The sequence below is a fragment of the Tigriopus californicus genome, chromosome 3, assembly GCF_007210705.1.
Source record: "Tigriopus californicus strain San Diego chromosome 3, Tcal_SD_v2.1, whole genome shotgun sequence".
NCBI classification, from domain to species: domain Eukaryota; kingdom Metazoa; phylum Arthropoda; class Copepoda; order Harpacticoida; family Harpacticidae; genus Tigriopus; species Tigriopus californicus.
In genome coordinates, this window is record NC_081442.1 from 7,216,005 (window position 1) to 7,275,520 (window position 59,516).

Here is a 59,516-nt window from a genome sequence, read left to right on the forward strand (position 1 = left end):
ATGTTCCACGGCCTGCGACCGCGTCTATTTCGTCATTTACCGAATTGCTTTTTCCACCAGACCCACTTCAAAAGTGGGCTGAAAGACTTCAAACCAAGCTTGGCATGTTCTGGCTGACTCAGCCAAATTGTTGCTCTACTAATGTAGAGTCAAGCGTAAGCTTGTGCGCCTATTCATTCAACTAAATATGTGCTATAGTGCACCTAAAATATATGGCACTGGAACAAAAACTGTCTTTATCATTTAACAGGGGCAGTAATCGGCTAAATCATCAATTCTTGAAATGCTTTTATGAAAAACAATTAACATATAAAAATCATATTGCCAGTGCTAAGAGCAGTAGTATCAATTGTACTTGAAAGACCCGATCATTTTGTGACTCGAGCATGAAAATTTCATGACGCCAAATCCTGCAACTGAAGCCTAAATGTTTGACTCGAGCATGAAAATTTCATGACGCCAAATCCTGCAACTGAAGCCTAAATGTTTTTTGTTCATTGATCACTGCTACATTTTCGGGAGCGTCATTCTTTTGTTTGCCAGCCCAAACGTGTCCGAGATATAATGATCCGCCTTTTTTAAGCACTGCTAATATAGGTTGTTGGTGAATATGGTGAGTCATTTTCAAAAGTGAAAGAAATATAAACATGTTCTTTAAATTGTTGTGGATCAACTCGTACCAACCCGTACCATCAACTTTTGGACCAAGGTGGCAAAATCGTGCTCACGTTTCTGCAAATATTTGCACGAAATCTGCCCGACATAATCCAGCATGATGGACTGGACAATGCTTCTTTTGTTTAGAATTGCAATTTGTATCTCTGGCCTCTTCGTCCATCTTTAGAATAGTTTTGGCGTCTTTAGGACGTGTTTATTTAGACCTCCTTGAATTCAAGCCTGTGACATTCTATCGAAGATTCCTCTTGTGGTTTCAACCGGACATGAAGGAAGCTCTCTGAGTTGAAACGCCTCATCTTGATTATATGGTGGGGAGGAAGATGGGGAGGGGAGGGGTCTTGCTATAGCAAGACTTAGAGGAAGCACCAGGGTCGGAATGGTGGTGGTGGCAATAGCACGGAGTGCAGAGTAAATGAGACAAAATTGGTTCCTCTGTCTCTTACTTCGTTCCAGGTGGAAAAAGACACTTCAAGAAGTGATAGTGCGAGTGAGTAAGCAAGCAGGCAAGTGAATAGGCAAGGAAGCAAGCGCGAAAGGTAGCCAGTCAGTCAGTGAGACTGTCAGTGAGACAGTCAACCTGCATTACTACATATACTTTGGCGTCGTCTTTGCGCAACCATGCATGGCCAGCAAGTGCATAATGTACGAGCGACACACTCATGCCTACGACGTTCCAGGCGGACTGGAGAGTGCCAGGCCACGATGGATGCACCATTTCCCTCCTTTCTTCGTCAGCCATTGTCTCGAGTCTTGGCTTGTCTTACGGCATGTGTTGACCGGCTTTCTCCCCCCTACCTTCACCCTCAACCTCGTATCACCCCATTTCATCCCCTTTCCTCTTGGCTGACGTCCTCCCGCGGGTATCTACCTGTTCACGGACTTGGAATGAACATGCAGAAAACACCATCCATCCGTTTTCCATCCGTCCGTTTTCCGTCCATCCATCCATCTCTCCATTGATCCCCCATCCCGCCATNAGGGTTAAAGCCCAGATTGAAGTCTCGTGCGCTCCCTTAATTGCACGACTTGTAGATACTCGAATCTTTAGTATTTCAGACTTTCTTGGCACAAAGCATCACGCACACGTTAATACTAAGCGCCACCCCTGCCCACCCTCCGTCCACCTCTAAGGTGTGATACACTACGGAATACATAAGTCAAGAGGTAAATCACAGCCATCCGGTTTTGCCAGGGATGGAATTCCGTTGGATAGGTTCCGTCTCCAGAATCTAGACAAGTTTGTCGACAGTCGTCAAAGCAGCTCGGGGGCGTTTTCACCCCAAAACGATAGACCTTTCTTGGTTGGCAAAACACGTGCCTTCTTTACATCAGATTGCTTGGATCAAAGACTAGATTGAGTTTGGGGATAAGGGGGAACGTTTTGATTCTTGGAAAACAATTACAATATGTCTCAGACAATCAATGAGTCAGAAAACGTACCCTCTTAATGATCTTTAATGTTCCACGGCCTGCGACCGCGTCTATTTCGTCATTTACCGAATTGCTTTTTCCACCAGACCCACTTCAAAAGTGGGCTGAAAGACTTCAAACCAAGCTTGGCATGTTCTGGCTGACTCAGCCAAATTGTTGCTCTACTAATGTAGAGTCAAGCGTAAGCTTGTGCGCCTATTCATTCAACTAAATATGTGCTATAGTACACCTAAAATATATGGCACTGGAACAAAAACTGTATTTATCATTTAACAGGGGCAGTAATCGGCTAAATCATCAATTCTTGAAATGCTTTTATGAAAAACAATTAACATATAAAAATCATATTGCCAGTGCTAAGAGCAGTGGTATCAATTGTACTTGAAAGACCCGATTATTTTGTGACTCGAGCATGAAAATTTCATGACGCCAAATCCTGCAACTGAAGCCTAAATGTTTTTTGTTCATTGATCACTGCTCCATTTTCGGGAGCGTCATTCTTTTGTTTGCCAGCCCAAAGGTGTCCGAGGGAAAAAGTCTGGGATCATCCATCCTCTTTCCCACTTCGGCAACTCTCCCTGACCATCTTGCTATTGGCGGACAGGTTCTCCTGTCTGTGGGACATCATGGGCTAAGCGGGTTTTGTCGTGGCCAGGGCCGGAACCCTACGTACAACCTGCAACCGCACGGGATGTCGTTTACCGATCCACGACGAGACTGGGAAGGGTTAAGCCCAGATTGAAGTCTCGTGCGCTCCCTTAATTGCACGACTTGTAGATACTCGAATCTTTTAGTATTTCAGATTTTCTTGCACAAAGCATCACGCACACGTTAATACTAAGCGCCACCCCTGCCCACCCTCCGTCCACCTCTAAGGTGTGATACTCTACGAATACATAGTCAAGAGGTAAATCACAGCCATCCGGTTTTGCCAGGGATGGAATTCCGTTGGATAGGTTCCGTCTCCAGAATCTAGACAAGTTGTCGACAGTCGTCAAAGCAGCTCGGGGGCGTTTTCACCCCAAAACGATAGACCTTTCTTGGTTGGCAAAAACACGTGCCTTCTTTACATCAGATTTGCTTGATCAAAGACTAGATTGAGTTTGGGGATAAGGGGGAACGTTTTGATTCTTGGAAAACAATTACAATATGTCTCAGACAATCAATGAGTCAGAAAAACGTCCCTCTTTATGATCTTTTATGTTCCACGGCCTGCGACCGCGTCTATTTCGTCATTTACCGAATTGCTTTTTCCACCAGACCCACTTCAAAAGTGGGCTGAAAGACTTCAAACCAAGCTTGGCATGTTCTGGCTGACCTCAGGCCAAATTGTTGCTCTACTAATGTAGAGTCAAGCGTAGCTTGTGCGCCTATTCATTCAACTAAATATGTGCTATAGTCCACCTAAAATATATGGCACTGGAACAAAAAATGTTTTTATCATTTAAAGGGCAGTAATTCGGCTAAATCATCAATTCTTGAAATGCTTTTATGAAAAAACAATTAACATATAAAATCATATTGCCAGTGCTAAGAGCAGTGGTATCAATTGTACTTGAAAGACCCGATTATTTTGTGACTCGAGCATGAAAATTTCATGACGCAAATCCTGCAAACTGAAGCCTAAATGTTTTTTGTTCATTGATCATGCTCCATTTTCGGAGCGTCATTCTTTTGTTTGCCAGCCCAAAGGTGTCCAGGTATAATGATCCACCTTTTTTAAGCACTGCTAATATGGATTGTCGGTGAATATGGTGAGTCATTTTCAAAATTGAAAGAAATATAAACATGTTCTTTAAATTGTGTGGACAAACTCGTACCAACCCATACCATCAACTTTCGGACCAAGGTGGCAAAATCGTGCTCACGTTTCTGCAATATTTGCACGAAATCTGCCGGACATAAACCAGCATGATGGACTGGACAATGCTTCTGTTGTTTAGAATTGCAATTTGTATTCTCTGGCCTCTTCGTCCATCTTTAGAATAGTCTTTGGCCTTTTAGGACGTGTTTATTTAGACCTCTTGAATTCAGCCTGTGACATTCTATCGTAGATTCCTCTTGTGGTTTCAACCGGACATGAAGAAGCTCTCTGAGTTGAGACGCCTTCATCTTGATTATATGGTGGGGAGAAGATGGGGGGGGGGGGGGGGAGGGGTCTTGCTTTAGCAGACCTAGAGGAACACCAGGGTTGGAATGGTGGTGGTGGCAATAGCGCGGAGTGCAGAGTAAATGAGACAAAATTGCCTCTGTCTCTTACGTCGTTCCAGGTGGAAAAAGACACTTCAAGAAGTGATAGTGCGAGTGAGTAAGCAAGCAGGGCAAGTGAATAGGCAAGAAGCAAGCGCGGAAAGGTAGCCAGTCAGTCAGTGAGGACTGTCAGTGAGACAGTCAAAACCTGCATTACTACATATACTTTGGCGTCGTCCTTGCGCAACCATGCATGGCAGCAAGTGCATAATGTACGAGCGACACACTCATACCTACGACGTTCCAGGTGGACTGGAGAGTGCCAGGCCACGATGGATGCACCATTTCCCTCCTTTCTTCGTCAGCCATTGTCTCGAGTCTTGACTTTCTTACGGCATGTGTTGACCGGCTTTCTACCCCCTACCTTCACCCTCAACCTCGTATCACCCCATTTCATCCCCTTTCCTCTTGGCTGACGTCCTCCCGCGGGTATCTACCTGTTCACGGACTTGGAATGAACATGCAGAAAACACCATCCTCCGTTTTTCCATCGTCCGTTTTCCGTCCATCCATCCATCTCTCCATTGATCCCCATCCGCCATCAATCTGAATAGGGAGAAGAGTCTCGGCTAGGAAGGAGTGGGCACAAGACCTACCGGTCGTTCACGGGGGATGAGTCTTACTTCTGACTTACTGGGATTTCCACCCCTGAGCTTCGCATTACTCATCATGATGTTGGTGATCACAAGTCAAAAGATAGGCTTTCTCCTCTTGTTCCTGGAAGCCAATGAACACGCCAAAATTGTCGTCCACAACGACTAGCAAAGAGATAGAGACTTAAGGGAACACAAAACGTGGTGCGGACTAAGTACGGATACGGTATAGCTACCTACGTACATGTACTAGTAGTATATACCTACACTCGAAACTGAATGATTGTGATGGATACGACATCGATGGCTTGGCTTGGTTTATAGCATTGCGCACCACCTTGGTACGATTGCTGATGGATGTTTGACTTGGTTAGGTAGTTCATGGTGGTTTAGGCTGGTGGCTTAGTTGATGGCTTAGCTGGTTGTTGTTCACTGGGGTGATAACAACGACGACTTCGACGGCAACGAAGAAGGAAAACGAGGGAACAGGGGAATATGGTTTGGAGGGTGGTCGTGGTTGGGGTGGTTAAATTGCCGAGGTAATCTTTTGTTTCCGTTACTTATTCATCCCAATTTCACTAAAGCTTTCCATTGAAATCGAGTCGTATTGAACATTTTCTAGCCTCACCAGAGTATCTACTAGAGTACGTAAATTGAGTCGACAAAAGATGAAACAAATTGGGCCATCTCTATCAATTAGTGGACATTTCATTTCATCATAGGACTCAAATAATTAAACCTGAAGTGCATATACTGTATGATGTCAAGTCGGGCGTCTCCACAAGGCTCTAGTTAGGTCCTCTCCATTTCATAATCTACAATATGTTAACTCTGCATCAGTCAATTGTTCAGAGACATTTTGAATAGGTTTCGCCTATTTGGGCTCCAAATAGTTTAGCAGGTTTGCAAAATGTCAAGCAGGTCCCAAGATGTTTTACAAGGAACATCAGAGAAATGATAGAGCTCTCGTAATGGGAGAGGCGTGAAAGGTCTGGACTGTTCAGTATTCAGAGAAGGTACGAAAGATATTTGATATACAGTAGTACATTTTCAAAAGAATTCACGAGTTTCGTTCTAACCCAATTCCAAGTCAAGGGCCGATTGCGTTGACCATAAGAGCTTAACGTGGGTTTTGAGGGCACTTTGAAGCCTTTTTGTGAGATCCAATAATGAAGTCCGCTTTTTTTCTTCTTTTTTTAGACTTCTTTATTTTTCAATTTGCTTCCCTCTAACATTCGTAGGGAAAATGTAAACGTTGATCTAGCAGCATCGTTTAAGTCAGACTTGCCAGTATTTCTGATCGAAATTCCTGATGACCCTTATATTCAAGGGCTAGCCAGATCTGCTTACTCTAATTGTTTGGTCGATCAAATAAGAAATAAAAATAAAAAGTTACGACTTTTTTGATATCTTGAACTCCTGGAGATTCCATTCCCAGTGGCGAGAAGGAATTTCGCAAAAAATCATCATCATCATCATCTTCATCACCATGTCTTGATGTGTTTGAGAAAAAATTGACGTGCTTTGCCTTGATCTTTGTAAGAATGAGTCTTCAATACCAAATCCATTTCATTTGTTTCTCTGACATACAAATTTGGCCAATTAGACTTCCACTTTCTGTCATATCTCGATTGGAAATCAATACATACATGATGGTTTCCTTCAAACTATCGACGCATGATGGTTGAATTTAAATTTTTTGGTCATTTTCGTTAGCCTCGCCCCGCTTTGCTGTTTTATTGTTGATATTGTTCCTTTCTTCGGCCATGTCAAACTACCATTTTTTGCTTGAATGTCAGTAAATCATCGACTTAAAACTATTTCCACACACGCCACACTTGCTTTGGAGGCCATGCCCACCTCATGTAGCTCAATCGTTTCCACTGATTTGACCGCTATGGAGTTGTGAAGGACGTGGAAATAAGGACTAATTTGATTCTGAACAGTGACTGATAAGAGATCAAAGTCTGAACGGTTCGTGCCCAAGAAACGTGTGGTTATGATGCCAATTTATGGGTAGACCACCCTCACCCCGCATTTAATCTAGAGGACTACCAGGATTTTTGTCACCCGGGCCAACTGCCACGCTATTGGATTTGAAATGTAGCCCGGGTAAGATGACGGTGAGAAAACTTAAATGGTGTTCGGGAATACCTGTCATGCATGCTGAATGGAAACCACGATAATCGGATGCCGGTTACTCCACGCCAATACAATGGATCATGGTAGGACAATCAGAGGTAGAGGGCTGCTCGATGGATGTTGCCGTTCGATGCGGCGCCAGCATTGTTTCGATTGCGGTTAACTGCGGACTTGGATGGTGCAGTGGTCGGGTGTCTTCATTGTTCTTGAAAAAAGAGGTTTCAAAGTGAGTTGAAGTCATGCAACATTAACAACCAACTAGCTAGCTAGATAGATAGATAGATAGCTATCACTGGGCCGAACAATTCGATTCACCTTTCCAATTTTCTTCTCACCGACTTCATGTCCGGAAGGAGAGGGTTCAAAGGCCGGGTTGAAGAGCCCACTCTAATCGCGTCGGGGTCAGAAGTAAAAAGTCCACATGCACACCAAAACACACATACACGTACACACACACCCTAAATGCACGGATCATTGACCTCACTGGAGTTAGATTTGGTTCTCAGGCCAGCAGGCCAACCACCGAAATATGACGCGGAATAATTTAAAACACAAGAGAATGAGGAGGAGTTGATCTACGTAAGCCGGTTCGGGGACAAATCACGTGTATAAGGGGAAAATCGAAAATTGGTCCTCCAAACAAAGAAAGGATTACCGTTGATGATAATTGATCATTGGCCAGGGGTTGGTTGGTTGATTAGTTGGCTGAGCCTATTCGTCAACTTGAATGCACGGTTGTTGCTTGTACAGGTGGGGTTGAATTTTGTCGAGAACAATGCATCATTCCGCTTTGGAAACCACAATCAAACGTGTATTTGGTACTCTTGCTGACTTGAGTGTTCCGACCATCACTGCCGCCCTTGGCCGTTACAGAAGGGTGGCTTGCACTTCAAATGTGACTCGGACATAAATTACCGGCGCTGATGATGGTGATCTGGATGAATCAAGGCAGCAGAAAATACCTTGTTGATCCGTGACGGTCAATATGTCGTCGATGCACTCACTGACCAAAACGTTTGGCTTTGCATGCAAGTTCTTCTCGGTGAGTCAGTTTTGTACGAGTGAAGGAGTGAATGAGTGAAAGAGTTTCGGAATGAATCAATGAACCAATAATGAGTCAGTTTGGGAGTCGGCTGGGAGTGGGTGTGGAATGCGCTTGAATTTGACCAATCCGTTAGATCTTCCCTGGGAATTGAATTCGATCTAGGCGCTTCATGTTTGTGGAAAATATGAATACGCGTCCATTGTCACAAAGGATACAGTGCCTTTTATGTGTGTGTAGATAGTAGATAGTCCATTTCTTTGACTTCGCCCACTGACATCATTAAGCGCAAATAAGGTTCAAAAGAGTTCGAGACGCCATCATCCGGCAATTGAACTTGCTCTTTGTGCTGACATACTGTATGTAGAGCTCAGTCTGGCAGTCAATAAAGACATACATTCTAATGGTGACTTCCAACTTCCTTTTACTCTTCCCTCTGGGTTTTGCGCACTTTTTTTCTTTACGGCTCATTCGCTTCGTAGATATAGGTAGAGCTCAGAAAAAGAAACAGAGATAATGACAGTAATAACAATAATAACAATGACGATCATAATCAGGGTGATGGGTTTGAAATGAACCCGTTTCCCCTTGTCCAATGACAGATGAGTCAATTCAGTGCGCACAACGTTTGAGCTGCGCTTTCCCGCACATTCGTAGAACGTACCAGTACAGGTATCTACTGAATATACGTACGTACATGTACGTCGTACATATGTACAGTAGAAAGGGATATACAAGAGTCCCGATGAACTGTGCCATTGCAAGACTTGCCCTAACCAACCAACCAACCAACCAAAGAAAGAAAGTAAGGGGGAACCATTTATTTCTTTAATGATTTCATGCAACCAATACTACTCAGTCATAACAGGCCTTGAATTGACTTTAGAAAACCGAGAGTGTTGAACGTGGGTACCAGGCATGGAGCTCATTCATACATCCTGTACAACGGTGAACTCATTATACGGCTTTTGATTTGATAGCATGGCAAGGTAATAAAATACACCTTTTTGGAACAATTTGAGGTTTTGTTTGAGCAAATCAACTCCGGGCCACAAAGGCATCTCTCTGAATGAGTGGCACTTTTTGATCAAATAGTGATGATATGCCAAGGAAAATGAACGGTATTCGAGAACGATAACAACTGAATCAGTTTGGGAAGCATTTTACGATCGACTGGAAAATGGAGGAATGTGCCTGAGCTTGCCCCTTTCGAAAACCCTAGAATCTAATTAACAACCGTCTCTCATTTGTGTGACTTAGGCATCTGACGCAGAAGAAGCTCACACAAATAGCCTCATATCATTAATTATTGTTAACATGCATAATCAAATAGTCAAGATACACGGTGAATCGATTCTAAATTGATCTTTATTTGTGTTTGCATGTTTTTCCTTAGCTACTGATATAATGTGTACATGTAGGTACAGTCCTTAAGGAATGAAGTCTTTCGTTCTCGCTCGAATCGGTCAATTCATTTGGAGACTTGAAAAAATTGAAGGTCGATCCGATTTTCCAACGACTCATCGTCTTAATTGAGTGGGTTGTTGGACCGACCAACTCGATCGAGGATGGAAAGTCGACAAAAACCGCTTACATGACGTGAATGAATCATGGTTCTTTTTCCAACGAAGTTGAAAGTTAATCAGACTGTGAGAGCAACGCTCTCTTTCGTCTCTAGTTAGCCAGTCACAGACTGCCTTGAGAAAATTGTCATTTTTCCCTCTCTCTCTCTCTGTTGATGGAATGGATGGAGGCCAGAATAGCTTGTCCATTTTGAGCGAATTTCAAAAGGACTCATTAAAGACCATTCCACGCACGTGGAATTCAACACATGGCCAAGGTGAGCGAGGCCAGGACATTGCATCATACTGATCCGAATTAAACTCTGCCGATCAATGTTAGGTAGGGACTAACACGGTTCCCGAATTACCAAACGATATACAGTGCAAGCATTTACAGCACAGTAGTATCTACTACTAGTACACGTACGTACGTATGTATGCTATCACAAACACAATTCGATGAGGAAATGAGTCAAGGAACCCGAAGCTCATTTATCAGATGGTCTGCGAGCGATTTCTCAAAGCATGTTCGCATTGATCGAACTTTCGAATAACATGTGACTCGATGGATCGAGAGAGGAAAAGAAAACAGAGGCCGAATGGGTTTGAGCAATGTACCTCCTAGGCTCCTACTAGTACAGTTCGTGCAGGTTCACTTGGTAAGTGAACAATGCACAAGAGTATGTAGCATTTGCATTGAAAGCTCCCATGTCATAGGAAACTTCGAGACCGACAGACAGACTGAGCGGATGGGCCGCGGCCATGCCCCTCAGAAAAGTGTTCTCATTGTCAGTCGGAAGTTTTGTTCCGTGGGTTTGCGGTCTTTTTGATTCATCTCAACTCTTGGTACGATCGAAGCAGACCAACTCTACGTTTATCACCACCTCGACGGACCACTACTTTCAGAAGTGCTCAGGTAGCAATATTAGGAATGGGCTTGTCTAATGAGTTGTGCACATTACGATACTCATATATTCACTATGTGCGTACATACATTTTCAGCAAGGATGGACGGAAGCCGCAGCTCTTTTGGCCATTGAGCAGGTTTGTCGATGTTACCCTTGCATTTTAGTTGGTTGGCCAGCAGTTGATAATGCAATCGACCGTTCATATTAGATGGCAGACATGCACGCACACACACTCACACACACTCACTTACTAATGGGTGGGGAGGTAGCGATTGCATGGTCCCAAAACATGGATTGAAGAGTCAGCAATGAGTGAGAGAGTGAGTGAGTGAGTGAGTGAGTCGTCGATTCCTGGCGAGAAATTTCGAAATCCTGCAATAATGAATCGGTGCCAATGGTAGGCTGAAAGCAGAACGCGCAACCTTGAGCCACTTTAGTGTATAATCGAGATAATGCCCAGAATCAGTTAGCTCAGCTCTGAGACTCAGTCTGACAGGCCTCGCACTACTTACTCGTACACTTCAGGTGTCTGAAGAAAAAGAGAAATAACCCAATTACTCTTTCTTCCTTGCTCCGATTACCATTACTCGGAGAATACTGATGCCGATATTGACAAGACGACGATAAAGATGATGGTAAATATGATGATGATGATCACAATAATAATGATGACGTCGAAAGTTTTATTACTTCCCAACCCTAATAAGTAGTTGGCTCACCGAAAACTTGGTAAAGTAGCAAGTAGTAAGTAGGTACGAAAAATAAAAGAAACGCACGAAGGAACGAAGGAACAGGTGGACGGAAAGGAGAGGCCAAAGGAAGCAAGGACACCTGAGAGCTTGACGTCACTCATTCACTCTTTCACTCTTTCACTCTCTCACTCGGGATGAGATCATTATGGACCTATTTCTCGTGGTTTCCTCTCAACTCGAGTTCTATGAATTTTCTCTCGTTGAAATGGCAGACACTCGTTGTTTCATCCTTCCGGAGCAATTTAGTACAATCAAATACAAAAATAGATAGCCTGGTTTCTCCAAACCAAACTCAAAAAGATTTTATCGTGATCAGGGTTTTCAACGGCTTGGGTCAATGTGAATTGGTGTTTAAACACCAATAGAGATGTTGGGCTAAGAGCAATGTGAAATAAAGTATTTGACCCGACGGGAAAAGACGGACAATGTTCGGACATTGGTCGCGGGAAGATCCACTTTCAGCACCGTTCAATTACTAGAAATAAGAAAGGAGGATGGCTCTTGAGGTGAAATCCTCACCAAAGTCATCTAGCCAAGCGCTATTACCAATCGATACTCCCTTTAGAGTTTTTAATAACTCTATCACGGCATCGTCAATGCGTCCAAGCATGATCATCAGTTGCTTTTTGGGGGGGAGTCCATCAGCCTTAGACTTGGTCACGAACTCTGTGAACGCCTATCGAAAAAATGTAGACCTCATGGCCAAAGTCATCATGAGGAGTGACGCATTCAAGTCAGTACAGTAGAAGAGGGCCACCAAAAAGCAGGGCCATTCACGTGGTGACAAAAGTACGTACAAAAGGTAGGTAGGTTGTTGATTGATTGGTCGTGTACTTTGATAAAGAACAACCCGTATCACTCGCCAACTTCCATTTCGTCTTTGGGGAAGGGGTAGAGCTATAGATCTAAATCCCACCAGAGTACAACTTCTATTTGTACGTAGAATATTCAGCGTTTCTAAGAAGGTGAAAGTCGTGTGCGTGGCGAGCATTTGGTGTTCACCATCAGCGTAATCATCGTAATCATCATAGTCATCACGACCCTCCACCGATCCCAGTCCTCGTCAGAGAGCTACCATCTATCCATCCATCCATCCATCCATCCATCCATCCATCCATCCATCCATCCAACCATCCATCCATCCAACCATTCACCCATTCATATAGCATGTCAGAAGTATTCGTCAAGAAAGGAAGGAGCGGTGGAAGAAGAGCGAGAAGAAGAACAGTGAGAACCTATTTCCGCTCACAAATCTTCCCTGATTTCCGTTTTCCGCCGTTTTTTTCCAATCAAAGAGGAGAAAATATCCGGGCAAAAAGAGCGAATTATTTATTGATCTCCATATAGTATATGCATCTTTGCAGTAGCAGTGGTAGAAGTACGGATTGTCTCTCTAGCGTATACTCGAATCTCTTGGATTCATTTTAAACGATATTTGAAACAATGATATCAAACTGAGACAGGAGGAAGGCATCGAACAAAAAGTATAGAGAAATGAACTCGAACAGGATGAGGGAAGAAGAAACCCAAAGCTGGGACGTGACAGGGATTTCCTTCATTTCCCTCGAAAATCTTCCAAATGCAATTCAAACGGCGATAAAGTCGAACCAGAGATGGTGGGGAAATCCAATGAGAGAACCTGTCTCATCAATTTGCTTTAGTGGTTCGCATTCAGGTAACGGTGGTTGTGCAGCATTTTGTGTAACGTTTTTGTTCAATTCAGTAATGAACTTTAAACGCCGCTGAAATTGGGGTCGAGACAGAAAAATAAATCTTTAATCAAGCTTTTTTTTCCTCACGCTGCCGAAAGCGGAAGTCATTTCAAATTCTGGAGAGGATCTGGGAACTGAAGAGAAACAAGAGCTGGAAGAACACGCAGAGAACGACAAACGAAAGGCGAAGGCAAACTAAATAGTCGCCACTACCACCACCACTACCACCACCACCACATGCACTCGTACATCATCGAGTGGTTACATGGTTATGCGTCGCCAGTCAGCACAGTTCCATGGAGTAACCAAGGAAGCACGGAAAAACACGCAGAGATGAACTCGAGAGGCTGGAAATTGCAACGTTCCTTGGCTTGGTCGGACTAAGCATAACAACGAATAAAGCTAGCCAGAGTTTTGGCTTCTGCTTCTGCTCCTAATTTTCCTTTTTCTTTTACAATGACCAGTTTTCAGCAATAAAAAGTTCTCTCTCCAGCACGCAAAGGAAACCAAACACCATCATTTGAAATCTTATTTCATGGCGCTGTGTTCACGAGTGGCTGGAATCTAAATTTCCTGCCACTTGTGAAGAAAATAGACATTCTTTGACGTCAAATATGGCTTCAAGTGGTTCCGAGGGAAAATCGTGATTTGAAAGCCGGTTCAAATAAAAGAATAGCTATTTGTCCAATAGCGGCGGCGTTCTTTGCATGCAGTTTGTTCAAGTTTGGATCTCAAACAGTCGATCGGTCAACACCTAAAACGCGCTCGCCATTTCATCGTGCCCTCTCGTGTGAAGAGAAGCTCGGGCAAGCCCTCGCTCTTCTCTTCAAACTAGACGGCATGAAATGGGGGAACGCATTCAAGGTGACTTGACCTTATTGACTTTCTTCAAGCCTCACTTTTTTAGACTCCACGCAAAAAAAGAGCCCAATATTGTATAAATAGCTATTCTTATGCCTAGTGAAAAGTCATATTTAAAAAAGGCAAACTTCCCAAACCAATTTTGTCCAAGGCTACTTTCTCTAATCTTCTCGCAAAGAAAGCCATTGCCATGGAATAAATAGCTATTCTTCTTCCCCAGTTCTTTCTTTGCAAACTACACGGAGAACACTTGGCAAAGGGAGAAAAGAGGCAGGAAATAAGTGGCAAGAAGTAGTTACTGCCAAAAGTAACAAGAGCGCACAAAAATGCGAGGGGGAGCCGGAATTTGTATTCAAATTTATGTGAGTCCAGTGACAGGGTACTCGTATGTACTCCTATGAACTAGGAGGAGGGAGAAAACAGCGAATGGAATTGAATCGTTGGAGACAAAATCTCCCGCGGACTGGGAGCATTCACTCTCCCTCCTTCAAATAGATTCCAATGAGTCGCTTAAGCTGACAGGTGAAGCATAGAAGATAATGTATTTTGAGTGTACTTAAGAATGCCCAAAGAGTACACCAAAAATGACCGTCAGTAGCTTTCGATTAGAAATTGATATGATATATGTATGAGTAAAGGACGTGCTAGTAGTCTCCCAGGAGGAAGTAGATAAGTACGAGAAGCAAGCCGTCCGTCTTGGTCTTCGTCTTCGGTTTAGAAGTATGAGGCCACCAAATCCAAATGGGTATGGGTTCCTTGTATGTGTATAATGTATGTACGTATATATGCATGCATGCATACATGTACGCATGAATAAGATCGTCATCGTAATGGAACTTGCATGTATTGAAAGGGGAAAATTTCACTTGGCTGGCCACTTTCTCCGCAAGATGTTTGAACACTTCACAAAGATGTATCAGTGCCAAATGCCAAAACTCATTGACGCAATCCTTCAAGTAACAAGATCCCCGCATTCCTACATAGTTTGAGCTGAGTTTGAGCTACCCCTACTACTGCACTGTATGCTATATAGTTGTACTGGCCCAATCAATGATGATTGTAAATTGTATTGTTGAAGGTTTCTCACGAGATGGCGCTCTAAGAAGGGTAGACAATGGCAAAAATAGAGCATTAATATTTTTCATTTGTTTCTGTATAGATACCCTTGACCATTGGACACCATTGATTTCGAATCAACTTGGGCCTATTTATGAGCTAGTGGAGTTTCCATGACGGATTGTTCCGCTCAATAGTCACAAAGCTTGAAATAAACTAGAATATGGACTTTAGTTCTATGGTTTAAGTACAAAAATGAAATGTTTGACATCACCACCAAAAGAGCCATTCGTTGGATGAACAATATTGATTGGTTGTCCCACACCGAACCACTTTTTAAAATGAATAATCTTCTCAAAGGAGATGACTCTTAAAGTCCTTGAAATCATGAGAAGAGCTTTATTAAAGGAACTACCATCAGCATTGAACATATACATATGGAAAAATAATCCAAGGTTTGCTGGCTGGCGAGCAACTACCCCAATTGCAACAGTATTCCTACAGAAGCTTTCAAATTATGCCTTTACAAATCAAGTTTATACTTCTATAGGTTATTGGCACCTACTTTTCAACTCTTTTTGTATCTTTCACCCACCCTTGGCCTTTTTCCATTCTTTTCTTTCTTCCAAAATATGTCCTTGAAATGTAACAAATTTAAATTTCTTAATCTCCTGTCAGTTTCTGGTGAAAACAAGCTTTTGCTAATCCGCAATTTTAGGAATATATGTTCAAGAATATACGACGAACAAAAGGTACGTATGTAAACTATTTGCTTATTTGCTACTGTTGGTTCTTGAACAAATCATTCCTACAATAAAGTCAAAGCAATAAAATCCAATGAGGTCAAAAATTGGGCCAAAACATTAAGGAAATTGGATTTTTCAACGTTAGGTAGGTTTGACACGTAGAAATAGTTATTGATTAAGGTGGAAGGGCCACCTAGAATTAACGCAGATATTACATTTACCTGGTTTATTGCGAAATTATGAGGTGTGCAACGCCATCTAGCTCACTAAGGATCTGGTGTTCTCTAACAATATTCAGATGAACGAACGATATATGCGACAGCATTTCCATGATATTTGGACCATGATGGAGGCAGTAGCTTTTCTGCTATTACTACTCTTGGTACTCGTTGAGCAAGGGCCAATCCTACGGATATACTGTACGAATAAGTACCTGACAGGTTAGCTAGGAAGGGGTAATTTTGTCACCTTTTTTTCTTCTCCCCATCATTTCTTTCTCAATTGATGAGCATGAGGGTAGGAAAAGGGTAGGTAAGGAGAAGGGTGGCTTTGGGGCGGAGAGATTTAGACGCAAGAGAAGAAAGATCATCAACATCGGTATCAGCCTCATCTTTGCCAACGAAGGCTACTTTCACAAGCGCTTGGCCAAGATATGGGTAAGAGGTGATTTATGTTGCTTGTCCTAGCCAAGTTTGGACTAGAATCGAGAAAATAACGACCAAATGACTTCTTGGTTCTTCAGGTGCTAGCGCAATGACGCAATGCTCGAGCGAGCTAGCGAGCGAGCGATGGGGAACTGAAACACTCGCCTTCAACTCATAATGCCGATAGCAATACCATGTAGCATGCAGCATGTGGCCTGCTGATTCATTCGGGGTGAGAACTGAGAATGCATCCGACAAGAGGTCAGAGAAAGAATGACATAAATGCCAATGAATAACGATGGGAATGGACATTTGACTCGAGTCGAGGAAGAGGATCCACGTTCATCCATGTAATGGCATCATGTTCCACTGTTCACGAGTTATCAAGTACGATTCCTTTAACGAAAGCATAATGAAAGTCCATCCAAGTGGGTAGGAGCGTTCTTTGGATGAATGGCCGTGAGATTGACTAATCAATGCCGGCCGCCTGGTCTGCTTGTTCCCGGCCTCTGCGGGTTTGAAAGAATCGTGCTTTTAGGTCACGTTGCGTCGGCCCAACGAATCCCGAATATTCGATGGAAATCACGAGCAATTGCCACCGGTTCGATTCAAACACGCACACACACACACAGACACAAATGTGCGTACGGAAGCATATACACATAGGCACACACACGTTCATACCTACACTCACACCCTTCCTCATAGACTGACGTTTCCAGAGCGAAGAACTTGAAGAGGTGAAAATTTTCATTACGCGTCACTCGCTTCAAGATCCGCAACTCGAATTTCGAGGGGAATGGGGGGGGGGATTTTGGGGAGGACAGCTAGCTCGCAATTTTGGGTACTCAAAGGAAAGAAAGAAATGATTGTATATGAATCCTGGATCTACTTGGACTCTAGTCCGACTCACAAGTAAGTGTATTTAAGATTGAGGCCGGGAGGAATAGGGAAAGAGGAAGGCCATCTCCTATCAATGACGAGCAAATTCTTCAAATATCGACCAGATGGCCGGAAATTTAATGATTATAACATGGATTCATGACGGGACGAGAAACTGCAAAATACATCTGAAATGTCAATCCCGGGATTTACTCGTGTAAATCCGAGGGAATGAGTGGAAATGCGACCCGAAATCCTTTTCTTTTTCGACGACCCATTCATTGCATTGGAGCCAAAGCGGTGAGTAAAATCAATTCCAGTCCTCATTTTATGATCATAATGTTGTGAAATGCATATCTTGACACGAAAATGGAGTTGATGTTTTGCAATCTGGCCCCATGCGCTCTTTCCTTGGTACTTTGGTTGGTTGGTTGGTTCACAGGCCTGGCGAGATGAGGCGGTTCAACTCTTTCTTTGATTGTGTTTCATATGAAGGACCACGATGACGAAGAAGACGAAGACGGCTATTATCAAAGAGCGAGCAATTTGAGATGCCAAAAATACTCCTCTTTCATTCATTGTCCAACAATAAGAGAGGGAGAAAGATTGATAGAGAAAGAGGAAAGTTTTCATTTCGTTTATTTTCCATTTGCATCGCATTGCTAGGTGGAACCAATTTCGAATTGTCATGTACTCGAGATATACAAATAGCTATTTATTCTATTGCAATTATTTTCTTTCCACAAAGTTCAGAAAAATGAGCCTTGAAGGTAGTTGAGTGGGACAAGCCATCTTTCGGGAGTCTGTCTTTTCATGCATCAAGTTTGAAGAGAACAGCAAAAGGTCTTCAAACAAGGGGAGTAAAAAGGCAAATGAGCTTGAGCTGTTGATCATATCGATTATTTGAAAGACGAATTCTCATAAACATCATGTTAAGTGAGCGACGGCCATTGACCTTTTTTTTAAGATATGAGTTTTACTCGAGATTAGAAAAGTAGAAATTCGCTTGTGGCAATCTACTTTCCGTTCAATATGAAGTGGAAATTTGCTTTTCAACCCCTCATGAATAAATAGACAGCCGCGAAAAACTCTTAAAAAAGAGTTTTTGTTTTGCCTTGCTCTGACGAGTGTCAAAATTATTCTCATGAAAGCTGCTTTTCATAAACGAAAAACTGTCTCTGTTGACATTATTTGTAATGATAAAAGATATGGTCATCCCAAAGATCCATCTTGGTTAGAATTTGGCTCGGCCTTCTGGGACATGTACATGCAAGGCTCTAAGCTCTCAAAGGTGCCACCTAATGCGTAATAGAATCCTTTGGGGTTCTTGTTCTTATCTTCGTGAGTCATTGTTACATTGTAGGTTGCTAATGGCTAGCCAAGTGGTGTGCCACTAGGGGTTTTTAAGATACACATCCCACTACAAAGCTAAGACAATACGACATTATTGCATAACCTCGTTCATAAACCTACCCCTAACACTAAATGCCTGTATGAATGTGATAAAGTGGAAAAAACCGATGCATTAACCCGCGATGACAACATCCATCCAAGTAGAGAAATTTGCTCAGAGCACCATGATTGAAATAACTGTAAATAGGCTAATTACAATCTTTCGTCAGTGACTTCGAGATTAGCGGCACTTCTCAATTTACTCATTTACAACAACTCAAATTACCCCTTTTCGAATTTCGATTCAGAAGTACGATCCCACTGATATTTGTTGTTGCTCCAATTAATAGATTACGCATTTTTTTGGTATGTATTGGCAAATCCATAAAGACAAACGTTAATTGCTGATGCATATTTATGCTCAATTGAATTGCCTCATCATGTCTTGTGTCCAATTGGAAACCGACAACCTTTCAAAACGTCTAATGACTTTTGACGTTATTTTTCATCGTTTCTTTCTTTTCCATCATTCAAATGAATGCAAGAAGAAATGTCAGCTTTCAACAATTTTTCAGTCACGAAATATCCAGAAGGATCACGGACCCGAGATCACGTGGCTTGCCTACCAACCGAGGATACGAACATGAACTCGAACGGTTTCACATGATCAATTGCCTGCTTGGTAAATGAAAATGGAATTCCTTAAAGAATTTGGCAAAACATGTCTTGTCAAGTACCATCAAAAAGTTGGGGTCTTGATTGTCAGTTTTGATACATTCGCTTTTAGTTCAGAAGTTTCAAAACAGTACTGTCAAGACAACGTCATCAGAAAGCGAAAAGGTTGGGCCCACCCTGCCAATAGCGTACAAGAGAACCAAATATTGAATGTATACGTACATATTTCCCAAATCAGGGCTCAATATTTCTTAACTCCTCTTCATCATTGTCGAACAGTTTTTGATGAATGCTCCGGTTGAACGATTAATGACAAACAATCCCAAACTGTCCGTCCTCTTCCTCAAAAGTATTTAACGTAAAATAGTTAAAAGCGGACCAGGTCGAGGCCAGTGGATTTAAATAGATTTAAAGAAAGAGTGTTAAGAGAACTTGGTATGTTTCTGCTTGAACAGTGCTTTTCATGATGCTGTTTCTGGTACACTGCCGACCTTCTTTATTGCTACAACAAAAGTTGTGGCCTTCATTCCTTAAACTGACGAAGCTGATGCGGTTAATCCATAAAGGTATAATTAATGATGTCTACGATACGGAGCGGGAAAATCCTTGACTTGGAACATATACCATCACATGGCAGTCAAAGCGGGCAACTGGCATTTGATCTCGAAAACATAGGGTTTGAAAAATTATAAGGATATATTTTTTTGCATTATAACCTCTGAACCTTTTGCCGGTTTGACAAAACGCTCGGAAGACTTTGGACAAGGTTTTATTGACGGGAACGGAAACGTGAAAAAGTAATATTTTATCGAAGCTTTAACTCTTTTAAGTAAGTCAAAGTGAAGGGAAATCGAAATTAGCTATTCGATAACAATATTAACAATGAATGAATGACCTTTTAACCAAGACTGCGTTTGACAAAACTAGCTTTTTGTCAAGCAATAAATCTTCTATGATTGAACTGGTGTCCATTTACTGGAAGGTTTGTTCATTTACACTCTTGTATATTACTCACTGACCCTCCAAAGCAATTATCGCAGAAATCAAACTCACTGTTTCTCACACAACATACAAGTTTGCTGATGCAAATCCAACTTTGCTATGTTTAAAGACCATAAATTCCATTTCAAACGGTTTTAAAGACAACGGATTGTGTAAATACTAAGAAGTTGCCGGAGGGGATCTGCAAAAAACATAAAATATTTAAAATGGATCGATCTCCTTTGGATGCTGCATTCGAGCTTTAAGTAAAACGATTACTAGTGACCTTTTCCAGACTCTAGAGAGCCCACATTTCAAACGTTTCTGGTTACGTTGAAATGGAAATAGTCTAAACCAACCATTGTTGGTTTGGTATGGCAACAAAAATATTCAAAGTGGCAGTGGGCTGGAATGTGTTACGTACACTCTAAAATAGAATACACTCCTCATCTAGATGTATGAGAGCTGTTATAATAACGTTTTCCTGGCCTTAATTGAAAAGGTATTACGTACAGCTCGTACTTTTAAAAGTGTTATCATCCAGCCTAGGTGTTTACTTGGCACCATTGGTCATTTCCGAAGTAGTACTTAAAGTCTATGCAGAGTGAGATCTCTGTTGGATGTGAAGTAAATACGACGGCCCATCTTCCTGTAAGGATCGACTGATCTCTTTGTAAATTTGCTAACTGAGTGTGTCCATTCTTTAAAGGTGGGAAAAATGTGAAACCAAGTAACATGTTTTTCACATACACGAAAAACATCCTGCAAATAAAAACACATGGCAGCTATTTTCACGAGAAAATCAGACAGACATTTTAGCCCCTTTTGGCCAAGTTTCCAATGAAGTCAATTATTAAATGTTGAAGTTAATTAAAGTGAGCAAAATGAAAGATTTTGGTTGAAAAATCAAATCAAGGGGATCAAATGCAAATGCCCACTAACAACCACTTGAATGTACTAATTAAGGGATCATGTGCAAATATTTTAAACATAAACATCAATAATTGTTGAAATTTGAAATTTGTCTGAAAAAAATGCTAGAAATTTTGCCTTTGAAGGAAAAGAAAGGGCAAAATATGTGAAATGTATGGGAGTAGGAAAGTAGGGTCACGTCTAAAAACGTTAAATTAGCTCCCCCAAAGAGTTTTTGTTCAAGTCTATTATTGTCGTTAGTTTGATTTAATGAGGGAAGCGAAGCCCCCAAAAACCAATCCATATATATATATCATGATGCAGAATGGCACCGTAAAGTCATCAATTTGGCACTACTACGTGAAAACAATTTGATTACAAATATTCCCCATTAGATGTTAAAGACTATGCTGAATCTCAAATACTTGTGTCAAATACAAGTGATGTCTGTGCTTGAATAAGTGTAACGACCGTGGAAAAATAAATGGCAGAACTATAGACTATGCAATTTCATCCTTTTTGCTTCCTTCTATATGTAGATACGGTAACATGCGAGGATCGTTTTTCGAAATTCGAACTGGCTGGGTTTGGAATAACGATGTTTCTCAGAATTTAGTGGTTTCATGCATGTGAGTTTTATTGGTTATGGTTAAATTCGCACTTGGACAAAGATAATGTATAACAAACGGTTCCTCTGAGATACAAGCATATCAATCGAATGATCAATACAATGGATGGATGGTACATTTGGTCAATCAATAATGATTAGAACGAGAGAGCATCGTCGCATTTCTCCCCTTTTGAAAAGAAATCGAGTCAGCCCAAGATTGACGATTCTCCTCTTATAGTAAATAGCACCATGAGTTACAAATTTATGGTTTATACAATGCAGTTGATTTAGTCAAGTAGTCAAGATAGGCACAGTTCATAGGCCCGAAGGGAACCGGTCTGCATCCATTCCAAGCGGCTAGACAGACAGACGTGGGATTGTTGTTGTTAATCGCGGATCGTGGATTGCCATTTGTTCCGCCAATCTGAACATCGTCTCTCATTTCTTCATCTTCTCGAGGATTGGAATGACTTGCTCAAACGAAGGCCGTTTCCCAGGATCCTCGTTCATGCAGATACGGATGAGTTTATTCATATGCAGAGATATGCCAGGCGATATCTCGATCCTGAGGCCTTCCATGGCGATCTAGGGAAGACCAAGAAGAGGTACAGTATGTGTACCTACAGTATATGTATTTGGTGTCAGTTCTTTGAGACTCGATGCAAAAGTGTGCCAAATAAAGGCAAAATGGGCAACCCTACAAGTCCGGCCTATGTCTCTCTCGTTCTTTATATCTTGTTCTAGTCGGATGAAGTGCATTTACTCTCATACATCTTTGTAGATATCAAAAAATGTTACCCAACTTCCTTATGAAATGGCAGCACTTATCCTTCTGACAAGCGCAATAATCCTCGTATCAGCCGATAAGTACTAAACAAAGCTCTGTATACCAACAACAAGTTACAGCAGGCTGGTGTTTACATACTACATGACTATCAAAATTGGAAACCAACTGTATTCGAAAAGGACGAGCCTATCCTTACAACGAGCATGTTTTGATTTGACTGAAAATGAGGTCATGCCACATAGTATATCCTTCCTGTCTTCTTTCAGTTTTGGTCTTGAGTAGGTTAGTCATCCCAATACCGTATTTCGGGGCTTGGCCTTCCCAATGACTCAAAACGAGCGAGTATAATTAGTCCTTGACTCTTCTCACCAAATACAATGAACAATGAAATACATCCCATCTTCATCCCAGATCCCAATAAAGGAAAATACACCAATTGCGCCAATGTGGGGTATCGATTGTCTTCACCACGGAGACATAGCTCATTCTACTATGCTCGAGTGTATTATGTATAGAACTGGCTGATAGATTGGAAACCTACATTCAGTAGCGGGTACATGAATGGTCTGAGGAAAATAGACTCGATAAACACAGGAAAATTGCCCTCTTGAATCTACTATACAGTAGGAGGAGTAAAAGTGGAGATAGGTAGGTAGTAAGTAAGCCGTTGTTGGCTTAAACTGAGATGAATGAATAGCTCATATGGTTAACGATCGAATGACGTAATCCACCAACTGTATAGCACTTGTAACCAAGAGGCGGTCTATTTACAGAATTAGGTGCGTGAGCGAAAGCAAAAGCTTGACCAACACCAGCCAACACTAAGTAAGTAGGTAACGCTAGCAAAGCAGCCAACCAGCCAACCAGCCCTCGACCAACCAACCAATCAACCAACAAAACTAGGTATCTTTCATATGATCTCCTTACCCGCATTCCTGCCTCCATTGGGTTGAGCTCTGGGAAAGGCAACTCCCGACTCATCAGTTCCCACAGAAGGATGGCGAAGCTCCACATGTCAGCAGCTCGAGTGTTGATGCCCTTGGGATCTTTGAGGAGTGCCTCGGGGGCCATCCATTGCGGATGGTAGCTTTTGCCTCGCTCTTGGAAGGTGAATCGAGCATCGGCCATATTTACCCGGGCGCAAAACTCTTCGTCGGCGATACAATCAATCTAAAGATATGTTAACGCAAAATACATACAAGTTGCGTTGTTGCCAGGAGAGCTCTTCCTCGCCATACAAGACATGCCTGGCTTTGGGTCAAGGATACAAGCAGAAGGCTTGGTGAACTATTCTCCTTCTGTCTACCTTTCAAAGGACTTGTCAATCAAGAGGGATCACCATTTAATTTACCATGACGTGCTTGGAATTGAGATGGAATCTCGGCGTTTGACGGTCAATTGAATGGAGGAAAGCCATGCCCTTAGCGATATCAATGGCAAAATGAAGCGCTCGGTTAGAATCCACGACGATCCCGCCTTCTTCGTGCAGCACTTGATAGAGTGACCCAACGGGCATAAATTGGGAGATCACCACCAAATTGGGAGGAGAGTTACAACATCCAATCACTGGCATCACATTAGGATGAGAAAAAATCCTGGAAAGGAACAGATCAATGAAGCACTGGAACGCGTTCAGAAGAAAGGCGAGACAGGCAATTGTCCATTTACAGTATGGCCTATAAGTAATGGGGCACAAAAAATACCGACATAGAAGAAGAAGATAAAAACCCCAGAGGTTTTAGGTCAGAACGTGTGTTAGGAAACTTATGCCCACATAAAAACTGAACAAAAACATTGTTGTTTTTTTGAGGCAACAACCCTTGCGTCACACCAAATTGCTAATTCACTCTTTGTTCAAAAGCAAATTAGCCGCACCTCTTGGGTTAAAATATCATCTGTTAGTCATCAATAGCACTAAGACAGAGTAAATGCCTTTTTCGCTTGTTTTCGCCATCATAATTTTTTTGACGTTCTTTTGTTAAGAAGACACTGGCAACCAGGACTATTAAGAAAATTGAGTAAAGTAAACAACAAAAAAGTATTAAAATTATTGCGTATATACAAAAGATATGTTGAATTTTATTGCAAATGTTGAGTTTGAGTCAGGTTCAATCAGAATAAGTCAATGTAGGCTTGTCTAATAAAATACTGCATCTGCAAATATTCTAACTGAAACAATTTTTCTACGCTTTGTAATAAAGTCCAACAGAACTGAGCCATTCTGATGATCTGCTTTGTCTTTAATAGCAACTACAAAACACTGAGTTGATCATCACATTGTTGAATATTTACAGTAGGCGGTGTTGTGTCTACAGGTGTATCAAATTGGTTCTCCATTATTGGGTGAGATTATCACTTCTTAAAAGTGTCTTTTTGCCAACTATTGACTCTTTTAACCATTTTTTGTACAACTGAGTCATCATGTATTTGACTCAGTGATTGTTCCGAACTCCAGCTGGTCTTCCCCATCCTGATTCATACTTTTTGATAGTGTTTTGAACCAAGCAGGGAAGTCTTCCGGCAATCCCACAAGCTGACCAACGCTCTTGATAAAGTTTGATTGACTGAAAATTACATGGCTACAAGACTTTTTGAAGCCAAGCCTTTGCCCAAAACTTCATCAAAATATTCCAGGTTGGAGGGGCTCAATAGACGACAAGCTGGAACCATATAGTTATTCACTTGTCTCATCATTAGCCAAAAACATGTTGGCTCACTTGGACGCATTACCCACCAAACTGAGGCCTATTTAAAGCTCTTACTTTGGAGTTTGGGGCTTGGACGTTAACCAGCATGAAAATACACTCGACCAAGTGGTGAGCCAATGCTCATGCTATCTGGGTAAAACTTGCCTCTGGTGTGTGCACTCTGCGTTTGGCCTTCAATAAATTTCGTACTTGCAGGTACTCAAATGCACACACCAGCTTTTGAAAGAATTGAATAAAAACAATACGACTTGCTTTTGAGGTATAACATTCCAGAATATGTGTATCAAGTTTCTTCTATTTTTGATGAATAGTTTTGAAAATATCACTACAATTATTGCATCAAGTCAAGGCCTTCTTTTTGCCACACTTTTTGGGGGTCTTTGATCACATCAGTACAGCGCAGCAAACTTTCAAAACAGTACTGCCAAGTTTGATCCCCGTTTGGCTTTTGGGTCAGAAAATGTAACTACACCTAACCTTAAAAATCTAATAGGGATCAAACTTGGCAGTGCTGGTTTGAAAGTTTGCAGATTGATCACATCAGTAATTGAAACTTGATATACATGTTCAAAATTGCCATATCTACTAATGAATCAAACCTTGTTGGTCTTGTTTCAGTCCATCATGAATTACATATTTGTAATTAAGTAATTTCGATTATGAAACACCCTGCAGAAGCAAATCAGGTATTTTGAGAATTGGAAAGGTCGTTATGTCTGATGAATCAGATTACTTTTTGTTCAGTTTTTATCTGGTCAAAAGTCTTTTAAGATATGCTCAACGCCAGTTACACTCCCCCCGTCATTTGTATTCAATTGTTACTTCTTTGCATCATTCATTATAGGATACCTTACAGAGGCTGAACTTCTTTTACCTTAACTTTGGATATTCTTCATTGAAATCCCTCGAAATCCTCGGCGTACATTCGCGTACGTTCAAAATCTTGGCAGCAATTTCATTTCCTTGCCACTTCCCTCGCCAAGTTTCTCCTGGGAAAAAATACTGAAAAATTGAAAACCGCACTGGGAGAGAACAAGGCATTTCGGGAGAGGAATCCACGGTATTCTTTGTCAAAGTTCAAAACCAGAATTATCCAAACACACAAGGCCAACAAAATCTCGGAGGTCATTGGATCGTTAAGAGTATGTATGGACGTTTTTCAACATTTTCTAACACAATGCCGACGTCTCTGAAGTGGAATTCAGGGAAGAATTCAATGACCTTCCAGGAAAGCAGCCACTATTCAAGTGGGCGCGATATCTATAAGAGGGGCTACTCCATGGTCGAACCACACAAAGTTCTCTCCAAGGTCATTCATTGGAAAAAAATGTTCTAGCATTATAAAGAAAGAGTGCATTTGATGGCTTTATTGCATCCCAGGGTAACCCGAGATAAAAAGTACAGAATCGTTTTAGTTAAAATAATAAAAAGAAGGTCACAGAAAGAGAGCTTTTTGTGTCAAAAGCTTAGTTGGAAATCAAACACTTTGTACACGTAGGAGCCTAAAATACGCGTATACAGTGTGGCTTGGAATGGATGAACAAACGTAGTTGAAGGTTTGGTAGTTGGCCTTGATTGGGCTAATCAGGGGCAAACAAAGAGCGGGTCGAACCGCCACGAAGCCGTTGATATGGTCGAAGAACCAACGCTTGGAAGGATGGATGATGCATCCTGGCATTTGCCATTTAGTATGGCCGTATGTGTACGTTCGCCACAAAATCATAGGACAAAAGTTTCTCTCCCTCGTCCCTCGTTAAGAATGGGGAGGTTTAGACAAGCTCTGGCAGGTTCCTTTGTTTGTTGGTACCAGAGTCAGTGATGCAATTTTGGGGCTTCAAACACGTTTGTGAGAGGCTGACCCTTCTTTCATATTGCTATTTGAGAAAAGGTCACCTTCGTTAAAATCAGTTTAAACGCCAATTTTGCATCACTGGCAATAGCTGGCAAGTTTTTTTTGCTGGTACCAGCGCCTGCCTAAATGTCCGAATAGGCTTATATAGGCTTATGGGCAGATCTCATTAGTACTAACAAATTGGAATACAGGGTGACATCCATGAGTTTGGACACCTTCAAAAACCAGAGGACTCCAAAGTTACATTTTCAGCCTTATTTGGCGGGCAGTTATTTTGCTACTCTGAGTTGTTTCTTTTATAGAATGACTTTTGCCTGGAAGGCCATAACGAGACCTCCGGTAAAATTCTAACTATAATACAAGCTCTGGTGATCATATTAGGATCATCTTTTGTTCCTAAATCCCAATACTACAACATTTCTAACCTTTATGAAGCGTCCCAACACATTTTTGTCACCCTGTGTGTTAGGAGCCTTTATTTGTTGGCCAGTTTTTATCTCCTTACCGGTTTGTGAGGTGGCTATCTTGGTGTGAAGATACAACTCATTAATATTGATGCCTTTGTGTCTAGAAAGAGTCGCGTCTCGGGATCGCGTCTTGAGACCGATCCAGCTCTGATCTTTGAACTCACGTCGGTTCAGATCTTGTCCACGTTCCTTGGCCAGTTCTAAAATAAAATTAAAAAAAAAAACTCATTCTTCAATAACAGTTCTTCGTGATTGAATAGTATAACAATCAAATACATTCATCAATATGGATGAAAACGATTCGAGCATAAGACTGATGAAAACTACAAAGACAACTATCCCATAGCTTTTCTTTCAATGCTTTTGACTTAACGGAACCCATGTGTGTTAAAGGGCCTACGTCAGTGAGCACTGAAGAAAAAGCCAGAACTCTTGTATTCCAAGCTTTCTCAGAAGATCAAATAAATCTAAGACCTTTTGGAGTGTTTCTTCAAACTCGAAGTGAAATCCGTCCTATCTTCATGTCCTCTTTGAAAATTTGACTTTTTCTATCAAAAAGGTTCTTGTCCTTCGCTCAGGAAGAGAATAATGATGTAGGGGTATGGGTAACCATCTTGCTTTTTCAGATATAAAATAAAAACAGTACCTATGGGATTGAGCTCCGAATGTTTTACAGAAAACCAAGGCTGTAATCGATATAGACTTAACCATAAAGCTACTGGAATACATGGATTAGGAGTCTTGTCTTGACAAATTATCGAAAATACGCGTAGCAATGGCAAGAAATGTAAACCATCGCGACAGCAGACCAAAAAGAGACTAGGAACCAATTGGCTGAACTATTTACAGTTGACTTTATTAAATATCCGACGATCCCCCGGTCTGATGGTGTAGCAACAATTTTGGAAAAGTAATAATAAGCCGGCAATTTTTTTTTAAATTATTTGATTTGCAGCTTTTATTTGACAATGTTGTTGAAATTCTGTGGATTCTAAAACTGATTTACATCGATCATTATTAGCACGGGGTGACTTTTGAAGTAAGCAGGTATTTTTGAGTGAAAACATAAATAACGTATACATTTACCTATATTCCTATTCATGTTTATTGATTTAGTATTTGTTATGATCTACAAATCTTATTTGTTTTTTGCCTACTTCCTTGTTAAATGAGTTCTATCGCAAGTATTCCAAGACGTTGGTAAATATAGATGACAAATAAAGGCACTCATTCATTAAGGGCACAAATTACAAAATAATTTGAAGGCTTTAGGCAAACGGACCTCCGCAAAATTGGCGTTAGATTACAAATCAACGAAATCAACTTTTTTTTGCTAACAATTGAAACGAGTGCCTAAAGTAGTTTGAGGTTTCCCCTTAAGAGGGCATGCCAGGGTTGAATGGTCTTTCAACGAAAGAGTGCAACTTCGTTAGCTGTATACTTGAACCTATAAAGTTCGATGGCATTGCTAAATGTGTTGTTTCGCATTGAAAATATGTCTTATAAGGTTTCCTTTGATGGTCTTTATTGGTACTTTTGTTATCTTGCTTGGCCTTGAAATCAAGCTTTGAAGGCCACCTCGCCACCTAGGTCAGTGATTCCCGATGGCTGCGCTAAACATTTGAAGGAACATGCAAGATATGGAAGTACTGACCTAATTACGGACGGTGTTCAATTATTAAGGGGTAAAGCCAAACGTAAAAATGAACCCGTCAGTAGTGAGTAATATTGGCATCAAGGTGACGCCATTTTCTGTTATTCCCATTTTAAGCAGGATCCAGATGAATTTATTGCTTGTTTGTCATGTGACAAATATTCAATTTTGATATTTGATGTACCACTCATTCCTTCTTTCTCAGTGGTGCTCCTTACCTCCTTATCTGGACCCTATTTCAAGAACTTCGATTAATTGACGGAATAATGACTTTTTATCGGACTATTGAACTTCCGTTACATTTTTGATCCGTTAAAACACTGATCAAATTTGCCATGCTTTTATGCCATTTGTCATTATTATGCCATGTTGTTATGCCATTTGTCATGCCATTTGTCATTATTTTTTTTAACTCTTTATTACGAGATGCAAGTTTCATTGGATACAGACATTTTAAATATTTTATATGTGATTGTATGTACAGTTTTTGATGGTATCTTATTATACCATGTCTTGGCCAATAAGATGAATTGAAAATGGAAACAATTAACAATTAACTTCTGCTATATTTGGACAATCATAAGAGGCTAAGTCATAACGGAGTTCCTTACAACATAAAATCTAAACTTACGAGATTTAAGGTCGCTATCAAAAGTGACCATCTATGCTAGTACAACACAAGGTTCTTATATTTACGTAAAACAGCAATTCTTTTCAATTTTAGCCTCCCAAGGCGAAACAAAAGAGAGAGGTTGCGTCATCTGTACCTCCTTGCCTGTAAAATTTAGTCAAACACCGACATCCGAGAATGATGATGAATGACGCACTCTGCTCTATTGTTTCCAATGATAAAAGGGTGCATACGATTGCTGTACACGAAAAAATGGTTGTTTTGACGCCTTCACGATACCATTTGAAAGAAAAACAAGAAAAAAATTAGACAATCAATAACATTGTTCATGTATCAAAAATGAATGGCTTTTTATGATATTTAATATGCCACCGAGTGTTCACCAAGGTCTGAAAACTTTATTCATAAGTTTCAACTTGTTGGTTTCAATAATAGAGGAGAAGAGAGATCGATCCTGGAAAGTCAACGTAACTTGGAGCAACTTTTCCGTCAGTGAGGACGACGTTCCTGAGAGGAAGTTGTACCTCCGAGTACAAGCTAAGTGAAATGATCACTGCTCTCTGTCCTCAATTCATGTCGGCTAAAGTGTTTCCTAAGCTTTTTCAGATTAGAAAGCGACTAACTAAGGGTTAAGAAAAAGAATATTTTCAACTTCCGTCATCAGTTTCAGGAACCGTTGTTATCTACCATTCACATGACTTTTTTTTAGAAAGTGATTGATTTAAAAAGCCCAATTTGGCGACGAAATTGGCATTAAGTTTAATCTAACCTGGTCAAGGGATGGTTTAAAATAACAAATGTTCCAATTTTTTAGCATTAGACTTGAACCATTGATGCACTTACAGTACACTTACAGATTTTTCTAGATTTACCGGGTTCGACATACTAGGAGTCCTTAAGAGAAGTTAAGAGCAAAGGAAAAAAGGGAGAACCGAAGTACCTCGTTCCTGAACTGGCTTTCCTCTCTGGTCGCCCAGTTTAGCTTGACTCTTTGGATTCAACTTACCTACAGTTCTATGTAGGTACTGTGTTTGTTACTTTGATGCGTTTCCGGTTCCCACCAGAACTCACTGTGTGTGCCAGGGGGATTGAATTTAAACAAACATAATTACATGATTCACAAAATGAATTCCCGAATTCAGGGAGCCAGTGGATTGATAAGTGGATTTACTCTCTTGGTTGAAACCGAGCAAAGTAACAGAAGTGGATCCGACCGACACCCTGCCCCCACACACTGAAATATGTTCTTCAACTGCTCTGTTTGGAGTGACGTTTTTTCGTCTAGAACTATAACCACTCTTTTGTAAACGGTAGGTTGGCTCTTAATGAGAACACATTCTTAACAATAGTGCCAAAATGAAGCGCCATCCCGGCCGGATTATCGTTACACCTTTTCATTTTGAAGAGATCAATATTTATGCCCACTGTATCCTCTCGCTCCTAGTTGTTCAAGTCTTAAACAACAAAAAGGACAAAAAAGTACCCGTATGTAAAGAGCAACAGTTCGTGTATTCTTGCTAAAGACTGTCATTGAGCGGATTGTAGGATTTCTCAATTTTTAATGTTTTTTCGAACGATCTAGCGAATACGCAAATGAACCATTATTGCTTCTTTAATGACCTTCAGAAATGTACTACTTTTAGATCGATTGACTCATTGCCCTAATCATATCAGTCAATTAAGTTGTAGCTGGTGCTGTCTTAATGAGCGTAATATCAAACAACATCAAGATAGAGTTAACCCACAATTGTGCACATCAATCAGGAGTTGAATAAGAATAACAAACCTTGGCCAAGACGGAACCAAGATGGAACCAAGATGGAATGTCTCTGTTACATGCTATGATTTTATGCATCAGTGGTTAACCGAACTAAAGATTGATCTCACCGTAGAGGCGATGGCCTAAGGACCCTTGACATTTGTCTAGCGGACTCTCGCCGTATTTGTTTTGAATGGCCACTAAAGAGCCTGCTTTCACCAGATCCAAGGCCACAGACTCGTAATTCCAGAAGCACGCGTAATGAAGCGGCGTGTTGCCATGCTCATTGATGAAGTTCAAATCAGCCTTGTGATTCAGCAACTGTAAAAAAATAAAAATCAGACCCATTATTCCAGATGCATTTTTGAGTACTCGTAGATCGAGTCTATCAAATTGAATTGCCAACCCGAAGTCTCGATTGGTGACCATCCTCGTTAAATGTTCATCGAGTGCTCCTAATGAATCAACGTACCACTAGTACCACCCACATAATAGCGTATTGTTCGATCTCGCTTTGGGTCCAAATGATCCATTTTGGGGTCACAAAAAAAAGCTGAGTAATAACTCCTGGTAACTAATGACCAATTACGGGCTAAAAAACTAACAAGGCATTGTCAAATGGAGCAAAACGTGAGTGGATGTTTTGATTCTTCATCCCCAGTTGATGACATTGACTGGACTGAACAACGAAAAGTAAAAATGCACGTTATATTCCCTAATATCAGGCGCATTTTCGAGATAAGCATTTCAGATCTATTAAATCGCAACGGAATAAACACTCAAACCCCTTAAACTACACTGTACGATTGAACGTTAAACCAACTAGGCATGTTGGTAAAGGATATTCAAGGAAAAATGTAGTTGGGCACCCTTGTTGTGGACATTTTGCGAAAGGGAATTTAGACAAAGATCACAGCCAACCTGCATCGTGATCCAATTTAATTTTGAACTGTTGAGTGAGTTGTGCTACAAAAGTCAATAAATGACATTTTTGGTGTGGTTTTGTCACTGCACTGAAATACTGGGTGAATATTATAATACGGTTTTGCTTCAACAAATCGGGAAATTGAAATAACGGGCACAATAAGTCTGTGCCTGGCACAGATTGGTTGAAATGTTCGTCTAAAATGATGTTTGTCATAAAATGTCGAAAATCAGGACGCCATACTACATTTTTCCTCGAATTTTCTTTACTTCACATGGCTTATATCCTAGATATTCGTAGTAATTTCAGAGAAAGTGATCTTGAGCTGATGGTGATAAAGCTAACAATTAGAGTTAACGTGTGGGGAACATGAGATCAAAACGGTTCAAATCTTGTGAAATCTCCCTTATTGTCGATTTAAGCTTAAAAATTAAGAACACAGTTTTTGAGCTAAAACTAGGGAGAACAATTTAAAAATTTCCTTTCAGATGTCGATTTTGTTACATTGGATGCTGAATAGGGTCAACTTGCCGTATGCACGATGTCTTGATGTCCGTGAGCCGCGGCTAAATGAAGAGGCGTGTCATCTCCCATGTTGGTGGTATGCACCCGAGCCCCACGTTGGATCAACATGTCCACAATTTTGCTGTGACCCCCTTTAGCGGCCCAATGCAATGGGGAAAACTGATGATCATCCCTTGGAACAAAGGACAGAAGACAATGAGTGAAAGTATACCCATATCTGCTATTGAGAGTCATTGATTAATCGGATGAAATGATAACACAATTATTTCCAAGCATGCTTTCTGGTTTGACTGATGATCTTATGTAGAATGGATAGGGTCAGCTAGCGTTTTTTTCAGTCATGCCTCGAACAACGACATGGAGTAATTTGATCTGATATCCTAGCAAGTGAAACTACGGTGGTTTATGCCTTAAAATTCTTCTCTATACCTATATGAAAGCATATGTTATTGCTTGAGCCAACATGTTAGGATAAACTATGACATCTTCTTGCCTTGGCTAATCTTTTGTGCTCTCCACCGATCTTGAAAATCTGTTCTTCTGTTTCTTCAATTTCATGATCATTTACCCATACCTGACAAAACATCTATGGTGCTCTTTCTACCCTTTGTTCTTCCTCACAAGTCCTGGTGAAAACAAGCAAGTGCTTATTCACAATCTGAGGATTATGATGCTCGTGTTTACAAGACAATCAGGCACAAATACATAAGTTGATGCAGTTGACTTTCATGCCCAACAATTATCGAATGATGCATTTTCAATTTCTTACATATTCTTGAAATCAATTCACTTGACATCCAGAAGAAGAAATAGATCAAAACCAAAATGTCGAAAGGGTTTTAGCATCTTAGTTCTGTGTGTTGTCATCAAAACTAATAATTTGCATTCAGCCGCTCTACCTTTATATTATTTTCTCTCGTATGCTTTTAGTTATCAGTTTCGATCAAATTTGCAAAGGAACAGAAAATATGCCCTAGTTGTGAATTTTTGGTATGCAGGTTAAAAATGGTAAGCTGTTGTAGGTATTGAAATGCAGCAATGGTGAGAACAACAATTTTACAACAATTTTGCACAAATCATATAGGTGGTCAACGATGTGTGGATGTAAAAAGCTAATATTAAAAAAGACACTTACGAAATCGAGGATGTTTGATATACCAATAACTCATGGAGAGATCGCTAAAAGGTGGTGCCCAAGCCTGCTCGGCGTCACAAGAAGCCCTTTCAAGAACGAGCCCCTGTGCAAATAAATCTTTAATAATTCTGTCGTCAATCACGGAATCGTAATGTGCAATTTTTCAGCTCCCATCATTAAAATATTTAGAATGAAGCTGCTGTTTCTCTAAGGACTGGAGCTTCAATTCTTTTTTGGTCGAGCAATTTAGACTAATTGAAGGCTAATAGGGGAGAAACAAAATTGTAATCTTTTCCGACGAAACGAAAAAGACGAGCATTACGCACGGTTGTTTTCGCACAAATTGGCTCTTCACGACTAAATCGATACTGCCATCGCAACTTAACGATCCATACTAGAACGGAATAAACATGGATACATGATGGTACATCGAATGCCAAACTGGAACCAAAGCCTTAGGAGGGCTTGCTTGATTTTCATTCAGATTTAAAATTTTCCAACCAAAAAGGTTCAAATAGATGCATAATTTTATGAAAGTCTGGTATCAGAAATTATCTATAATTATTAGCTCAAAAGGTTATAAGACATTGATAGGCTCTCAAAAACATTATCAGCACCATAAATGGGTTACGATCTCACGCATTCGTTTATTCACGCCAGTTTCCTCATCCTCATGAATGCTCTTCGCACTGTCTCTTGCAACTTCCTCAAGATCTGTTGTTTTTATATCGCTTGCTCGCTCCATATGTAGCAACTTTGATTGTACGCTTCACTCTGACACAACATTGTATTTACAAGATCAACCCGATCACGAACACGAGCATACAAAGAGGATGTTGGTACAGTCTGATTTTCTTGAACTTGAATTACTTTTGGGAAAGATAATAACCTCGACCTTCTTAAACAGCACCACTTAATAATAATAGGAAATCAACCTTCAACATCAAAGCATCATCTCTCTTCATCTTCGTTGGTGAGACCTAACAGAAGCGGTCTTCTTACGTATCCTTTGAAACAACTTGGAATAAAGTGAATAAAGGTTCCAACTTCAAACCAATATCAATACCACGCACAACTTCCATTACCCATAGAGATTGAGATGAGTCTAAACCACTGATATTTGACATTTGGATTTGACTGTGAGTCAACCCAACTCCTTGCACCTGGTGAGGGGGAGGGAGGGTAAGGTCGCTCTATCTACAACTGTTGAAGAGAACAAGCCGGATTCAAGCCTTCTCCTGACGAACTTATCCTCCCGAATCTGATGAGACAAGAATCCATAACGCAACCCGGGCTAAATATGGTGTAAACAACAGGGCCACATATTGTTGTTTGAGAATTATCCTAACGAATAATTGGTGCAAGGTGGAAATGAAGTTGGTGTACAATCTTGAATAAGGTCCTTCGAGAAAAGATTTGAAGGACAATGCTTTGAATCCGGCTTGTTCTCATCAGTTTGTATAGGTCAGTATTCACAACCATTATCAACTAGACTACGACATTTGGGTAGTAAATTGTAATTGAGGTGCTCCATTTGTGGTAACTTGGGACAACATGTGATCCAAGAGGTCACTTCAAAGGGCTGACTTAGGCCATTCACTAATAAGATCAGGCATATGGATTGCTTCTTTCCATCTTTCCACTTTCCATACCCGTCCAGTTCTTACCCTTGGTTCATGTCATGTTCGGTATCGTCCAACCAGAGACGCACCTGGATGGCATCACCCTTGCGGATCCAATGAAAGATGTCTTCCATGACGAATAGCTGGACCACACAATTAGAACGAATGGATGGATGGAAGGAAGGGACAGTCCCGACGATTTTGCACTCCTCCCTCGTGTTCAAATTCAATATGGATTAGTTGGTGGCACAATTTCCTGGGACGGATTACTTCATCATTCTCAGTTGCCCCAGCAGCTTCCACTACTAATGCACCTACTTCCCACCCTTCTTCCTCTGAGCTAGATGCTTCTTTCGCCTTGAGTGAGTTCCTTTGGGGGATCACAACACAAATACGTACATGTACAAATTTTGTACGTGCACTACGTAGAACTCATAGAACATAGATGGGAGATTCAGCTAGCTATCAGCTAGCTACTCCCTGTGTCAACCCAATCCGTACATATTTTGCCTGATCCTGTCTATCCCCTTCCTTCATTTGTTCCAGCTGGCCGTGGCGCCGATTCCATCCCGCCATGACTGGTACGTTTTCGTCGTTCTTCAGGGTATCGTTGCCAGCACTGGCGTCCACGCTTCCCCCTCCATGACTAACACCGTCAGGCAAGGAAGGATTTGGGTGGCAATGAGGACGAACAAGCTGTACTAACCTTGGACGTTCAACTGGCCACTAGAGGACTCTGTGAACGGGAAGCGGCTGACCAGGGAGCCAGAGCGAGCCAGAGAGTTAAGGGGGCATGGGGGGCATGGGGGGCATGGGGCATGGGGCCAAAGGGCCCAAGGCCCAAAGGGCGAGTGAGTGAGAGGTCTCAGCTGGATCTAGTCGTGTAGGCCTAACCAGGGATCTGTGACCAGAAGAACAACAACAATAACAAACTTAATAGCATCACTTTTCCCATTGTGACACAAACGCCCTCTTGAGGTGCGCTTTTTGACAATTGTTTGTTACTACATCATTCAGCCAAGGGAACGTATCGAATGTCCCACGAAGCTCAAGCAAGAGGAGCCAGCCCTGGAAATCTGAAACTGAAAATCCATGGACCAAAAAGTGGAGAAATCACTGTACGACTGAACTACTAATATGAGGCAACCACTGACAGGGCAAGTATTTCTGTGCTTAACTTGCCCAAGTAGGAACAGACAATTGAGGGGAAAATGGTGTGGCCAAACTTACACAAGAAATTTTATACCCCGGCAACTTAAATCAACTTGTAAAACAAAAGCAATATTGTGCTCTTACAGTGACCCTGTGCAACGTGACTTTGATTCCATGACTGGTTTGTTTCTGGCAATCTGACTTTAGCTAACAACAAAAAATCCCCATTTTGTGGTTTTCGTGAGATAACTGTACGGGCCCCCTAGTTTAGCCGCGGATCTCTGCTTGTGTTAAGCTTGCCCAAGTTCCTGGTACTTGGCCAAGCTCTTCTTGTAAACAAGTAGAACTTGTGTGAAACTGATGACTTGCTACTTGCCCTTTTCCCATCATTAGACTGAACGCACTTTCACATGGAGGTTTAAGGTCGAAGTGGCGAACAAAGTGGCGATAAACTTCATTGGTTTCAAAGTAGATTCTCAAACAAACGTCTAAATTAGACCCTGTAAGTACAAGCATACGCACGTGTTTTTAGTAAAGATGTCCATTTTCCCTTCACCCTAAAATGAGGACACCCATCCCAAATCGACAATGAAAGCAAGTTTCAACGTTGAAATAGCTCGTTCTCCATCCAAGTCCTCGTTCTTCGAGAATTCGCTGTAGAGAGGTCACTAAAATCTGCGGGGTATGTTAAGCATCAATGGTTGGAAAGATGTTTTGTTCTCTAGTCATCGAAATGATCAAGCGAAATAACATTTGGTTCAATTAAAATGGGGAAAGTGCCATCTATATCAATCGGGCGCAAGGATTGCTGTGCTTATAGCCTCTTTCTTGTCACTAATGATTAAGATCATACCAAAGAAAAATAAGGGAAAACACGACTGTGTTTCTGCTGGATCTTCGGGATTTCTAATCAAACTCACTGTTCTGAGGGAAAGCACCACTTTTACTGAATTTAAAGATTCACCATTCTTCCAAAGGGTTTAGGTTGCAAAATCTAATTAAGTTCCACGTATACATACCTTTTCCAATAAAAAATGTTGATCTAGAAAGCTCTTTTGGTTTTTACAACCCCCTCTTTCTATACCCTAGTTTGGGTCAAATGGGCCCTTTCATGCTGCAAGTCTCATTCAAGGCAGCCAACGCAAGTCGCATTCTCAGCCAACTTGATAGAACTCCATGATACTCTTGGGAGTACAAGTCTCAAGTGTTTACGCTTTGAAGGTTGGGCAACACTAAGTACACGAAATACGCTCTCAAAAACAGGCATCTTTCTTTATTCTAGATATTAAACCTGTCACGGTTAATAAAGTAAACCACCGTATGGTATTGTCCACCAGAATTGCCCTGGGCACATTTTCATTGCAAGATGGGTGCCACGGTTAACTTATAGGGAACGCTGAAGTGCTCCACTATCTAAGCTTGAAAGTACGGTGTATGACTTGCTTTTCAAATGAAGTCTTGTGATTACCAAGCTACGGCTCAACAACACTTGGCTAGCAAAATTTGATGCTCTTGCTGACAAATACTGTGACCCCTCAGTTTCGAAGTTTTGAACTTGTTTTTCATATAGTGAGTGAACAAGTTGACGGCAATGAATCAAATCCGACGTGTGATTGTTTACTCCCCTGGAGTTCCTGGGTTGACCAACGCTCTTTCCAAAGCATTGCCTCGAATTCAAGTGGTGGAAATCACTGACCTCAGCGAGGAAGCGACAGAGCATTTCCATAACGAAATCCTTGTCACCAATAACGATATGATTGGACCCTTGCTCTACCGTCCTCATGGCCAATTTGCTTTTATACAGGTATCTAAACTTTATCTGCTCATTAATAGAGATTTTTCGTAAATATTTAGAGTGGGTAGGGGGAGAGGGGGGGGGGGAGGGGCGGCGGCTGGCTGACTCTGCCCATATATTTTTCAATATCACTGTTTTCCAATAAAATCCTGAAATGGTCAGGCCAGTGCGACAAAGCCGTTGCACAACTGCCTCATAACCTGCACGGAACTAAAGAGTAAGGATCACATTGTATTGCATAATGCGACTACCAACAAAACTTGAAAGTTTTAGCAGTATTTCTCAAATTTGCCACTTTTGATATTTTGGCCATTTTTATTGCTTCCAATCGCTGTTCTGACACATTCTGCCAAAAGGAAATAAAGACAACTTTTTTTTTAAATTTTGAGCCCTTGATTTGCAATTTTTAGCTCGGGTGGCCGCAAATCAAACCTTTTTGGCTTCTCAGCACATTTCAAACTTGATAAACGTGAATGACGGCACTTTTTCTATACACAGAAGAACATTTGGTCAGGTTATTTTTAAGACGAAACAATAATTTTACTTAATTTACTTCTTTAACATGCCTCCTAGAATACCATCAATCCCATCAATTACTCCCTTGAAATACTTGGGCTCAATAGAATATGTCATAGCCTACTGAATGCTTGCAAAATGAAATAGATAACGAAACGATATTCCCCTTTTTTTGACAATTTTACCTATCCTAAGATAGATGAACTTTATTTCTTCCATTCTCTTCGAGCCAATCATACGCACATAAGAGTTTTGGACATGCTATGCAAGAACAAGGCGCCTACATGTAGGCGTGTAATGTAGAATTGATTGCATTTGAAACGTAATGACAAGGGAGAGAAGAAAGAAGACGCTAGCAGAGCTGCGAATGTTCCAAATGTTCCGAGATCGGTATTTGATCAGTATAACAATATGTTCATTCGTCCCATTTTAGGGCACATGGGCTGGTGTAGAGTCGATTTTCAGTCACATTAAGAAGGATAAAGAGCGACCCACTTTGCAAGTGGCTCGATTCACCAACCGTCAATTTTCTCAATTAATGAGCGAGTATACATTAGGCCAAGTGATCAACTCAGAGCGTGGCCTTTTGACCATTCGCGACGATCAGACTCTCGGGACAAAATCCTGGAGAAGTGACGAGTTTGCCCATCCGAGACTCATCAAGGAGCTCACCATCGGAATCTTAGGAGTGGGCAACATAGGACGAGAAATCGCCAGGACCTTTCAGGTACGTTGGGACAGTCTCATAATGTATTGTGAATCTCCCATCATTCATTTCCGAGTTGTTAGGCCAAGTAATCAGAATGCCATGTATGAGCAATGTTCTCATTGATGTTCTTTGCTCCTATTAATTAGTTTTTTGGTGCCCGAATCTTGGGCTTGACTCGGCGGTTTCCCAGCCAACATCGGTCTCCGTTCGTGAGCCATTATTACGAGACGTCCACGCTACACGAGATGCTACCCCAGTGTGATTACATTTGCAACGTTCTTCCACGTACATCTCAAACCACTAGGCTATTGACGGATGAACTACTCAAGAGCTGTCAAGGTAAGGAATTTGATTTGATTTTGTGTCTACTCGAAATAAGAAAAGGCTGAATAGAGTAGTAAGATTTTTCGCCCTAGGGGAATAAACGCGTCCTAACAATATGATCTGGATTTGGTTAGTGCTTTGGCCTTTCAAACAGAGACGCGGAATCGATTCCTAACCGTTTTGGGGGCTAGGAAATAGCAAAAGAAATGTCTCGCGAGCCTTTGTGTCTACGTAATATAACTGAAGGCTAGCGTTAACGGAAACATTGTCATGCCACATCGGGTCAAGATTCAGTTATGAAAACTTAGGTCATGACCTCTAGAGCAAGATCCTGGATGTCTGACCTGAAGTGCCTAATGACCACTCAAACGATTAAAAAAGTCTGCAGACTATTGTTGTTATTAAAAACAAAAAAAGTTGCCTGAGAAGGTCTTAACAAGGTTTAATAATTGCAATGATGTTTTCAAATCCACTCGCCAAAAATAGATGAAATATTATACCCATAGTCGTGAATGATTCAATCTTAAACGGGTCAATAACGGGTCATCAACGGGTCAACATTTTCAAATAATCTACAGTAATTGCATGTATTTGAGAAACCGTAGTTATGAAACGCCTTGTGGACCTTTGTTTTTATTTATTATCAAAAAGGTGGGTAAAATTGAGCAATTTAATTCTGTTCTGAAGGAGAGGCAGAAGCAGACCCGTGCATGCAATTGTTTACATTTATAGCTTGGAACTTGGCTTGAGATACAATTAAATGGATAAGCAGACATACTAGATGTTAGCATCATTGGGATTTGTGCTTTTGTTTACTTTTCCCAAAATGAGCCCTCTCAAGATGAACCTTTTAAGGTCGTGCTTTCCTGTTCTAGTCTTGGCAATTACTGGAACTTTGGGGGATTTGTTTATCCCAGAATGCCCAATTGACCTGTTTTCCAATCATGAATAGGCTTGTTACTTGAACCATTGTTCGAAATTCTACAACGTAAAGCTTGGCCTTTTTTGAGCAATAATTGGAAACTTTCTCATGAACTGGTCTGCTTTCGGTTTAGCTCGGAGGCCTGTGTTCATTAACATTGGTCGGGATAACGTGGTGGATGATCAAACTCTGTTGAGAGCCCTGGACGAGGATTGGTTACGTCAAGCGGTTCTCGATGTGTTTGCCGAAGAGCCGCTGCCCTCTGACCATTCGTTTTGGTCTCATCCCAAGATTGTGATTACGCCTCACATTGCGGGACCGACTCGGGCATCCGACGTGGCAGACTGTCTCCGAGCAAATTTGGAGTTATTCGATCAAGGCGCGCCAATCGAAAATTTGGTTGATTGGGAAGCCCAATATTAACAGCAACAACAACGACGACGACGACGATGACACTAACAACCATCTCAATAACAGTGAACAAGTCACAAACCAATGGTTGAGGGAGTTTGTTCCTTGACAAAAGAACGATGCAATAATATTTTGAAAATTGGGGAGCTTTTGTTCATGTTTCCATTGATGTCTTTTGGACGTTTCGCTTATTTCGTTGACTGTTTCTTTGTACTATTTTGCAATAGATGAAAATAGTTTCCATATTTATCTTTGAATAATAACGTGAGACCGAATGATTGATTTCCGAATAATTTCTGTTGGGGCCACGAATTGAAAAGGTCAGCACAAGATTGTAACCTCTTTATTTGAAAATATGTGCTGTCTTTCACAAAAAAACACCTTACGTATCTCTCCTCTCTCTTTCTTGAGGTTCGCATCGTTTATTGAGGGGTAAAAGGCCAAGTATGTATAAGCAACTAAGCATCTAAGAATTGAACATCTTCGTACAGTACAGTACACGTAAACCTCTATTTTGTGCTCCCATGAAAGTACGGTTGTTTGTGCAATGCAATAGACAGCCATTGTAAGGCCTTCTTTGGGGAATTTCCAAGTTGCAAACGAGCACAAAAGGATCAGGTCTACCACCAGATTAGTACGAAAACTTGGTAGCCTTGAGGAGAAGCTCAATCTCTTTGGGGAGAAAGTGTTCTAAATTGATGGTGGTTATTTCTGTTGCCGTTCCCGCATTCACTGGCTCTAAAGGCTTTATACATATCTATCAAACGTCGAAAGAGACACAGCAAGTCCAAATTTTGGAGGAAATCGCCAAATTGCCGAGGAGAGTTTTCTTTCTAGCTTTGATTTGAAATTGGGCACTTTTATATTGGATGGAAGTGATTACTAATTCCTTAATGGAAAGCACGTTGCATTCATGACGCTCGGTACTTCATGAGTAGCTGGAGGATATGTTTACGGGGGAAAATACTTGAAATCATCGTTCCATTCCCTATGAAAGTACACATCAAAATAGAGTCACGACCAAATACACTTTAATTCAACTGGAACGGTTGACTCAAATTCAAAGACAGTTTGATCTAATCGATGTTTGTCAATGATTTTCCTTTTACAAGCAGATCGATTTTTCATGCTTGCTTTCCAATAGAGTTCACATCGGGAATGGAATGCGTGCATGTTCTTTCACCTCCGTTACCTTGTCCTCGTCCTTGTCCGCCTTCTAGTCAACAGTTCTTTTTAATATTGATAAGCACATGTGAGGGAGAGCCTTCTGGGCGCTTGAATATAAACTAGCCTTAGCTAAAAGCAAGAAGTGGGCCAGCGCCGAGCCCTTATCTGCTTGCTCACGCATCCTGGTTCTCCTGAGCCCTAACGATGGCATCGTCGTCATCGTCATCATCATCATCATCACCATCATCATGATCATCATCATCAGCAGCATTCAGAGTTCAGAATCCCGATTGTCGGTTCGTCACCTCTTTTTCTCGGAACTGGGGAGTTTTTTGAACGACACAGTTTCATTCTCGATCATCAGCGTACCTGCTCCACCTAAGTGGATGGAAGAGGCCGCTAAAGCCCTGGAAAAATGCGAACTAGAAATTATGAATCATCATAAGCTGAAGCACGATGCTCTGTTGTGATCCACAAGATAGATGAGGACACCTCCAATTGCACCGTGTGCTTCGCCAGAGTTAACTCCTCTCAGAAAGCCGTCTTCGCCTCGAGCCGAACTATTTTCTTAAGGTAAGATATGCGTTTTCCTTCATTCCCGCGAATTGCAATTAGTTTTCTGAGAATCAACATCAAGGGCATAAAAGTCAAAATAAAGCCGAGGGCCTGGTGGTTCGGAATCTCGGGCTTTTGTGTGGGAAAATTCGTCCTCGAGAATAACCGTTGAGACTGACTGAAAGCTCATCATTCCATCTCCGCATTCCTCACGCTCAACCATCTCCTCTGAGTTGGACTACGACTTTCGAGACCTGGAGTTGCTAGACAACCAAATAGTCCATACCCATGGTTGGTTGGTTAGTTGTTGGCTGGAATGGAATGCGTTGATGGCTACCAGGCCAAGACCCAATCGCGTCGCACAGGTCAATCAACCAAGTAACCCACCAAACTGCCAACCAACGACGACCGAGTTTCGCACCATCCTAGATCCATTAGGGCGCTGTCTGTGTTTCAGGCAGCCGAACGAAATTTCTGTGGCCCGAGCTCTATCTTGGATATGCAATGAATGCAAGCACGCAACACCCACCCACTTACCTACCAACCAATGAACCAACTAACGTGTGTGCACTGACGTACTAGATGGATTATGGTACGGGGCCGGATAGTGGCAGACCATAGGGACTTTGTGGACGTGCCAAGAGTGCGTGTGTGCATGGGGGGGGGGGGGGGAAGCGGGGGAGGAACGAATGGGACTAAGTATGATATCCTGAAAGAGTGGTGCGGGCCCTTGGTTTGTTTACGGAGGGCTCTGACGGTGACGTTTAGTTTCGGAGAAGGGAACCGACCAACTGCCCACTGTAAATGAGCCTACCTGGCTTGGAATCGTCGGGTTGCCTGCCTCGTGCCTTCTTCATCTTCCTTGATGATGTCCGTTCCCGAATTCGAACCTGTTCTTGGGCCGAGGTACTACCACCAACCACTACCACTTGGCCACCGCGGAGCGTGAATGTGAGTGTGTTTGAATTTGGCCATGACTCAGGAGAAGGGACGGAAGATGTGGTGTGTGTGTGTATGTGAGTGAGTGTTTGTGTCTCAAGGCAGAGTGTTGTTAAAGGTTAACCAAAGTTGAGTGCATGCTATATACTGTGGGCTATGGGTGTGAACCAAACAGAAGTCTTTTGAGCAAAGTTCTCGAAAATTATCTGCATAAACTGGACAAGACATGTAAGTACATTTCCAGCAAGTTCAGCTCGGTGAAACTAGAAAGGTATTAGAAATTTGACCTTGGAGTAACCCAGCCTTGATTTGAGTGTCTACTCCCCACTTTGAACCGAAAAAGGCATTGAAATACTTGTGCTAACGGCCAAATCAAACCAGATCTTAAGTGAGAAGGAAATGAGGAAGGTCGATAAGTCTCGAGTGAATGAATCTGAGACCAAACACTCGAGAGCTGACAAGTTTGGTTCAAGAAGGTTTGTTCCAATAACTAGGATCAGTATCAGACGTCCGACTTTCTCCAAAGTACCCATTACATTGGACTCATCACGTGAAGTACGGGTTGTTATCGCATGAGGAGTGCTTCTACTTCATAACAAACAGTTCATGTTTTCCATTCAATCTATCACAGACTTTGTATTCATTATCTCATTGATCTTCATAATTGGTATATGACAATATGATATTTCTTAGTACGTAGGTACGACCAACGGTACATTAGCATTAGCACAGTAGATAGCAGGCACTCATGACCAATCTATGTAATGGAAGCTCCACTTAGCGCAAAATGATGATGTCTCCCTTTAACCGAGAAATGTCGCATGCACGTAGCCTTGCCACTACGTAATGTTCGGAAATTGTCTATTATTTTGTAAGAGCAGCAATTCCAAGAATTTCTGGTTCCGGGATTAAAACGATCTATATTTCCATTTCGTCAATGTGTATCTTTATGGCAGTTGAATAAACCATGGGCATCAAACAGTGGCATTTTGAAGAGACTACTTTGACTACGACGTTAAAAAGAACTTCCCGTAATCTAATTGCTTTGCTTTGAAACGCAAACAAACTAACTTTTCTTCTTTTGCGGTCTTTTTCTTTCATGTCGTTTACTTGTTTGAAGATAAACCGGACAGACAAAAAACATTGAGACACATTTCTACGGTCTGATCCTTTTAACTGGCATAAGAAAGTTTTACTCTTAATTATGAGTATTATAGCACTCTCTATAGATGAGTGTATATTGGGTTGACCATGTAAGACAACTTTCAAGTCACTTAGTATGCATCTTTCGCTTCGCAGTACAAGATCTCCTAAGCCCCCTCCCTGCCTTTCAATCGTTCACAAGAAACTATGACAATCAGCCATGGCAACTCCAAATAACTCTCCACCCTAACGATGGATTTTCTTCCTTTGTGTAACACGCAAATTGACAGAACGAGGACTTTGTGTTGTCGGCATTCGATCAATTTGTTAGAAATAAAAAGCGATATCCTAGTTACCAACAGACTGGTGATCCTGGTTTCTTACCGCTCGAACAAGCACAGAAAAGAGGGCTTTCGTTTTCTTGCTCAGCGAAATTGACGTATCACCGTAGATAGAATGGGACTTTGGATGTCGCCTTTAATGAGTCGGTGTGTTTCATGTTTTCTTGTTGCAAAGCTTGTTCCAACCATTTAAGCCTCAAACAGACACAGCGTCTCCCACCACCGAACCTCGGTTCCTTGCCTCCTCGCTTCGAGTGAGTGAGTCCAAAAGCATGATGGTTGACTTTGATTACGTTCTCGGTTCTTTTGAATGATTTTTGCATTCAACTGGTCGTGATTACTCCTATTTCCATGTAATGTATAGTCATAAGCGTGCCCTATATCGTTTCCAGTTCACTATCTTGACTGAGGCGACGAGATTGTCTAGAAATCCATCGAAGAAGAGCAGCAGCCCAGTCGAGCACAAACCAATATTGAAACCAGTCAATGCATCTTCTTCTTTGACTGACAGACAAGGCATGTGAATCCGTGTGAATCCGTGTTTGACTTATCCAACCAATGGCGATATTTGAGCAGCTCAGGCTATTTCTGTTCTCAAGATTGGCGAACTTCAAGTGAACCCGAATCTCCCAGTCAGTCAGGAGTTTAACTAATTGCCGACATGTCCAACTTTGTGCTCGATTCGGCGGGCAGTGATTCCACGAAGGAGAACTACAGCAAAGTGGTGCTCAAAAAGGAGATGATCATGTCCGTGGCGGAACAAGAAACCAGGTAAACGTCATTGTCGTCATCAGCAGCTACTAATTCTTGGATATGAAAATGATATCCTCTTGAATGTCCTCTGGCAGGGATATTTCCTCTATGAGTCTGGTGAAGAAGCGCATCTCAGAAATGTCCCAAGGGAGGTCACCTGGCCACCATGGCCCAACGGTGTGCACAACGAAAATTCCCAGTCTGGGCAATCGACCCCTGGAGAGACCTCACCCACCACAACACATCTTCTACGCGCCCAAACCCTATTACAATGCCACTAGCCAGCATAAAATGGCTAGATTAGAAGAGTGTGTGTCCAATGAACCCAACGAGCCACCCACGCCGGAAGTTCCTCCCAGAAGGTGGGTGCAGAAAAACTGCAGATTAGTCCTCACATCATTGTATTACTTCTCCTTCGTTTCCCCGGTTCGCATTCATGTATTCATGAAGCGCTTTCCCTCATTTGAGCTTGGTTATTTCTCTGGTGAAAGGAACGAGGAAATGAGTTGGGAAAAATATAAAAGATCCTTCAGAACAGCTCTGACATTTAAGGAAAGTGAAACAAGCCCTTAGGATGTAACTGTTTTCTCGTCTCGCTCTCTGTGCGATTAAGTAGCGTTCGTTGATAGACCTCTTTTTCAGATCCAGTCAATCTCATGGAGCCAGTCCCAAGCCCAAGTTACCTCCGAAACCTCGAAATCTTGCAATGAAAGGAGCCCAAGAAAGCGGCGCAAGTGGCACTGTCAACGACGGCCGTCACTGCGCAGATTCAGTTTTGGCTCGACCGGCCGAGATTCGGGATGAGGACCAACCTTGGCCTTTACCCAAGCGATTCCAATCAAAATCCATTAGCTACCCCTATGTAACTAGTCTTCAGTCCATGGACAAGTAAGAGATTTGAATTGTATACCCATGCCCAAAGTATAATGCACACAAACGTTCATGCAGTACAAATGCTCGGTTTGTTTGCAGGGCCGATCTCTTGGAGAGGCGAAGGTCTTGTTCAGAGTTTCAAGATCTCATCCAAAAGAAGGTAAGAAATCAGACACCGCTCCGAGACCTCTCATGGATAAGCAGTGACATCACATCTCTCCTTTAGAAAGGGCCCTTGAAATAAGATTAGCTTGGTTCCCTTTTGGCTCTTGATTGCCCTAGTATCCAGTGACTGCATATTACAGTTTTAAGCGTAATTCCATAAGTTTCCAGCTTGAAAAGCAAGTCCATCTGCACGAAGCTTCAACATAATTGGATCTTCTTTACCTTTGACTTTACTTGATAAAAGCGAAAGATGAATTGGATTTTCATGAATTGAAACGGATACTTCTGGCATGATGAAGTACTGCTTGAAAAAGACAGTAAGAATAAGTCATAATACTATATTTACAAAGTTGGAACTAATAGTGAGATGGCCAGAAGGGTCCGCTTGGATGACTAAATTGGATTAATTTTTTATGGAGAAACAATCTACAAGTACATCAAGCAAGTTTAGCCCGATGGAAGCGCTTTCTCTGATACAGCGTCTTTCCTAATTGAAATAGAAACTAAAGCAAAAGCGTTACCTCGTCCAAGGACAACGTCACGACTGGACAGAGTCAGCAGGGTCGGAGAAACGTTTTCTTCTCCATTACCGTCGCTGTCCAGAGGTGACGTCGTCCGTCAGACAGTTTAAAACTGAACGCACTTTTTGTTGCTTTCACTGAACCTGAACCAATGACGCGTTTTGTTCCCTCCAAACAGATACAACCCTCAAACGAACACCTACATTTAACGTTCACTTAAACCATATACATTTGTCCCCAGGGGGAAATTCGAGACAGAATTCTGTCCAAGATTCAATTGCTTCGGGATGAGCGGGATCTCATTGTGGAGGAGAAACGAAACAATGATCAAATGGGCCAAGCCATCCTTGATGAATTAGAATCGGTCGCCAATTCCACCGAGGTCGATCGAGTCTACAAATTCTTACAGGAAGTGGAGCAGATCACCAAACTGAGGGTCGGCCTCCAGATTCGCCTAAGTCGGGCCCAGAAGCTTCTCCAAAGAAGAGATATTACCCCTAAGGAAAAGGTAGACAAATCTGCCACACCCCATAGAAAAAATCTCACTTTGTCATATTGGACCAAACCCCAAAAGACAACGCTCTTTTAACTAAGTATCTAAAGCCTTCATTCAAGGGTGCGTACTGATTTAGATTTAAGCCTTTAGTGTACTATTGCTAAAACGCACGAGAGGCAAAAACAGCCTCTGAAAATATTACGAACACAATCCTTTCTTACATGACGGTTTGTTAGAGTCAAAAATCGAATTGGCGAACAACAATAACGAAGATACCGTTCTCAGAAATCCTGACGAGATGCTGTAGGTCCTGACATGACGTACAGTAGTTTTATTTCCGATGAACCACAGCTAGGTTTGTTCTGCACTCTTGGCTAATCCGATAAAAGTAGGTCTCTTTGGAGTTCAAATACTCGTACTTTACCGTGAATCTCTGGTTTCAGGAAGCACTCGAGTTCAAAATCGCGAGGCTGACTGAGCAAATCCGAGAGGCTGACGACCTTCAAGGTCACACCAACCGACGCAGAAGCGCCATCGAGGCCATTCTCCAGAAGTATAACTTTCAGAACAAAAACTACGAAGAGGATGAGGGCGATCTGTTCACTCGGTTTCTGGATTTCTTGCAAACCCTCGTGTCAAAAATCACCGAACAAAAGGAGATGGACCAACGTGTCCAAGAAGGCGAGGAGCAGATTGTAGCATTAAATGATAGCAATAACTCCTTCAACAACTCGTCCTTGTCAGAGCAATAATTATGTGGTCAGTCCAAGGCTTCGAATACAACACATATAGTATTTACGAAAACAGCTGTTGTGTCTGTCTACCTTCTTGAGAGAAATGTTGTGACCGGCTCAGAAATTGGTTTCAAGGTTTAAATTTTTGGCGAATATTGATCTCGAAAAAAATTGGACCCGCTTTGGCTGAAGCTTATTTTTGTAATATTTGGCTGATTTAAGAGAGATTTTTTTTCCTTTCGGCCTTCTTTATAGAATGACAGGTCCTTGGAAGGAAACAACCACATTGGCTAAGGAGTAATTGAAAGACTGTAAAGAATAGGGACACTTTCAAGACCATGACTAAGTCCTATTTAAGATACTGCAATCATACGTGGGAAATCTCGACAATGAAAGGAGCAACTTAATGCTCAATGTTGAAACCTCATAAACGTTACTCTTGCCATTCATTACGTGACCTAAACCAGCGCGTTTAAAGAAGCTTCTCCCTTGATGTCTTAGCTTCAAAACCCTGTGGACCTCATATACAAGAGTTCTTATTCTTACCCCCCAGCAAAATTTGAGCCTAAAACCATGTTTAGGGTACTCAGGAGATGTTGCCAAAGTTATGGATTAATCACTAACTAAAATTTGAATTTTGAGCCTGCTCTGGGTCAGCTACACAAACTTTTGACATCACTTTGAAAAATAAAAAAACACTTTGCAATTTTTGCACATAAGGTTGACTTGCCTTTAATTGAAGAGATCAATTGAAAAGTGGCTCAGCGTTGCTATGACCAAGAGCCGGCCGCTTTGGAGGGAAGCCTGTTCTTCACAATCCACATTTCTAGAGGTTTGTGGGCCATTCCGCTTACTCAACTTTGGGTCGTTCTTTCTGTACATTGTTGTAAGTTTTCATCTTCGAAAAAAAATCAAACAAAAATCATCAATTTCAAGCCCAGTCTTTTTTACTTATGAACTATTTTTGCATCACTGACGTCATGATTCGTTTAAATTGAATAATTACACAATACTAAACAATAAAACTAACAAAAACAAATAAACAACAAAAAATCAAACAACAATATCAATGGATTCGGTACTCAAGTTAAGGAGAAACGAAGGAACAGTCAGCAGAAACGAAACCCAGCCAAGATTTAGTCCAACGCCAACACAAATATAGACCTTAACTTGACGTCGTTTCTGAAATTTGCATGGCGAAAAAGTTAGTATGCATGAAGAAACCCCAAACCAAACGGCCCTATACACGTCGAACACACCAGATACAAACATAGAAGTTTGTCCTATATTACCTCGGTAAAGTCCCATGGGTAAATTTCAATCTCATTCCTTTTAACAATCGCATCAAGGATGTTGATTTTTGGTAGAATACTTGAAAAGTTTATTCAAGTTGCTGACAAAAGCTTGGCTCAAAAACAGTCTATCAACATTGGGCCCTCAAATAGGCAATGTATTTACAGAGTACTCAAGAATTGAGTGAAATATGAGCCTCATTCTTTCGTTTTTGCCTATAGCAATCAAAAGTAAAAAATTGAAACTGAGTAGGAATGCTCCCAAAACCTTAGCCTTTGATCAGTATCATCTGAAAATGCATGTCTGATGTTGATCTTGAGACTAAATTCTTCCTTACCATGAAACTAACTCTGTATGCGGAATATTATGGTTTCAATAAAAATTTTTCATTAACATTTCAGTAACATATTTAAAAGGAGGAGGTGTAGCCGAGCTGTCTAAGAGGCAGCGCAAACAAGGAAGGACCCCCCCCCCCTAGGCATCGGGAGTTCAAATCCATCCCGCCGCCTTTTTTGTAAATTGGCTCACCCAGAATGGTGTCCCAAACTTAGAGAGTTTGGCCTTCTCAAGTTCCATGAGAAGGGATGTCTCAAGTTCCATGAGAAGGGATGTTCCAAACAGGGATGTAGCTTTTTTCACCCGTTTATGTGCATGAGATCATTGAAGCACAAGGTATGCCTCAGTTTCAAATGCCACAAAGGCCCATCTCGGGGCAATTAGGAGGAAGAGACAGCAGTTGTCTCAACCTCATTGTCAAGTCTCTCAATAGACTTACCCCACCCTTTCCTCTCTCCTTCCCTATTTCCCTCCCTTGTTCCCATCCCTCTCCTACAACCTCACCCTCAATTCCTTTAACCTCTCTTCTGCCCAAACTTTGTAGCCCTAAGCCCCCTCTGGTCGCCATGAGCCCAACGCATCTTTTAGATCGTATGCTCAGGGGGCGGCCAGAGTTCTTCTCCTCTTCTTCCCCTTTTACCCTCTCCTCAAAGGTTCTCTTATCCTCCACCTAAGGTTAGTTTTGTCCAAAAACAGGATTCTTTAAGGTTGGAGAGCCTAGTCAAAGATTTGATAGCTCTAGTCCATCGAAGGGCTATCTGCCCATAAAAGGGCTTTATTTGAATGTGCATTGTCTTATTTCCAAAAAAGACAAAACAAAGATCAAGGTTTTTGAAGAACTAGCTTTAGATAGACAGGTCTCATTCATTTTCATGACAGAAACTTGGCTTTGACCAGGGGTGGTTTTAATTTAGTTCGAAATGATTGAGTACGCCCTGACAATCCCATTTTTCTGCATGGGGGCGTATGTCTATATCTTAGAAACGACCTGCGCATTAGTCATGTAAAAATGTCTAATGGTGAAGTAGAGGCCTTAGTTTGTAATCTTCAAGGTTTTGATCTGTCCATTGTTACAATATATAGGCCTCCCTTTTGTTCAGTAAGCTCGTTCTTGTCAGCTCTCAAATTCATAGGAAATGAGTTGGATCAGGCAGTTTGATCGAAGGTTTTATTTGTAGGGGACTTCAATTTTCCGGCTAGCGTTGTAGAGTAGGAGGCTAGTCCCGATGGATGTATTCCAATTTCGAAATCGACATCTCAAGTCGTTCGAAAAGCTGGAGGAGTTTGCGACCTTGCGCAATTTCTCCCTGTATGTTGGTGTAGCCACTAGAGAGAATAGCGTTCTTGACTTGTTTTTTTCCAATGACCCTGATCTGATCCAGTATGTCCATGTGACACCTAATAATCTGTCAGATCATCATGTTCTTGACATAGGGTCGACCATTACTCAAAAGCCGGCGTGCTCTAGAGTAAGACCGGCCAAAAGGTGGGTCTGGCTAAGTTCAAGTTCAAAGATGAGGATTGGCCGTTAATTATAGAAAGGTTAGGAGAGCTTGACCTCATTTCAATGCTATAAAAGGGAATCATCCATTGATGTAGCCTCAGAAAAAATGATTCTAGCTTTTGAGGATGTCTGTTCCACTCAAGCAATCTCTGAATGTGTTCCACAGGGCGAGGCACAATCTAAAATTCCGAAGTATAGGAAGAATTTGTTTAAAAAGAGTTGCAAACTAGCAAAAAAGCTCCAGAGTAATTTGAATCCAGTAGTTGTGGCTAGCTTTCAAAGAAAGTTGGAGTTAATCCAAGTTATAATTAAGGCCTCCATTGAGACAGATCAGTTGAAAAAGGAAAGTTGAGTAGTTCAAGAGGTGAGGTCGAATCCGAAGGCGTTTTTCTCTTATGCAAACTCTAAGAGAAAGATGAAATACCCTGTAGGGCCTTTTGAGGTCGATGGGAAAGCCATAGCCAATATAGAGGTTATGGCTAACATGCCTGGAGATCAGTTCTCTACTGTGTTTTCAACTCCAAAGAGTTCAGGAGCAACAGCCCATTGCTGTATTGATGAGTTTGTTGAGATTGGCCAGGCTTGTCGAGTTGAGCGTTTGGAAGATCTTGTAGTCACAGATCAAGATGCTTTAGAGGCCATTAGGGACCTGAGACCGTCGAGCTCTCCTGGCCCTGATGGTGTGATATCTCAGTTTCTGATGAGATGCTCACTGGTTGTTGCTCCTGTTTTCTCGTACTTGATGCGTTGCATCTTGGATCAGGGCAAGTTCCCCTCTTCTCTGAAGGTAGCTCATGTTGTTCCAATTCTCAAAAGGGGAGATAAGTCGCTCCCCTGTAACTATAGGCCGATTTCTCTCACTACGAATATTGCGAAGGTGTTTGAGAAGATCGTGAATTTCAAACTTCTTGAATTTCTTGATATTCATGAAGTCCTGTTTGGTAGTCCTAGCCAGCATGGGTTCCGAGCACATTTTAACACGGTTACCCAGCTGATTGAACATATAGAGCAGGTTATTGAGGGACTAGAGAGGCATGAATCAGTTGATGTAGTTTATCTCGACTTTGCCAAGGTCTTTGACAAGGTAGATCATGTTTTTTAGTTCTCTTCTAGATACAGAGCCCTTCTCAATCCATAACTATCTAATCGAAATCGAGACGCATGTAAGGCAAGGGTAAAAAAAGCCCTTGATCTTCTTTAGATGAAATATGGAGTTATGGATGCCATTGATGATTATGTAAGGCTATGATCCAAAGTGATAATCACGCAACGTAAGTACCAAAATCGGACTCGGAAAGTCAGTTTGATAGCAAAAGATGTTCAAAATAAAGGAATTTGTTAAAACTTGAAACATAACAAATACAAGATGAATATTTGGACAATTAGGCAAGCTCCCGGTACCAGTAAACAAACTTGCCTGCTAGTGTCAGTGATGCGAATTTGTCAGTTTTAGCTAGTTTTAATGAAGGTGACCTTTCCTCATAGTACCGTGAAAGAAGGGTTGGCCTCTCAAAACGTGTTTGAATCCCCAAATTTGCATCACTAGCACTGATACCAGCAAACAAACGAACCTGCCAGAGCTTGCTTAAACGCCCCCATACTGTTTTTATCCTTCGGATTTTGGAGAAAAAAAATTGTGTGAATGTCAATATATGGAATGTACTGCACTGGGTGTCAAGAAATTAAGGGCCACTCTTTTGTGTGCGCGCCTATGAAAGAAATTTCCTCATCCTCGAAGCAAGGCTTGATCATATTGTCCTCAAAAGGGACGATTGAAAAACCTAACACCTTGCCATGAATGATCTAATTTTGGTCTAAAGGAGGTTGGCAACTCTCTGACTTTTAGCTATTAAAAGATTGACTCACGCAATCCTATATTTTTGCCCTTGGTCCAATCTGCTGTAAAGGGATTCGCCTACAGACCATATAATAACTAGACCTCGCATAGCGCGAGGAAAAATACGAACACTTGCCTTCATCAGCTGGTACATAAATTTTGGTGTAGTGACTCATGCTTTTTCATCGCCAGCTTGGCCGGATTCTGAGTGGGTTTGCTGTAGTGATGGGATCAAATAAATTTTCAAAATCAGGATTACCAAAAAGCTAGGAAAGTCAAAGCAGCACCCTTTACATCATAAGGTAAAAGGTTAGCTTTGACCAAAAAAGCAACCCTGGTTTGATCGAAGAAAACTCAGGGTTACTTTTTGTGACTAACTACCGGGTTTCCAATGTTCCGCTAGTGATGCCATATGCCACTGAAAATGTAAATTGGTAGCCCTAGTCGCAACCTGCCGTGATTATTTAGTTGATCCCATCAGTAGTTTTTTCACTGATTGCGGTCGTTAGTACTGATCAGGCAGTCACCCTCCTCTTTGGTGTACAGAGTTGTTGACACAAAATCCTATTTCCTCTGCACTGAGGTCGGGCCAATGCGACATCTAGTTGTTATATGATCTGTGGATTCGCCGTTCTTGCATCAAGTTCTCCACTCAGGCTCACCCATACTTATCTCTCTCGGCCTCTCGCCGGCCCATAGTCATGGAGTACCTCAGTAGTGGAGTGTAAAGCCCGGTCGAAGGTCGAACGTCATCTAGCGAGGTTTTGTAGAGCTATGCGTTACCTCCTGATCAGATGTACTCCCGCTAAGAGAGTGCTTAATGTGCTCAATGAGTTCTACTGATGGGAAAAAGGTAAGTGGCAAGTCATCACAGACACCCAAGTTTTACTTGTTTACTAGCTACCGTTGGGTTTACTCAACCCAAACAGGGATCCCCTGCTAAAGTAGGGGGCCCATAACACCGGGGTTGTGAGCAATCCAGCTACAGTGGCCCAAGGTATTTCGCAAGCATTTAAAGAGTCCTCCTCAGTGCAGAGTAGGAGAGGAGGCCTCAAGACCCCGTGGTTCAGCGCCTAGCATTGAGAGCTAAGGGGTCAAATGCTCCAAAAACTGCGTAGTCCCAAAGCAAGCCAAACACCGGAGACTTGGGAGCAATATGCAATATCAAGAATTGCATATCCCAAGTCTCTGAGGAGCGCCGAATCAGCCCATCAAAGGTTGGAAGTGGAGAACCTACTCTTTTCATCTACAAACGTGCCAAAAAGCCCGCCACCAACCCGGAGATTCCCGTGAGTAAATTCCTCCTCCACTGTCAAGAACTGTTTGCATCAACATCAGAAACAGTAGTGGAGGAGGTCCAGGGCTGCCCAGAACCCGAGATGGACGTGGCCTTCAAGAAGATGAAGAGTAAAGCCCCTTAACATCTGGGGTCTCTCCTGTCCAACTTTCACTTCTCTGGACCCAAGCCCAGTCATTCCTTCAAGATCTTTTCAGCCTCGCCCTCCATTCTTCCTTCTTTCCACCAGCGTGGATGGAGTCAGCCATCATCTTCATCCATAAGAAGGGGCCCAGGGACATTCCAAACAACCATCAGACCATTGCCCTGGAGAACCCCTTCTTGAAGATGATGTCCACCCTACTAACTGCCCGCTTCTTCAGATTGGCCGAGGATAGGGATCTCCTTCCCCAGTTCCAATTCGGTTTCTGGAGAAGACACTCAACCATCATGGCAGCTACTCTCTTCTATGAAATTGTGCATTCCAACATCAGCAACAAGAGGAGAGTGTATGGATGCTTTGTTGATTTCTCCAAAGCATTTGACAGGGTGGACCAAATTCGGTTATTCCTCAAACTCCAACTATGGGGAGTTCTGCGTTCAATCTGTGTCCTGTTGTCCAACATCTATGCAGGACTCAGATGCTCCATTCAATCTGGTGAGGACCTATCCCACTGTTATTTCACTTCCATTGGCCTTCCGCAGGGGGATCCACTATCACCAATTCTTTTCAGTCTTTATGTATCCGACCTGCCCACTGCCCTCACCCACTGAGGCTCCACCATCAACCATTTTCCAGTTCAATATCATCAATATGCAGACAATCTGGTTCTCTTGACTAATTCAGGTGTGGAATTGCAAAATGCCATCAATGCACTCCACGGCAATTGCCAAGAGAACGGCCTTCAAGTCAACACCATCGAGACGAAGGCCATGGTTTTCCATAAAGGTCTTCTGCCTCCCACCTCCTTCCATATTAGCAATAGTCCGATTGAAATTGTGGATGATTTTAATTATGTCAATTTCACATTCTCAACTCAACTCTCCTTCACCAATCATCTCAAATCATCAATAGTCAAAGCCAGGGCCAAGGTCGGATACATTTGCAATAGACTTCCTATCAAGAATCTTCCCCTTGCAATAGTTCTTCAACTCATCCAGACTTACATCACTCCAATTTTCCTCTACGACCTTCACCTTTGGCTCCCAAACTCCGCCCAATCCGCCCTCAAATCCGCTGATGCCACCTTCATCAAGTTCCTCAAACAATACTTGTGCATGCCCCAATTTGCCAACAATGCATGGACGCATTTCCTATGCAAAACTGAGCCCCTCACCATCAGGCAGGCAAGGTTAGTGTCCAACAGTGTTGGGAAGCTGACCTTTCCCGAGCTGATGTCCAGACACAAGTTGTCCTTTCTGGTCAAGGACTTGCTAACACCTTATTGTCCTTGGCCCGACATCCCCTTGCAGTATTGGCAATCACGCACCTTTGTTCGGCTCCCGGCCAAATGCCATCAATGACGGGGGCTGACAAAGGATCTGTTCAATCTGGCCCATCCTCAACTCTGCAATAACCAAGAATTTCATAATTTACCTTTACCTAACTGTGTTTGTACTGTCTGTGATTCCCCTCTTCCCTCTTTTCATGTGCATTAAACCAATTCTAGTCATACTCTTTGTGATATCACTTTCTAGTCAACTATTTTATTGCCTTTACCTTCTTGACATTTTCCTTGTTTTATCAACAAACTCTGTATAATGTTTATACATCATGTTTTATTTTATAGTTATTTTTACGCCATGATATGATCAAGAGTCGCAATAAAGATTATTATTATGAAGATTATTATGATTCATATGGTTAACTCAAGAAAACCGCAAGATGGGGATTTTTTGTTAGTAGTTAAAGCCCAATTGCCAGAAACAAACCAAGCATTGAACCAAAGCCACATTGCAGCGTCACTGTTGGTGCACATTACTGCTAGTACTGCAACAGTTGATTTAATTTGCCCTGATATAAGATTTCTTGCGTAAGTTTGGCCACACTATTTCCCCCTCAAGTGTCTGTGTACAAACCCAGGTTGGGGCAAGTTCCTACTTGGGCAAGTTGAGCACCGGACTACTTACCCTGTCAGTGCTTGCTTCACATCAGTAATGAATTCCATCTTCATGTTCAAGTACTTGATTAGGAGGTAAAGACTGAAATGTCTTCTAGCGAGGTTTTAGAGAGCTTTCCACTCCACTACTGCCGTGCTCCATGCCTTAGTTTCAATTCTGACATCAAGACGTCACTTGAATTTTTTGAACATTGTTTTGGTGAATTGTTACTAGGCTAACAATCTTCTTCAAGCTAAAATTAAATCATTTGCAGTATAGCACTTTTGTATTTGTTCAACATTGGTCCCAAAATGGCTAAAATGGTTTAAAACATAATTCAACCTAAAAAATATATCTTTCCGACCCTTATTCATGACTTTTTTATTTCGAGACAAATGACAGGTTCATTCGTAAAATTGAACATCATTCTTTACATCGGTTGGTAAATATATCCCTACGCCTTTAAGAAATGAGACAGCAGGAAGCTTTTAGCGCTGAAACCTTTCGAGGAGCAATTCTTCGAGATATGCAGGGTGGCCGAGGGAAGCTTTTAAATAATTAGATTTCAATATGTTGCGATTATTGGCATTTTATGCCATTTATTTACAAATCTTATTTATTTAAGCTTATTTGACACATTGTTGGACTCATTCATTCAACATGTCCACCCTGGACCTCGATCACTGCGGCTACACGACGCCGGAAGCTGGCGCAGGCATCCACGATAGAGCTTGAGGCATCTCGGCCCAGTGCTTCTCAATGGAGGCCTTCAGAGAGTCGACATTTGGGTGGGGGGTTTTGTTGGTTAACCTCTCCAAGTAGCCCCAGACATAAAAGTCCAAGACATTCAGATCAGTCGAGGAGGGAGGCCAGAAGTTGGCTGGCCAGAAGGCAGCCATGTTGGACTGGCAGAACTTCTGATTGATTTTGGCAGTATGGCATGGTGCTCCATCCTGGGTCCAAACATAGTTGCCATCTGGGTAATTTACCTTCAACCAGGGCACGATGTGGTATCTCAGTACCTTGTAGAAGACATCAGCCCCGATTTTCTCCCCCACCTTGAGGAAGAAGGGAGGCATCTTCTTCCCGTCGGAGGCCACGACACCCAGAACCATTATGGCTGCCGGATGTTTGGAACGGAAGACTCGCTTGACCACAGAAGTTGAACTAGCCAAGAATCGGTCATTTCTACGGTTGTAAACCTGGTCCACTGTAAAGAGCTTCTTGTCCAAGAAAATCTTGACGGTGGATGGGTTGTGCTTCAATCAGTCCGAAATGCGCTGTCGTTTTCCGATTTCCGAATTCATTTTTAAAACTACGCAAATATTGAATAACTGTTATTGAAAGAGAATGGTTTCAGCTATTCATATCACGTGACAGATCTGAGCTATCTGTCCTATAAGCGCGGCAAATTGAAACTTAATTACTTTACAGGGTGACAACAATGACTTAGGACATTTTGAAACGGCTTTAACTCTTCATCTATTGAGATTTCAGAGGTGACTCCGTGATGTTAAATCATTAAAAATATACCCTGCTACAATTCACATTAATAGTTTATTCAACGTATCCACCTCTGGCAGAAATTACAGCCTTCACACGTTTTTGGGCTGCAGCACAAGAAGCACGTATGGTTTCCTCATCAACATTTTCCCATTCTGTCAATAAGGCTGCCTTGAGATCTTCAATGTTTTTGTACAACCGTACCCCAACCTTCCTCTCCAGAATGGACTAAATACAAAAGTTGATTACATTGAGAT

General features: G+C 41.7%; 3 protein-coding genes and 1 long non-coding RNA gene across 8 annotated transcripts; 3 read left to right on the plus strand and 1 right to left on the minus strand.

Annotated features, from left to right (window-relative positions):
- Window positions 1-21,830: 21,830 nt before the first annotated feature.
- On the minus strand, window positions 21,831-36,372 carry LOC131877978 (integrin-linked protein kinase homolog pat-4-like). Its single transcript, XM_059223850.1, has 8 exons — window positions 35,940-36,372; window positions 33,144-33,309; window positions 31,816-32,008; window positions 27,682-27,843; window positions 26,199-26,313; window positions 23,968-24,211; window positions 23,544-23,786; window positions 21,831-22,414 (listed from the first exon to the last, which is right to left on the minus strand). Exons 1-8 carry the CDS (start codon window positions 36,026-36,028, stop codon window positions 22,268-22,270), a joined length of 1,359 nt encoding a protein of 452 aa, XP_059079833.1. The 5' UTR covers window positions 36,029-36,372; the 3' UTR covers window positions 21,831-22,267.
- Window positions 36,373-36,755: 383 nt separating this feature from the next.
- Window positions 36,756-41,998, plus strand: LOC131877873 (glyoxylate/hydroxypyruvate reductase A-like). Of its 3 annotated transcripts, none has more exons than XM_059223691.1 (5): window positions 36,756-37,055; window positions 38,621-38,850; window positions 39,791-40,084; window positions 40,213-40,405; window positions 41,446-41,998. In XM_059223691.1, coding segments are annotated over exons 1-5 (1,008 nt in total). In that variant the 5' UTR covers window positions 36,756-37,054; the 3' UTR covers window positions 41,736-41,998. The 3 variants fall into 3 exon arrangements, with proteins under 3 accessions (XP_059079674.1, XP_059079675.1, XP_059079676.1); XM_059223692.1 differs by lacking the exon at window positions 36,756-37,055 and adding an exon at window positions 37,373-37,548 and having other exon boundaries at window positions 38,617-38,850; XM_059223693.1 differs by lacking the exon at window positions 36,756-37,055 and adding an exon at window positions 37,594-37,728 and having other exon boundaries at window positions 38,617-38,850.
- A 1,136-nt stretch (window positions 41,999-43,134) lies between these two features.
- On the plus strand, window positions 43,135-49,606 carry LOC131877872 (uncharacterized). 3 transcript variants are annotated; one of them, XM_059223689.1, is made up of 7 exons: window positions 43,135-43,463; window positions 46,261-46,639; window positions 46,717-46,983; window positions 47,264-47,509; window positions 47,594-47,654; window positions 48,422-48,688; window positions 49,120-49,606. In XM_059223689.1, the coding sequence occupies exons 2-7, from the start codon at window positions 46,530-46,532 to the stop codon at window positions 49,426-49,428; spliced, it is 1,260 nt and encodes a 419-aa protein (XP_059079672.1). In that variant the 5' UTR covers window positions 43,135-43,463; window positions 46,261-46,529; the 3' UTR covers window positions 49,429-49,606. The 3 variants fall into 3 exon arrangements, with proteins under 3 accessions (XP_059079672.1, XP_059079673.1, XP_059079671.1); XM_059223690.1 differs by lacking the exon at window positions 43,135-43,463 and adding an exon at window positions 44,126-44,396; XM_059223688.1 differs by lacking the exon at window positions 43,135-43,463 and adding an exon at window positions 44,408-44,612.
- Window positions 49,607-54,852: 5,246 nt separating this feature from the next.
- On the plus strand, window positions 54,853-57,500 carry LOC131877740 (uncharacterized). Its single transcript, XR_009372910.1, has 2 exons — window positions 54,853-56,314; window positions 56,391-57,500. It is a non-coding gene; the product is annotated as an uncharacterized LOC131877740 (long non-coding RNA).
- The last annotated feature ends 2,016 nt before the right edge of the window (window positions 57,501-59,516 follow it).

Excerpts from the sequence above, each read along its gene's own strand:
- LOC131877872 (XM_059223689.1), top strand. The coding sequence starts at position 46,530 with ATGTCCAACTTTGTGCTCGATTCGGCGGGCAGTGATTCCACGAAGGAG. Across the intron at positions 47,510-47,593 it reads AGTCTTCAGTCCATGGACAA|GGCCGATCTCTTGGAGAGGC; the intron begins GTAAGAGATTTG and ends GTTTGTTTGCAG. Across the intron at positions 47,655-48,421 it reads AAGATCTCATCCAAAAGAAG|GGGGAAATTCGAGACAGAAT; the intron begins GTAAGAAATCAG and ends ATTTGTCCCCAG.
- LOC131877873 (XM_059223691.1), top strand. Across the intron at positions 38,851-39,790 it reads GCCAATTTGCTTTTATACAG|GGCACATGGGCTGGTGTAGA; the intron begins GTATCTAAACTT and ends GTCCCATTTTAG. Across the intron at positions 40,085-40,212 it reads AAATCGCCAGGACCTTTCAG|TTTTTTGGTGCCCGAATCTT; the intron begins GTACGTTGGGAC and ends CCTATTAATTAG.
- LOC131877978 (XM_059223850.1), bottom strand. The coding sequence starts at position 36,028 with ATGGAAGACATCTTTCATTGGATCCGCAAGGGTGATGCCATCCAGGTG. Across the intron at positions 33,310-35,939 it reads GAACATGACATGAACCAAGG|GGATGATCATCAGTTTTCCC; the intron begins GTAAGAACTGGA and ends CTTTGTTCCAAG. Across the intron at positions 24,212-26,198 it reads GAAGAATATCCAAAGTTAAG|GATTTTTTCTCATCCTAATG; the intron begins GTAAAAGAAGTT and ends GTTCCTTTCCAG.